General features: G+C 42.5%; 4 protein-coding genes across 4 annotated transcripts in view; all 4 read left to right on the top strand.

Moving 5' to 3' along the window:
* Positions 1–7,650, top strand: part of LOC134405554 (vomeronasal type-2 receptor 26-like) — a 10,602-nt gene extending 2,952 nt beyond the window's left edge. The window contains exons 3-6 of the mRNA XM_063136798.1: positions 370–548; positions 1,247–1,474; positions 5,292–5,418; positions 6,752–7,650. Coding sequence (XP_062992868.1) covers positions 370–548; positions 1,247–1,474; positions 5,292–5,418; positions 6,752–7,650 — 1,433 coding nt within the window. The remainder of the gene's footprint in view (positions 1–369; positions 549–1,246; positions 1,475–5,291; positions 5,419–6,751) is intronic.
* Positions 7,651–14,378: 6,728 nt separating this feature from the next.
* LOC134405553 (vomeronasal type-2 receptor 26-like) lies at positions 14,379–24,701 on the top strand. Its single transcript, XM_063136797.1, has 4 exons — positions 14,379–14,593; positions 14,910–15,201; positions 22,311–22,437; positions 23,803–24,701. The coding sequence occupies exons 1-4, from the start codon at positions 14,379–14,381 to the stop codon at positions 24,699–24,701; spliced, it is 1,533 nt and encodes a 510-aa protein (XP_062992867.1).
* A 3,824-nt stretch (positions 24,702–28,525) lies between these two features.
* Positions 28,526–45,500, top strand: LOC134405552 (extracellular calcium-sensing receptor-like). The gene is made up of 5 exons (XM_063136795.1): positions 28,526–28,740; positions 29,056–29,347; positions 31,118–31,984; positions 40,313–40,439; positions 44,602–45,500. The coding sequence occupies exons 1-5, from the start codon at positions 28,526–28,528 to the stop codon at positions 45,498–45,500; spliced, it is 2,400 nt and encodes a 799-aa protein (XP_062992865.1).
* A 12,673-nt stretch (positions 45,501–58,173) lies between these two features.
* Positions 58,174–69,642, top strand: LOC134405551 (vomeronasal type-2 receptor 26-like). The gene is made up of 7 exons (XM_063136794.1): positions 58,174–58,388; positions 58,713–59,004; positions 59,120–59,220; positions 60,788–61,487; positions 61,899–62,126; positions 66,813–66,939; positions 68,744–69,642. Exons 1-7 carry the CDS (start codon positions 58,174–58,176, stop codon positions 69,640–69,642), a joined length of 2,562 nt encoding a protein of 853 aa, XP_062992864.1.
* Positions 69,643–71,827: the final 2,185 nt, after the last annotated feature.

Below are 71,827 nucleotides of genomic sequence, written 5' to 3'. Positions count from 1 at the left end.
TACAAGAGGGTATAAAAATATATGATCAAATCATGGGTAGCAATGCAAATGCACTGGTAGTGTACGGAGACTCTTATTCCATCGTGTTTCTGAGATGGTTTCCATATCTATCAAGACTAGCGGAAGTGGTAAATAAACCAAAAGGCAAAGTGTTGATAATCACAGCCCAGATGGAACTTGTTTCATTTTTGTATCAAAGGGATTGGGACGCAGGACTATTACATGGTGCTCTAGCTTTCACACTTCACTCCAATGACCCACCAGGATTCAAGTCTTTTCTTGAGAACAGAAACCATTTTAGCACAAAAGGAGATGGTTTTATCAAGGACTTCTGGAAACAGGCCTTTGGCTGTGTGTTCCCAAATACAGTTCTGGGCAATGTGGAGAACGGGGATATTTGCACTGGAGAGGAGAAGCTGGAAAATCTCCCAGCACCATTTTTTGAAATGAGCATGAAAGGACACAGCTACAGCATCTACAATGCCGTCTATGCCTTGGCCTATGCTCTAAATGCCTTATCCTCATCTAGACTCAAAAACACAGAGATGGTACATGGAGGGAGATCGAAGCTCCAGAATCAACCATTGTGGTTGGAGGTAATAGGCTAAATATTTTCATGGGGCAACAAATCACACATTGGGCATTACAAGAAGTTATGATCTGTGTAGGAAATTGTCCACCCAACACCTTTTCCTGATATGTTCCATCTTCCTTTCTTTGCACATGTCGAAACCAGGAAGACAGCCTTCTTGCTTTCCTCTATGTTGTCTTTGAACTTTCAATATGAACTGTCAACACTGTTGAACTTTTCCTGATTAATCAAGGCCACAGCTAGTCCTAAGGCTTATCCTGGGATCATTCAGGGTTCACCCCTACCTGAGCACTAGATCCCCTGTGTGTCACTTAGATGAACATGTTTGACCCCTAGACGATCCAGGGATAACCTTTGGTCTAGCTATTGGTGAGGGTTTTTATGGAATTGTTTTAATGTGGGTTGAGGGTTTTAATGGAATTGTTTTATATGTTATTGTAAAGCACCTCGATGCCAGAAATGGTGAGGCAGCGCTATAAAAATGCTTTAAATGAATAACTAATAATAATAAATAAATATTGCCCAAGTATCCCATCCTGTTATATTTATGTAAGAGCAAGACAATTTTCTGCCACTCAAAAACCCTATGCCTAACATACTTTCCCTCCTAACAGCAGTATTTTTGAAACCTTTGCCTTTGCCTTTTCAATCTAGCTCCATCACTTTCTGAAAGGTGTGTCATTTAACAACAATGCAGGAGATGAGGTTTCCTTTGACCAGAATGGGAAGTTAGTTGCTGGATTTGATGTAATCAACTGGATTGTTTCCTCAAACAACTCCTTTAATTTCATACAAGTTGGACGTGTGTCTCCGCAGAGCGTCCCAAGCCAAATATTCAGCATCAATGAAGATGCCATAACATGGCACCAATGGTTTAACCAAGTAGGATGTTCTTTCTTTTTTACACTATTTATACTGCCTAACAGACAAAGCTCTCTTCAGGAATTTACAACAATTTCTGAAGACATTTAGTTTTAGATTACCTCTCTGTATGCAACTATGTAGAATGAGTTTGGTTGGATTAAGATGAATAGATAATGTATTTTCATTTTCTTTAAAAGACACAGTTTAGGTAGTATGGTTAATGCAGAGGGGGGAAAATCTTGAGCCAATAATTAACTATTCTAGTGACAATTGTAGATTTAACTGCCATTACGCCGGTTTCCAAGCATGAAATTGAAGAAGGAGTAGAGCGGTGCGCAAGTGGCCTCTCAAAATTCTCCATCCTATTAGTAGGCAATTTCACCAAATTTCTCCAGGGGGAGGAGAAATTCTCCAACAATTTCTCATAGCTAGGCGTCAGGAAGGGTGGTAGAACAACCTAAGGGCTTTGGGGGTTGTTGCTACGGTTATTATGTGGGGTGTTGTTGTTTTTACACTGCCACAGGAAGTGGCAACAGCATCAACTATGTTGGCAGCCTGGCCCCCATTTTGCATCTTCCACAATACCCCATATACCTAGCATCATTCCAGGGCATGGCAGGGGATGGGGAAGGCAATGCAGCCATTATTATTATTATTATTATTATTATTATTATTATTATTATTAAATAATTTTTTTGGAGAAAATTCTGCAAAATGTCCTTTTATTTCTAGGGGTTAAGAAAAGAAATATCTCAGAACTTTTCGGAGAAACATGTATTCTGAGAAATTTTGGATCAGCTCTAGTTATTCTTCAGGGTTCAGCACCTGAAGGATACTGTGTGTATTTTTTTTTCTGTTACACATCTCTCCATTGCTCTAGTCTCCCAGGCTGCCTGCAATTCCTGAACTGAAAAGGCCCAATGGGAGGTGCCTGCTTACCCTTCCCTGTACCTGTTGGCATTCTCTTCCCCTCCTTATTGTTTTACTATGATTTTATTAGATTGTAAGCCTATGCGGCAGGGTCTTGCTATTTACTGTTTTACTCTGTACAGCACCATGTACATTGATGGTGCTATATAAATAAATAATAATAATAATAATAATAATAATAAACTAAGGCCGTTGCTAGACGAGGCGTTAGTGCGGTGTGAGGCCTGGTCTCCCTGCTGTGCATCCAGATGACGCACAAGGGATCCTGGGGTTAGGCTGGGCTATGTCCTCCCTTGACCCGGGATAAGCGGATGCGGTTATGGCCCGGCTTTTCCGCAGCCCCTGGCTGAGGCCGTTGCTGTGGAAGGTCTCGCAGGGTCCATGGCTTTTCCCAGCTGCTCGCTTACTCGCGAGTAGCCGAGAGAACCCACGCACTGGGCACAGCATTCCATAGGAGTGCTGTGCCCATCGGGCTTGGGGGGGGGAATCACGGGGGGGGGGGGAAGATGGGGCCCAGGGGAAAGAACGGACCCAACAGGAGAGATGGGAGGGAAGAAGAATGGGGACAGGCAAGGCGGACAGGGATAGGGCATGGCGAGTGGGGACGGGGGACAGGCATGGCGGATGGGGACAGGCATGGCGGACAGGGGGAGGACAGGCAAGCAGGGACCGGCATTGCAGACGGGGGGAAGAATAACGGCGACGGGGGACAGGCATGGCAGGCGGGGACAAGCATGATGGATGGGGACAGGCATGGCGGATGGGGGGAGGACCTGCAAGTGGGGACAGGCATGGCAGATGGCAGGGGAAGAAGAATGGGGACGGGGGACAGGCATGGTGGATGGGGACAGGCATGGCGGACGGGGGGAGGACCGGCGAGCGAGTGGGCATGGAGGGCATCAGACATTGTGTGTGGGGGGGAAATCAGGGTGAGTGGGGAACCCTTTATTATTATTATTTTTAAAAAAACTTACCTTTTCCATTGGTGCACTCCTGCACACATGGCACTTTAACCTGCAAAATACTGGAGCACATGACGGGGATTTCCCTTACCCTGTCGTGTGTTTACGTCTAGCTAGGGGCAACGGCATGCGCTAGTTGCAGCACGGCCTCACCCTGACTCCTCACCGGATTATCTGGTAGATCTAGCAAGGCCCTAAGTAAGACAAGGGGAGGGAAACCCTCACCAGAAACCCTCAACACAAAACCCTCAACAGAAATCTCAAGACACGACAAAAGACTGCAGAAATTATAATATAGTCGCATACAAGATTAATAGTGCTAGTGTAAATCAAAGTGTAATTATGAAGTTCACAAGAATTGCTCTAATGCTGTCTGAGATTGAACGATGATAAATGAGGTCATATAAATTAATGAAGAAAGTCAATACAGTTGTCTTTTCAACTCAGATTATCTCAGGTGAATTTTGACAGACATAAAAGCAGTCATACATAGTAAATAAGGTCAATATAATTATAAGCTATTGTTAAAGCTTGAGACAGAGAATGAACAAATAAAGGAATGTATGATAAAATGGGATCAAAACTTTGGGTATAAGGTACCAATGGAACTATGGAATAATATGTGTGAAAAGGTTTAAAATATACGTTAAGTACCAGACTTAAGGAGAATTTTTATAAGATGCTGTATAGATGGTATATGTCTCCTTCAAAACTAGCAAAAATGTACAGGGTTTGTCTGGGAGACTGTTGGAAATGTGAATAACAAGAAGGAACCTTTTACCATATGTGGTGGTCATATAAAAAAGCAAAATCTTTCTGGACTCAGATTCACTTACCAATGCAATTTTTTTAAAAGATAAATATACAAATGAAACCAGAAGCATTTTTGTTGGGACCTATAGATGATCAACTTAAAGAAAAAAGGAGGACTGTTGTTTCTGTATACGACAACAGCTGCCAGACTACTATACGTGCAATACTGGAAAAAGACACAAATACCATCAACGGAGGAATGGCTGCTCAAGGTTTTGCAGTTGGCAGAGATGGTGAAACGTACAACATTAGTGAGAGAAAAATCAACATCTTCATTTATTCTAGACTGGAAGTCTTTGATAGAGTATATACAAAAGTTGCAAAATAATTATCTATTTGTTTATGGATTCTATATATGATCTGTGTTTTGTACATAACACTGGTCTGGCTAAAGGGTAGTGTATTATATTACTAGTCAAGTATGTGATGTTTTGTAATGTTTTTTTCCTCCTTCTCCCCCTCTTCCCTGTGCTTTGCTCTCTGTAGAAAATAATAAAATTGTTGAAACTCAAATACAATGATCTTTTCAACCCAGATTATCTTAGGTGAGTGACCTCAAATCATTGGACAGCAACTCCAGAACGTGGGGTCTACTGGCTCAAACCATGAATTCCCTCCTTCATCTTTGGCATTGGTATCCAGGAATATAATTTGGCTGTGAAAACACAACAGCAACAAAATAAGTTTTTGCATTGGAGTAAATGAGCTTTTTCAAAGCATCCCAGTTTATTATTTCCCTAGCTAATCCTCGGCCCTATCATTCCATGCAAAATAAAAGAGGAATACAGTATTGCTGTATTTTGAATAATCCAATCCCACATATAACAGTTTTCTAAAGAAGAATAGAAACAACACCAAATTCTGAAGTTGCTGCCGAATTTATCATTGTTAAATCTCAGACAGTGTGACGTCTAGTAGTGTTATGTGATTCATCTGTCTCACAGTTAACATCGGGCCACAATGGCTCTCTATAAGAAAGAAAATTAGCAATAGCCTGTCCTATATCAAGTGCTCTCTACTATGCCTGTTCACACATTATAGGGGGGAAATGCGGAAAGGCCCTGGAATATTAAGGATTCCAAGATCATTCTTTTGAAGGTTGTAATTCTCCTTTTTCATTTATGGATTAGGAACAACCTTTTTCTGTATGTAGTGAGAGTTGTCATCCTGGATCTAGCAAAAAAGTGAAAGAGGGAGAGCCATTTTGCTGCTATGATTGCATCCCATGTCCAGATGGGAAGTTTTCAGACCAAGAGGGTAAGAAATATACTGTTCAGATGTTTTTTAAAAAACCTGAAGGCTTGTAATCCAGAAGAACATGGATACAGAATATGTAAATAATGACTGAGAGGAAGTTGCTGGTTTTTGTCTTTCTGTTTGTGTGTGGTGGGGGGGAGGGAGAGAGAGGATAATTTGTCCTCTGTTATTCTAAACTTGGGGCTTGTCTCTATGGCTTGTTTACCCTGTCCTAAATGCACATATTTGTGTTTCAGGACACAAGGCACAGCTGTCCATTTGCCATAGCTCCGGGTTTAAAATGTGATAATGTGCATTTTGCATTTGCTATTTATTTACCGTGACTTTTGGATCACATTTGAGTTTGCACCGCATTATGGTTATGTGTCTTTGGGGGTGTTAACTCACAATTTGACATGTGGGCGGAGCTTTGAGGGTAGGACAACATGATTGGCTGATTTCCAAATTTCTCAACTATCAGCTGCCTCGTTACTTCATGCCATATTTAGTTTGAATTCTCTGATTCTGCAGAGCTCCACTGAGAAAGCTTATTAAAACAAAGAGGGGGGAACGGGCATCCACCTCTGCTGCCTCGTTCCTTCCACCCCACTCCCAGTTTGTCTGTTACATGAATCTGTGGAGCTCTGCATATAAAATTTATAGCTGACATCATCTCTAATCTGTAGCATCGTAGAATCATATATGCGCATGTGTGCATTTATTACTGCACTATAAAAAAAATAGGAAATAAATCACAGTTGCGGCTGCAGTGTGACACTCCTTACCTTGATTCGAATTAACAAAAAATTGGGTTTTTATTTAATGAGGAGTAATCCTGTTGTTGTATAGATGGGGTCTTGCTTTACTCCTTCAAATAGTGCTGTTGAGAAATCTCCCAGATGTATTCGCCTTCAAGGATTAATGGTTCTGTTTAAATGTCTCCATTCTCAGGACACTTTAGAATGTCTTTTGGTGGTGTTTTTGAGCTTACCTGTTGGAGTTTGCAAGGTGGCCCAGAGTGTTGTGTGTGTGTTTTCTTTCCGTTACATGTTACTCCAGTACTCAAGAGCCTCCCTGGCAGTCCATGCTTCCCAATCTGTAAATACCCCATGGGAGGTGAAGTCATGATCCCCTCTGCTGTGAGTGACTTGAAGTGTGGGCAGATAGGGAGATCGTGGTCCACCAGAGAGTTGTACAATGAAAGGAATGACATTTCAAACGCATTCCTCCGCCATCTCACAACTAAGGCAATGCACCAGGAGAATTTCTGCAAAACTTTATTTCTGAAAGGAACAGTTACAGCATGTTGTGTTTATGCATGTTCAGATATGAAACCACATGCATTCTTTTTCAGATGTGGATGATTGCAAGAAATGCTCAGATGAAGACTATCCAAGCAACACTCGGGATTTCTGTATCCCCAAGGACATAAGCTTCTTGTCATATCAAGAACATTTGGGGATGGGTTTAGCCGGTGTCACTCTTTTCTTTTGTATCACCACTTTATTGGTGTTGGGAACATTTATGAAGCACCACAACACTCCCATTGTAAAAGCCAACAACCGGGATCTTACCTATATTCTCCTCATCTCCCTCCTGCTCTGTTTCCTTTGCACGCTGCTGTTTATTGGCCGTCCTCACAAAGTGACATGTCTACTCCGACAGACTGCTTTTGGCATAATTTTCTCAGTGGCTGTTTCTTGTGTGCTGGCAAAAACCATTACAGTGGTTCTGGCTTTCATGGCCACCAAACCAGGATCCAAGATGAGGAAATGGTTAGGGAAAACACTGGCCAATTCCATTGTTCTTTTCTGTTCCCTTCTCCAAGTAGGCATTTGTATTGTATGGTTGTCAACATCTCCCCCATACCCAGATGTTGACATGCACTCAGTGACTGGAGAAATTGTTTTGGAGTGTAATGAAGGATGTGTGACTATGTTTTACTCTGCCCTGGGCTATATGGGCTTCCTTTCAATTCTGTGTTTCATGGTAGCTTTCCTTGCCAGGAAGCTGCCGGATAGTTTCAATGAAGCCAAATTTATCACATTCAGCATGGTAGTATTTTGTGGTGTTTGGTTATCTTTTGTTCCAGGTTATCTGAGCTCCAAGGGAAAATACATAGTTGCTGTGGAGATCTTCTCTATCTTAGCCTCCAGCTCTGGACTCCTCGGTTGCATCTTTTCTCCCAAATGTTTCATTCTTGTTTTGAGACCAAAGCTGAACAACAGGAACCAACTAATAAGAAGAATTTAAATGACTATGTTCTTTGTTATGCATTTTATTCTAGAGATATTTTTGCAACATTTCTTCTCAACCTGTAACTTATATATATAATACTGAAAATTCAACTAACCTGCCTATTTGGAAACCTTCATTTGAAAAATCAAACCAATTTCATACTGATTGAGGGAAACCACATGTAGAAGAACATAAGAGGAGCCCCGCTGGATCAGACCAAGGGTCCATCTACTCTGGCATCCTGTCCACACAGGGGCCAAGCAGCTGTTGACCAGCAGCCCACAAGCAGGACACAAATACTTCTCCTTTACTTGTTATACTTAGGGCTCATCTACACCAAGAAGAATATTGTACTATGAAAACAGTATGAAATTGGTATATGGTATGTGTTAATGGGCTCCAGTAGTTGTCAGTGCACTTCAGTACTGCTTTAAACTGGCTGTGTGGCTCCTGTCTTTTATATACTGCTTTATACCACTTTCATAGTGGAACATCCTGCTTGGTGTAGATGAGCCCTAAGTATAACAAGTAAAGTAGAGGTATTTGTGTAGATTAGAAGCTTGGTTCTTTTTCAACCAAACTTCTTAAAATCAATAAATCTCTTTAAAATGGTGGCCCTAATCAAGTTCTTGAGACAAGTGGGGAGGGGGATAGGTAGAGTTTGGGGGGGGGGTGAGTGGGGAGTCCAATGGACTCCCAGTTAGCCTCATGGTGGTTGGGGGTAGCAGCTCACCACTTCCCCGAAATTCATCACTGAGTTCATCACTGGCTAGAACTCAGCAAAAGATGGGATTTCATCAGTAGCATAGACACAACCCTGATGTTAGGAGTCATGCCCTCCAATATCATCCAGACCATGATCGACTGTGTGTGTGTATGGGGGGATTCATTCCACCTCCACTCACCTTCCTCACCCTGGTACAAAGGAAGTGCAATTTTTTTGTGAAGTTGAAAGGGAAGAGTAACTTGGATCACTTGAAAGGAGTCTTTGGGGGAATCCAATGTTATTTAGTGGAACTACTCTTTATAGGAGTGTTCGTCTCTGTGGCTCCACCTTGTATAACTGTAAATGAAAAAATAATAATAGAGAAATATGTAAGTCTCCAGTGAACTCTCCTTCCAAAGGAAAGTCAATCTAAGTAAGAGCTGCCCTCACTTTCAAAGGTGAAGAGCTCCAGTGTCAGCTGTTGGTAACAAAGTTTAGAGCAATCCTTGCAAATATATTTATGTAAACATGTCAAACTGTATATGTAAGCATGTCAACCAAGTGCTAATGTTGCCTGAACCTTCTCATATTATCTCCTGGGAATAAGAGCTTGGTTTCACATGGCACGAAGCTGCCAAAAATACTTCTTCCCTGCTCCAAAGACACATTTGCATGAACAAGACCTGGTAGGGTGACAACACACATTGCTTGTGTACACACATGCACACACACAATTGTCAAGAGAACTAATGGCCCCAATTAGAGAAAACCTCTTACGCAAAGCTCTTTGGTATTATTTATTTATTTATTGCTTTTCTATACCACCCAATAGCTGAAGCTCTCTGGGCGGTTCACAAAAATTAAAACCATGAAGACAATTCAAAGTATAAAATAAACAGCAGTATAAAAACACAGTACAACAGTACAATGTAAAAGCACAACCAGGATAAAACTGAGCAGCAATGCAGAGAATACAGATTTAAAATAGTGATTTTTATTTTTAAAAAAACCTAAGATGATAAACTGTTAAAATCCTGGGGAAATAAAAAGGTGTTCATCTAGCACCAAATAGAGTATAACATAAGTGCCAAGAAAACCTCTCTAGGGAGCTCATTCCACAGTAGAGAAGGCCCTCCTCCTGGTAGCCACATGACTCACTTCCTCTGGCAGAGGCTCACAGAGAAGAACCAGTGAGGATGATCTTAGGGTCTGGGCAGGTACATATGGGAGGAGGTGTTCCTTCAGATAACCTGGCACCAAGCCATTTAGGGCTCTGAATGTTAATACCAGCACTTTGAATCAGGCCCGGACCTAGACTGGCAAGCAATTAAGCTGGAAAAGGACTGGTATGATGTGGTCTCATTGGCCAGGCCCTTTTAAAAAATGTGCAGCTCTATTTTGTACCAGTTGAAGTTTCCGGACAGTTTTCAAAGGCAGCCCCATGTATACACATTGCAGTAATCCAGACTAGAGGTTATCAGAGAATGGATAACCTCTGTAACTGTAGCTAGGTTAACTCTATCCAGTTAAGGGTGCAGTTGGAATATCAGCCTAAGATAATAAAAGGTGCTCTTTGCCACTGAGTTCACCTGCGCCTGAAGTGACAGTTCTGCATTAAAGAACACCCCAAGCTATAAAGCCAATCCTGTACAGAACAGGTTGAACATCACTGAGGAGGACAGATGAACCACCCACTAACAGTACCTCTGTCTTGTCTGGATTGAGCTTGGTTTGTTGGCCCTCATCCAGTCCATTACCTTGCCCAGGCAGTGATTCAGAACAGCCACTTCCTCACCTGGGTTTGATGAAAAGGAAAGGTAGAGCTGGGTGTCATCGGCATATTGATGGCACCTCAGCCTACATCTCCAGATAACCTCTCCCAGTAGCTTAAGGTAGATGTTGAACAGTATAGCTGATAAAAATGAGCCCCATGAAACCCCATGGCCTAGGTGCCATAGCACTGAGCTATAATCCCCCAACACAACCTTCTGGAATTGACCATCACAGTAGGAGCAGAACCACTGCAACACAGTGCCTCCAACTCCCAACCCAGACAACCTATCCAGAAGGATACCATGGATAACCTTTCAGAGGCTATGAAAAGCCTCTGAGAGGACCAAGAGAATCAATAGTGTCACATTCCCCCTGTCCCTCTTCTGGAAAAGGTCTTCCCACTGGGTGATCAAGGCAGTTTCCATTTCAAAACCAAGCCTGAAGCCTGACAAAAATGGATCTAGATAATCTATTTCATTTAATAATTTGTGGAGTTGTCCTGCAACCACCCATTTAAGTTCCTTGTCCAGGAAGGGGATGTTAGCCACCAGCCTATAATTGTTAACTTCCTCCAGGTCAAGGTTAGGCTTTTTCAGGAGGGGTCTGATTACCTCCTCCTTTAAAGAGGCCGGCACCACTCCCTCTCTCAGGGAGGCATTCACAACCTCCAGTAGCCAGTCATCAATTCCCTCCTTATTTGATGCCATGAGCTATAAAGGGAAAAGGGTCAAGCACACACATGGTAAACCAGACTTGGCCAAGCACCCTTGCACCATCTCTGCCAACTGGTATGCAGGTGAAGTAGGGTGACCATATGAAAAGGAGGACAGGGCTCCTGTATCTTTAACAGTTGCATAGAAAGGGGAATTTTAGCAGGTGTCATTTGTAAATATGGAGAACCTGGTGAATTTCCCTCTTCATCACTACAGTTAAAGCTGCAGGAGCTATACTGGAGTGACCAGATTTAAAAGAGGGCAGGACACTCTATTCACCAGGTTCTTCATATATACAAATGACACCTGCTGAAATTCCCTTTTCAATTCCCAGCCCCATTAACTAGTGGCTACTTCTGCCACTCCAAGACATCTTACTATTCAGAATGGATGAATGGGGAAGTCAGCAACTGCAATCATGGAGCCAAATGGGGGGAGTGGATATTTGCTCCAAATCCCCTAATGATCATCCCAAGGCTTCATATAAATGTTAAACAACATTGAGGACATAAGGGTGCCCTGTTGAACCTCACAGCTTAATTGCCAAGCAGCCAAAGAATGATTACTCTCTCAATGTTACTCTCTCAAATTCACCCTGAAGGTAGGACTGGAATGACTGTTCCTCTAGTGCCCATCCCATGGAGTTGATTGAGGAGGATACTATGGTTGATGGTATCAAAAGGCAAAAAGAGATAAAGCAATATTAATAGGGTTGCACTTCCCCTGTTCCCTCTTACATTAAAAGTCCTGATTCAGTCCCATAACCAGGTTGAATCCATGATTGAAATGGGTCTAGATAATCAGTGTCCTCCAAGAGTGCCTGCAGTTGTTTCACTATGGCCTTTGCTAGACCTACCTTAAAAAGCACAAAGGAGGAGGGTAGAGCCAGCGATGCAGGCTATAGACTGTCAGGCTAGTCTATAGGTCAGGATCAATGAGCTCATGAAGAGAGCGGTTGCGCCTGCCATTTTTTGTTCTTAAAGGGCCAGATGCGCACAAATGCTCGTGAGCCCAGGCAAGGGTTTGTTGTTGTTTTTCAATCATTTCCTCTGCTCCCCCCACCCTGCCCCGAATGGGCATAATGCTACTGCAGACTGTTGTGTCCCATGCACGGCTCCCGGCTATGCATGAGTAATCACGCATAGCCAGGGACAAGCTGCAAAAACAGGCCACGTGCTCCGCAGTCGAGACTGCGGAAAATATCGGGCCCAAAGTGGTCCACTATATCCTGGGGCCAGGGAGGCTTGATCCCTCCCTGAATCTGGGATCCCCTTTGCATCATCTGGATGCACAGGGGCGATCCCGGGTATCAGCCTGGTCTAACAAAGGCCTATGACCCTCTCTTGTTCCAATTTCCTAGCTTGTTTCAATTTCAACCAGACATAACAGTCAAAAACAACCAAGAAAAACACACTTACCTCATTGACCTTGCAATACCTAATGACAAAAATGTTGCAGAAAAGGGAGAGAAAAATACACCCCACTGGCTATTGAAGTTAAAGAACTTTGTCAACAGGAAAAAGTTACAATTATTCCATTAATCACATCAGTCACTAGCATAACATCATATATATATATATATATATATATATATATATATATATATATATATATTAGGGATGTGCTCCGCTTCTCTTCGGTTCAGAGAAGCAGGAGCGAGGCAGCCTAATTCGCCTCCGGAAAAGGCAGAGGCGAAGAGAGTCAGGGGGGCTGCGGATCAAGGCAAAGAGGGTCGCCTCAATCTGGATCTTCGCCTGAAGGTAAGTGGGGGGGGAGGGGGACTAATCTGGCGCTGCCAGTGCCGCCATCCATGCGGCGGCGGTGGCACCAGGTAAGTGAGCAGGGAGGAGGGACGCTTACCTTTCTCCATCACGGGCTTCAATTGAGGCCCCGGTTGAAGCCGGAAGTGAAGGCCGAGGCCTCTTCCAGCTACAACCAGGGCCTCAATTGAAGCACGCGATGGAGGAAGGTAAGGGGGCGGGGGCCGGGCCAGGGGCGGGCCTACTTGGCGCCGCCGGTGCCGCCATCCATGCAGCGGCGGCGGCGGCACCAGGTAAGGGAGCAGGGAGGAGGGACGCTTACCTTCCTCCATCATGGGCTTCAATTGAGGCCCCGGTTGAAGCCAGAAGTGAAGGCCGAGGCCTCTTCCGGCTTCAACCGGGGCCTCAATTGAATCCCGCGACGGAGGAAGGTAAGGGGCGGGGTGGGTGGGTGGTTTCTCTTGTGCCGCCGCCATCTATATAGTGACGGCGGTGAAGCCAGATCTCGCTCCGCAGAGCAGAGTGGGAGACGGGCGGAGCGGCGCGAAGAGGATCAGGCCACGAAGCGGATTGAGGGGTCTGTGCACACCCCTAATATCTCTCTCACTCTCTCTCTCTCTCTCTCTCTCTCTCTCTCTCTCTCTCTCTCTCTCAAACCTTCAGAAACTGGGCCTACCAAAATACATCCTCACCAACATCCAGAAAGCAGTCATACATAAAACATTTTTTTAAGGATGAACAATTATCAGCAATTGTTATAAAATGTACATCATGTCAATTATATGAAAGCAAATTGGAGAGGAAGGTCTATGGGACACAAATGCATTATTAAAAAAATGAATTAGTTTCTTCTAGCACCAGCTAGGGACTCAATTCTTCCTTTGCACTATAGAAAGCAGTATATAAAAGGTATATTACACTACTGCTTTATAGTGGTACTGAAGTGCACTGACAACTGTTGGGGCCCATTGAGACATACTATATACTGCTTTCATGCTGCTATATGCTGCTTAGTGTTGCTCCTGCCTTTTATATACCGCTTTCATAGTGGAATATCCTGCTTGGTGTTGATGAGCCCCAACACTCACTCCCCCAACTTTTTGTTAGTGGGTACACTTGTAAATCTATTCTTATATCATTATTTATTATATTTATATACCGCCCCATAGCTGAAGCTCTCTGGGCAGTTTTCACCTGTTATTTCTGGTGCCCCTTTCTTGCTGTGGATGATTCCAAGTCCTACTTACTCTTCGTATCTAACTGAGTGGAACAAAACAAAAACAAAAAAAAACTTTCTTAAAATGTGGCAAACAAGTTTTCTTTAACAGTTCCATTGGGAACCCCCAACTTCAATAATTAGATAGCAATTAATTCTTTTGCTACTCAAAATCCTGGTGGAAAAACTAATAGTGGAGACAGAAGGCGTGTGTGTGTGTGTGTATAGAAAGAGAGAGAGTTCTATTTACTGCTTGGGAGAGGGAGTTGTAACAGGCATAGATCTCATGTTTGCATTTTGGATATTCACAGCCGTAGCTAGACCTAAGGTTTATCCCAGGATTGTCCAGGGTTCAAACCAGTTAATCTAAGTGCCACACAGGGCATCCAGCACTCAGGCAGGGATGAACCCGGGATGATCCTGGGAAAAACGTTAGGTCTAGCTACGATCCAAGTTCAGGAGACAATGCTACTGAAATCAAGGGTTTTTTAAGAATGGTGACTGCAGTAACAGAGTAGTACAGGAAACCAACAAGATCTTTGATTAGACTTAATAATATCATTTTACTGAGGATGATGGTTTCAGAGATCTTGCTGGTGGTACTGTTTCAATCCCAGTTAAGCACAGTTCACATTGTGAAATGCAGTGTCTATAATCCACACCATCCACTGCACACCTATCAACAACCAGGAGACCTCATCATTGGTGGCATCGTTTCTCATGGTGGCTTCATCTCCAGTCCAATCGACTTCACTGAAGACCCCCCTCCAGCATTGCATGAAGACTTTATGTAAGGACTACTTTTTGTTTGTTTTTATTTCCATGCATTTCTGTCATGGGAATGGCCAGACCTAGAGCTGCAGCCTTAAAAAAAAAGTGGCTCATTAGTACAATTAAGGGAATGCTGAAAAATAGAAGAATCTCTTCTCTGCAAGCGAGAGAGAAAAAGGGCCAAGTGGGATACATTTAATTTTAAGCCTGTTTTATTCTACAAAAGAGTGAAAGATTATAATATATACATACTATAGAATTATGAAAATGACATGGAACATGGTGGCAATAATTCTAACAAGTGTGAAATATACTACTGACATTTGTCTTTCTAGTGTTGTGTCTAAGGCTTACCAGCACATCCTGGCCCTCGAATTTGCAGTGAAGGAAATCAATGAGAACTCACAGATCTTACCCAATCTCACCTTGGGCTTCCACATCTATGACAGCTATGACAATGCAAGGAAGACCTATCATGCCACAATGCTACTTATATCAGCACTTGAGAGATTGATCCCCAACTACATATGTAACATCCAACATAGCCTCATAGCTGTAATAGGGGGATTGGACTCCCAAGTTTCCATTCATGTGGCAACTATCTTGGATATCTATAAGATTCCACAGGTAGGACTCCTGTGTGTGTTTGTGCGCATGCGGTCACGCGTGTGCACAATATGGGATTTTTAAGGCTGATTCAAAAATCCAACATGCTACATTTCTCAATCTTTGTTTTGGTAGACAGGGTTTTTGGTGGACAGATTGATGAAAGTATCAAGTGAGTGTGTGGCTGCTGTGTAAGGGGCAAATTCCAAGTTAGACAAGATTAACAAATGACTCAGAAGCAAAACAGCCAATATCAGAGTGCCCTTGTCCAAATCTATTCAGTGACCACCCTTGGAATACTGCATAGAGTTCCTGTTGCCACATTTAAAGTAAAAAAAGAAAAAAAGAAAAAGAAAAAAGAGGATGTTGTAGACATTGAAATGATGCAGAAAAGGGCAACTAAAACGAGCAAGGTGCTACACCAGCTCCACTATTAGGAAAGGTTACAATGCCTGGGACAACTGTTTAGCTTAGAGAGAAAACAAGTAAGGGGAGATATGATAGAGGTGTATAAAATTATGCAGAGAGTGTGTGGATAGTGAGACACTTTTCTCCCTCTCTAATAATACCAGAACCTGGAATCATTAAATGAAGATTATTTGTGGGAAATTTATGAGAGATAAAAGGAAGTATTTCTTTGCACAGTGCATATTTTAACTATTGGCTCATCTACACCAAGCAAGATATTCCACTATGAAAGAAGTATGAAAGCAGTATATACAATGCAGGAGCCACACTACTGCTTTATAGCAGTATTGAAGTGCACTGCAAACTGTTGGGGCCCATGACACACACCATATACCACTTTCATACCACTTTCACAGTGTGATATCCTTCTTGTTGTAGATGTGTCATGGGCCCCAACAATTGACAGTGAACTTCAGTACCATTATAAAGCAGTAGTGTAGATCGTGCAGTGCACTTCAATACAGCTATAAAGCAGTAGCGTGGCTCCTGCCTTTTATATACTATGTTCATTCTGCTTTCATAGTGGAATATCCTGCTTCGTACAGATGAGCCCAGAGTGTCTATTCCAGCAAAGGACAAATCTCGGACTTTAGTCCAACACTGAGAGTCATTCAGCTTCAAGTCAGTGGTGAAGCTGGCAGTAAGCACTGCATAAGATACCACACATTATGCAGATTGTATCTGTCAAGGGCTTGGATCAAAACAGCAGTAATTTCCTGGCATTTCTAGATCTTCGGTGAACTTGGAAAGTGCTTAATGCAACATATCAAACTGAAAGTTGTTGTGTGTTTTTTTCCTTATTTAATAAAATAATAATAATGAATAAATGCACATTCCAATATGCAATAAATACCAATGGTGCTTTCAACCTCCAATTATAGATCACTAATAGAACGTCCTTTTCAACTTATAGTCTTTTAAAAATATGACTAGGGGAGAAAAATCCCTTACAGGTTTTGTGTATGAGACATTGCTTCTTTGTGCGTGAAGGTTGGAGAGAGGAAGAAAAGATTAGAGCAATATAGTCTGGTAAGACAAACTGTTCCCACATGGCAAAAGCAGTATGTGGAATGACATGGGAGTCAGAGCAGATTAAAACTGCAATGGATCTTCCTCCTTCCCTTGAAGTTCTTCCCTTAGAGATCAACCCATTTAGGTGCCCTCTTAGTGCCTCCTCTGGAACTGTAGCAGGGGAACAATAACATTCACTTATTTTACATGATTTCTGTAAGAATTACTACAAACACATTATGTCTTTCCTCACCCATCTCTTTTTAGCTCATATATGGCGCCTCTCCAATAATGAACCATAAAACTCCAGGACTTCCATTCTACCAGATGGTCCCCCAGGAAGCCCTTCAATACAAGGGGATTCTCTCTTTACTTCTTCATTTTAGGTGGATGTGGATTGGGGTGCTTATTATGAATGATGACAATGGAGAAAGATTTGTGCAAAGTGTGTTTTCAGAGTTTTCCCAGAATGGTGTCTGTTTTGCCTTCATAGAAAGAATCCCCAAATACAGTTTTGATGATAAATTTCAGGAGATGCTACAGCAGGGTATAAAAATATATGATCAAATCATGGGTAGCAATGCAAATGTACTGGTAGTGTACGGAGACTCTTATTCCATTGTGTTTGTGAGATGGTTTCCATATCTATCAGGACTAGCGGAAGTGGTAAATAAACCAAAAGGCAAAGTGTTGATAATCACAGCCCAGATGGAGCTTGTTTCATTTTTGTATCAAAGGGATTGGGACGCAGGACTATTACATGGTGCTCTAGCTTTCACACTTCACTCCAATGACCCACCAGGATTCAAGTCTTTTCTTGAAAACAGAAACCCTTTCAGCACAAAAGGAGATGGTTTTATCAAGGACTTCTGGAAACAGGCCTTTGGTTGTGTGTTCCCAAATACAATTCTGGGCAATGTGGGGAACGGGGATATTTGCACTGGAGAGGAGAAGCTGGAAAATCTCCCAGCACCATTTTTTGAAATGAGCATGACAGGACACAGCTACAGCATCTACAATGCCGTCTATGCCTTGGCCTATGCTCTAAATGCCTTATCCTCATCTAGACTCAAAAACAGAGAGATGGTACATGGAGGGAGATCGAAGCTCCAGAATCAACCATTGTGGTTGGAGGTAATAGGCTAAATATTTTCATGGGGCAATGAATCACACATTGGGCATTATGAGAAGTTATGATCTGTGTAGGAAATTGTCCACCCAACACCTTTTCCTAATATGTTCCATCTTCCTTTCTTTGCACATGTCAAAACCAGGAAGACAGCCGTCTTGCTTTCCTCTATGTTGTCTTTGAAGTTTCAATATGAACTGTCAACACTGTTGAATTTTTCCTGATTAATCAAGGCCAAAGATAGACCTAAGGCTCATCCTGGGATCATTCAGGGTTCACCCCTACCTGAGCACTGGATCCCCAGTGTGTCACCTAGATGAACATGTTTGACCCCTAGACGACCCAGAGATAACCTTTGGTTTAGCTATGGGTGAGGGTTTTAATGGAATTGTTTTAATGTGGGTTGAGGGTTTTAATGGAATTGTTTATATGTTATTGTAAAGCGCCTCGATGCCAGAAATGGTGAGGCGGCGCTATAAAAATGCTTTAAATAAATAAATAATAATAATAAATAAATATTGCCCAAGTATCCCATCCTGTTATATTTATGTAAGAGCAAGACAATTTTCTGCCACTCAAAAAAACCTATGCCTAACATACTTTCCCTCCTAACAGCAGTATTTTTGAAACCTTTGCCTTTGCCTTTTCAATCTAGCTTCATCACTTTCTGAAAGGTGTGTCATTTAACAACAATGTAGGAGATGAGGTTTCCTTTGACCAGAATGGGAAATTCATTGCTGGATTTGATGTAATCAACTGGATTGTTTCCTCAAACAACTCCTTTAATTGCATACAGGTTGGACGTGTGTTTCTGCAGAGCATCCCAAGCCAAATATTCAGCATCAATGAAGATGCCATAACATGGCACCATTGGTTTAACCAAGTAGGATGTTCTTTCTTTCTTTTTTACACTATTTATACTGTCTAACAGTCAAAGCTCTCTGCAGGAATTTACAGCAATTTCTGAAGACATTTAGTTTTAAATTACCTCTGATTCCCTATGCAACAATGTAGGATGAGTTTGATTGGATTAAGATGAATAGATAACGTATTTTCATTTTCTCTAAAAGACACAGTTTAGGTAGTATGGTTAATGCAGAGTAAAAGAAATCTTGAGCCAATAATTAACTGCTCTAGTTTCCAAGCATGAAATTGAAGAAGGAGTAGAGTGGTGCGCAAGTGGCCTCTGAAAATTCTCCACCCTATTTGTAGGCAATTTCACCAAATTTCTCCAGGGGGAGGAGAAATTCTCCAACAATTTCTCATAGCTAGGCGTCAGGAAGGGTGGTAGAACAACCTAAGGGCTTTGGGGGTTGTTGCTACGGTTATTATGTGGGGTGTTGTTGTTGTTTTTGCACTGCCACAGGAAGTGGTAACAGCATAAACTGTGTTGGCAGCCTGGCCGCCATTATGCATCTTCCACAATGCCCCATATATCTAGCATCGTTCCAGGGCATGGCAGGGGATGGGGAAGGCAATGCAGCCATTATTATTATTATTATTATTATTATTATTATTATTATTATTATTACTACTATTATTATTAAATAAATTTTTGGAGAAAATTCTGCAAAATGTCCTTTTATTTTGAGAGTTTAAGAAAAGAAATATCTCAGAACTTTTCTGAGAAACATATATTCTGAGAAATTTTGGATCAGCTCTAGTTATTCTTCAGGGTTGAGCACCTGAAGGATACTGTCTGTATTTTTTTTTTCTGTTACACATCTCTCCATTGCTCTATAGTCTCGCAGGATGCCTGCAATTCCTGAACTGAAAAGGCCCTATGGGAGGAAGGTGAAACTAAGGCCGTTGCGGTGTGAGGCTCGGTCTCTCAGCTGTGCATCCAGCTGTGCATCCGGGCTAAGTCCTCCCTTGACCCGGGATAAGCGGATGCGGTTATGGCCCGGCTTTTCTGCAGCCCCGGGCTGACGCCATTGCTGCGGAAGGTCTAGCAGGGTCCGTGGCTTTTCCCGGCTGCTCGCTTTTCTCGCGAGTAGCTGGGAGAAGACACGCACTGGGCTCAGCATTCCATAGGAGTGCTGTGCCCATCAGGCCGGGGGGGGAATCACGGGGGGGCGGGAGAGATGGGGGAAGAAGAACGGGGACAGGCATGGCATACAGGGACAGGGCATGGCGAGCGGGGATGGGGGATGGGCATGGCGAGCAGGGATGGGGCACAGGGCATCGCAAGTGGGGACAGGGGACAGGCATGGCGGATGGGGACAGGCATGGCAGATGGGGTGAGGATGGGCGAGCAGGGACAGGCATTATGGACAGGGGGGAAGAAGAACGGAGATGGGGGACAGGCATGACGGAAGGGGACAGGCATGTCGGATGGGGGGAGGACTGGCAAGTGGGGACAGGAATGGTGGACGGGGGAAAGAAGAACAGGGACAGGGACAGGCATGGTGGATGGGGACAGGCATGGCAGACAGGGGGAGGACGGGCGAGCGGGGACAGGGCATGGTGGACGGGGATGGGCACTGCAGACGGGGGGAGGACCGGAGAGCGAGTGGGCAGGGAGGGCATCAGACATTGTGGGGGGGAAATCAGGGGGAGCGGGGAACCCTTTATTTTTTTTAAAAAAAATAACTTACCTTTTCCATTGGTGTGCTCCTGCACACATGGCACTTTAAGCTGAAAACTGGAGCACACAACGGGGCTTTCCCTTACCCTGTCGTGTGTTTACGTCTAGCTAGGGGCAACGGCACGCGCTAGTTGCAGCACGGCCTCACCCTGACTCCTCACCAGATTATCTGGTAGATCTAGCAAGACCCTAAGTAAGACAAGGGGAGGGAAACCCTCACCAGAAACCCTCAACACAAAACCTTCAACAGAAATCTCAAGACACGACAAAAGACTGCAGAAATTATAATATAGTCACATACAAGCTTAATAGTGCTAGTGTAAATCAAAGTGTAATTATGAAGTTCACAAGAATTGTTCTAATGCTGTCTGAGATTGAACGATGATCAATGAGGTCATATAAATTAATGAAGAAAGTTAATACAGTTGTCTTTTCAACTCAGATTATCTTAGGTGAATTTTGACAGACATAAAAGCAGTCATACATAGTAAATAAGGTCAATATAATTATAAGCTATTGTTAAAGCTTGAGACAGAGAATGAACAAATAAACGAAAGTATGATAAAATGGGATCAAAACTTTGGGTATAAGGTACCAATGGAACTATGAAAACATATTCGGGTAAAAGGTTTAAAATATACGTTAAGTACCAGACTTAAGGAGAATTTTTATAAGAAGCTGTATAGATGGTATATGTCTTCTTCAAAATTAGCAAAAATGTACAGAGTTTGTCTGGGAGACTGTTGGAAATGTGAATAACAAGAAGGAACCTTTTACCATATGTGGTGGTCATATAAAAAAGCAAAATCTTTCAAGACTCAGATTCACTTACCAATGCAAATTTTTTAAAAGATAAATATACAAATGAAACCAGAAGCATTTTTGTTGGGACTTATGGATGATCAATTTAAAGAAAAAAGGACGTCTGTTGTTTCTGTATACCACAACAGCTGCCAGACTACTATACGTGCAATACTGGAAAAAGACACAAATACCATCAATGGAGGAATGGCTGCTCAAGGTTTTGGAGTTGGCAGAGATGGCGAAACTTACAGCATTAGTGAGAGAAAAATCGACAACTTCATTTATACTAGACTGGAAGCCTTTGATAGAGTATATACAAACGTTGCAAAATAATGATCCATTTGTTTATGGATTCTATATATGATCTGTGGTTTGTACATAACACTGGGCTAACTAAAGTGTAGTGTATTATATTACTCGTCAAGTATGTGATGTTTTGTAATGTTTTTTCCCTCCTACTCTGCCTCTTCCCTGTGCTTTGCTCTCTGTAGAAAATAATAAAATTGTTGAAACTCAAATACAATTATCTTTTCAACCCAGATTATCTTAGGTGAGTGACCTCAAATCATTGGACAGCAACTCCAGAACATGGTGTCTACTGGCTCAAGCCATGGAATCCCTCCTTCATCTTTGGCATTGGTATCCAGGAGTATAAGTTGGCTGTGAAAACAATACAGCAACAAAATAATTTCTGCATTGGAGTAAATGAGCTTTTTCAAAGCACTCGTTTATTATTTGCCTACCTAATCCTCAGCCCTATCATACCATGCAAAGTAAGAGAGGAATACAGTATTGCTCTATTTTGAATAATCCAATCCCACATACAATCGTTTTCTAAAGAAGAATAGAAACAATACCACATTCTGAAGTTGCTGTCGAATTTATCATAGTTAAATCTCAGACAGTGTGAAGTCTTGTAGTGTTATGTGATTCAACTGTCTCACTGTTAACATGGGGCCACAATGGCTCTCTATAAGAAAGAAAATTAGCAATAGCCTGTCCTACATCAAGTGCTCTCTACTATGCCTGTTCACACATTATAGGGGGAAAATGTGGAAAGGCCCTGGAACATTAGGATTCCAAGATCATTCTTTTGAAGATTGTAATTCTCCTTTTTCATTTATGGATTAGGCACAACCTTTTTCTGTATGTAGTGAGAGTTGTCATCCTGGTTCTAGCAAAAAAGTGAAAGAGGGAGAGCCATTTTGCTGCTATGATTGCATCCCATGTCCAGATGGGAAGTTTTCAGACCAAGAGGGTAAGAAATATACTGTTCAGATGTTTTTTTAAAAAACCAGAATGCTTGTAATCCAGAGGAACATGGATACAGAATATGTAAATAATGACTGAGAGGAAGTTGCTGGTGTGTGTGTGTGTGTGTGTGTGTGTGTGTGTGTGTGTGTGAGAGAGAGAGAGAGAGAGAGAGAGAGAGAGAGAGAGAGAGAGAGAGGATAATTTGTCCCCTGTTATTCTAAACTTGGGGCTTGTCCCTATGGCTTGTTTACCTTGACCTAAATGCGCATATTTGCATTTCAGGACAAAAGGCACAGCCGTCCATTCGCCATAGCTCTGGGTTTAAAATGTGATAATGTGCATTTTCACATTTGCTATTTACCGTGACTTTTGGATCACATTTGAGTTTGCACCGCATTATGGTTATGTGTGTTTGGGGGAGTTAACTCACATTTTGACATGTGGGCGGAGCTTTGAGGGTAGGACAACATGATTGGCCTATTTCCCAATTTCTCACCTATCAGCTGCCTCGTTCCTTCATGCTATATTTAGTTTGAATTCTCTCATTCTGCAGAGCTACACAGAGAAAGCTTATTAAAACAAAGAGGGGGGAACTGGCATCCACCTCTGCTGCCTCGTTCCTTCCACCCCACTCCCAGTTTGTATGTTATATGAATCTGCAGAGCTCTGCATATAAAATTTATAGCTTACATCATCTATCCACCGTAGCATCATAGGATTGTATATGCACATGTGCGCATTTATAACTGCACTATAAAAAAATCAGGAAATAAATCACAGTTGCGGCTGCAGTGTGACACTCTTTACCTTGATTCGAATAAACAAAAAAATGGGTTTTTATTTAATAAGGAGCAATCCTGTTGTCGTATAGATGGGGTCTTGCTTTACTCCTTCAAATAGTGCTTTTGAGAAATCTCCCAGTTGTATTCCCCTTCAAGGATTAATGGTTCTGTTTTCATGTCTCCATTCTCAGGACACTTTAGAATGTCTTTTGGTGGTGTTTTTGAGCTTACCTGTTGGAGTTTGCAAGGTGTTGTGTGTGTTTTCTTTCTGTTACATGTTGCTCCAGCACTCTCCAGCCTCCCTGGCAGTTCATGCTTCCTGATCTGCAAATACCCCATGGGAGGTGAAGTCATGATCCCTTCTGCTGTGAGTGACTTGAAGTGTGGGCAGATAGGGAGATTGTGGTCCACCAGAGGGATGATTGTACAATGAAAGGGAGGACATTTCAAACGCATTCCTCCGCCATCTCACAACTAAGGCAATGCACCCAGGAGAATTTCTTCAAAACTTTATTTCTGAAAGGAACAGTTACAGCATGTTGTGTTTATGCATGTTCAGATATGAAACCACATGCATTCTTTTTCAGATGTGGATGATTGCAAGAAATGCTCAGATGAAGACTATCCAAGCAACACTCGGGATTTCTGTATCCCCAAGGACATAAGCTTCTTGTCATATCAAGAACATTTGGGGATGGGTTTAGCCAGTGTCACTCTTTTCTTTTGTATCACCACTTTATTGGTGTTGGGAACATTTATGAAGCACCACAACACTCCCATTGTTAAAGCCAACAACCGGGATCTTACCTATATTCTCCTCATCTCCCTCCTGCTCTGTTTCCTTTGCACGTTGCTGTTTATTGGCCGCCCTCACAAAGTGACATGTCTACTCCGACAGACTGCTTTTGGCATAATTTTCTCAGTGGCTGTTTCTTGTGTGCTGGCAAAAACCATTACAGTGGTTCTGGCTTTCATGGCCACCAAACCAGGATCCAAGATGAGGAAATGGTTGGGGAAAACACTGGCCAATTCCATTGTTCTTTTCTGCTCCCTTCTCCAAGTAGGCATTTGTATTGTATGGTTGTCAACATCTCCCCCATACCCAGATGTCGACATGCACTCAGTGACTGGAGAAATTGTTTTGGAGTGTAATGAAGGATCTGTGACTATGTTTTACTCTGCCCTGGGCTATATGGGCTTCCTTTCAATTCTGTGTTTCATGGTAGCTTTCCTTGCCAGGAAGCTGCCGGATAGTTTCAATGAAGCCAAATATATCACATTCAGCATGATAGTATTTTGTGGTGTTTGGTTATCCTTTGTTCCAGGTTATCTGAGCTCCAAGGGAAAATACATAGTTGCTGTGGAGATCTTCTCTATCTTAGCCTCCAGCTCTGGACTCCTCGGTTGCATCTTTTCTCCCAAATGTTTCATTCTTGTTTTGAGACCAAAGCTGAACAACAGGAACCAACTAATAAGAAGAATTTAAATGACTATGTTCTTTGTTATGCATTTTATTCTAGACATATTTTGCAACATTTCTTCTCAACCTGTAACTTATATATATCTTACTGAAAACTCAACTAACCTGCCTCTTTTGAAATCTTCATTTGAAAAATCAAACCAATTTCATATTTATTGAGGGAAACCACATGTAGAAGAACATAAGAGGAGCCCCGCTGGATCAGACCAAGGGTCCATCTACTCTGGCATCCTGTCCACACAGGGGCCAAGCAGCTGTTGACCAGCAGCCCACAAGCAGGACACAAATACCTCTCCTTTACTTGTTATACTTAGGGCTCATCTACACCAAGAAGAATATTGTACTATGAAAACAGTATAAAATTGATATATGGTATGTGTCAATGGGCTCCATTAGTTGTCAGTGCACTTCAGTACTGCTTTAAACTGGCTGTGTGGCTCCTGTCTTTTATATACTGCTTTATACCACTTTCATAGTGGAACATCCTGCTTGGTGTAGATGAGCCCTAAGTATAACAATAAAGTAGAGGTATTTGTGTAGATTAGAAGTTCAGTTCTTTTTCAACCAAACTTCTTAAAATCAATAAATCTCTTTAAAATGGTGGCCCTAATCAAGTTCTTGGGACAAGTGGGGAGGGGGAGAGGTAGAGTTTGGGAGGGTGAGTGGGGAGTCCAATGGACTCCCAGTTAGCCCCATGGTGGTTGGGGGTAGCAGCTCACCACTGCCCCGAAATTGGGCTGAATCACCATGAAGCAGTTTGAACCTGATCTGATCTGCTTTGGAGTGCCTTGGCACAATCCAATAACACTCCAGATTTTGGTATCAGCCCTGAGGCATTGCACAGTCCTACCAATTGGTTTCAATGTTACTCTCATGTTACACCTCCCCCTATTGGGCAAATTTGCTAAGCATTCCTGGCTAAGGAGGTAGCTGGAGTGCTCAAGCTGATTCTTCATTTGGGGAGGCCTCACTGTGTATGAGCTTTTCCCAGGTAGAGTAGTCTGCATGAAGCAAAGCCAATCCCCATCCCAAATGCTGGCTGGAGTTGTAGAGTGGAGTTCAGTGTGGGAGTGTAATATCCATGTTGGAGTGGAGTTCATCACTGGCTAGAACTCAGCCAAAGATGGGATGACATCAGTAGCATAGACACAACCCTGGTGTTAGGAGTCATGCCCTCCAATATCATCCAGACCAAGATCAGCTGTGTGTGTATATGGGGGGATTCATTCCACCTCCACTCACCTTCCTCACCCTGGTACAAAGGAAGTGCAATTTTTTGTGAAGTTGAAAGGGAAGAGTAACTTGGATCACTTGAAAGGAGTCTTTGGGGGAATCCAATGTTATTTAGTGGAACTATTATTTATAGGAGTGTTAGTCTGTGTGGCTCCACCTTGTATAACTGCAAATGAAAAAATAATAATAGAGAAGTACGTAAGTCTCCAGTGAACTCTCCTTCCAAAGGAAAGTCAATCTAAGTAAGAGCTGCCCTCACTTTCAAAGGTGAAGAGCTCCAGTGTCAGCTGTTGGTAACGAAGTTTAGAGCAATCCTTGTGAATATATTTATGTAAACATGTCAAACTGTATATGTAAGCATGTCAACCAAGTGCTAATGTTGCCTGAACCTTCTCATATTATCTCCTGGGAATAAGAGCTTGGTTTCACATGGCACGAAGCTGCCAAAAATACTTCTTCCCTGCTCCAAAGACACATTTGCATGAACAAGACCTGGTAGGTTTACACCTGTTAGGGTGACAACACACATTGCTTGTGTACACACATGCACACACACAATTGTCAAGAGAACTAATGGCCCCAATTAGAGAAAACCTCTTACGCAAAGCTCTTTGGTATTATTTATTTATTTATTGCTTTTCTATACCACCCAATAGCTGAAGTTCTCTGGGCGGTTCACAAAAATTAAAACCATGAAGACAATTCAAAGTATAAAATAAACAGCAGTATAAAAACACAGTACAACAGTACAATGTAAAAGCACAACCAGGATAAAACTGAGCAGCAATGCAGAGAATACAGATTTAAAATAGTGATTTTTATTTTTAAAAAACCCTAAGATGATAAACTGTTAAAATCCTGGGGAAATAGAAAGGTGTTCATCTAGCACCAAAAAGAGTATAACATAAGTGCCAAGAAAACCTCTCTAGGGAGCTCATTCCACAGTAGAGAAGGCCCTCTTCCTGGTAGCCACATAACTCACTTCCTCTGGCAGAGGCTCACAGAGAAGAACCAGTGAGGATGATCTTAGGGTCTGGGCAGGTACATATGGGAGGAGGTGTTCCTTCAGATAACCTGGCACCAAGCCGTTTAGGGCTCTAAATGTTAATACCAGCACTTTGAATCAGGCCCGGACCTAGACTGGCAAGCAATTAAGCTGGAAAAGGACTGGTATGATGTGGTCTCATTGGCCAGGCCCTTTTAAAAAATGTGCAGCCCTATTTTGTACCAGTTGAAGTTTCCAGACGGTTTTCAAAGGCAGCCCCATGTATACACATTGCAGTAATCCAGACTAGAGGTTATCAGAGAATGGATAACCTCTGTAACTGTAGCTAGGTTAACTCTATCCAGTTAAGGGTGCAGTTGGAATATCAGCCTAAGATAATAAAAGGTGCTCTTTGCCACTGAGTTCACCTGCGCCTGAAGTGACAGTTCTGCATTAAAGACCACCCCAAGCTACAAAGCCAATCCTGTACAGAACAGGTTGAACATCACTGAGGAGGACAGATGAACCACCCACTAACAGTACCTCTGTCTTGTCTGGATTGAGCTTGGTTTGTTGGCCCTCATCCAGTCCATTACCTTGCCCAGGCAGTGATTCAGAACAGCCACTTCCTCACCTGGGTTTGATGAAAAGGAAAGGTAGAGCTGGGTGTCATCCGCATATTGATGGTAAAGTAGGGTGACGATATGAAAAGGAGTTCAGGGCTCCTGTATCTGTAACAGTTGCATAGAAAAGGGAGTTTCAGCAGATGTCATTTGTATATATGGAGAACCTGGTGAAATTCTCTTTTCATCACCACAGTTAAAGCTGCAGGAGCTATACTGGAGTGACCAGATTTAGAAGAGGGCAGGGCACCAGAAGCACTCCCCCAACTTTTTGTTAGTGGGTACACTTGTAAATCTATTATTATTCTTATTATTCTTATTATTATCATTTATTATATTTATATACCGCCCCATAGCTGAACCTTTCTAGGCAGTTTACACTTGTTATTTCTGGTGCCCCTTTCTTGCTGTGGATCATTCCAAGCCCTACTTACTCTTCGTATCTAAGTGAGTGGAACAAAAAAAACACCTTTCTTAAAATGTGGTAAACAAGTTTTCTTTAACAATTCCATTGGGAACCCCCAACTTCAATAATTAGATAGCAATTAATTCTTCTGCTACTCAAAATCCTCATGGAAAAACTAATAGTGGAGACTGAAGGAGTGTGTGTGTGTGTGTGTGTGTGTGTGTGAGAGAGAGAGAGAGAGAGAGAGAGAGTTCTATTTACTGCTTGGGAGAGGGAGTTGTAACAGGCATAGATCTAATGTTCCCATTTTGGATATTCACAACCATAGCTAGACCTAAGGTTTATCCCACGATTGTCTGGGGTTCAAACCTGTTAATCTAAGTGCCACACAGGGCATCCAGCACTCAGGCAGGGATGAAGCTGGGATGATCCTGGGATAAACCTTAGGTCTAACTATGGCCCAAGTTCAGGAGACAATACTATTGAAATCAAGGTGTTCTTTAGAATGGTGACTGCTGTAACAGAGTAGTACAGGAAACCAACAAGATCTTTGATTAGACTTAATAATATTTCACTGAGGATGATGGTTTCAGAGATCTTGCTGGTGGTACTGTTTCCTTCCCAGTTAAGCACAGCTCAAATTGTGAAATGCAGAGTCTATAATCCACACCATCCACCGCACACCTATCATCAACCAGGAGACCTCATCATTGGTGGCATCATTTCTCATGGTGGCTTCATCTCCAGTCCAATCGACTTCACTGAAGACCCCCCTCCAGCCTTGCTAGAAGATTTTATGTAAGGACTACTTTTTGTTTGTTTTTATTTCCATGCATTTCTGTCATGAGAATGGCCAGACCTAGAGCTGCAGCCTTAAAAAAAAGTGGCTCATTAGTATAATTAAGGGAATGCTGAAAAATAGAAGAATCTCTTCTCTGCAAGCTAGAGAGAAAAAGGGCCATGTGGGATACATTTACTTTTAAGCCTGTTTTATACTACAAAAGATTTAAAGATTATACTATATACATAATATAGAATTATGAAAAAGACATGGAACATGGTGGCAATAATTCTAACAAGTGTGAAATATACTACTGACATTTGTCTTTCTAGTGTTGTGTCTAAGGCTTACCAGCACATCCTGGCCCTGGAATTTGCAGTGAAGGAAATCAATGAGAACTCACAGATCTTACCCAATCTCACCTTGGGCTTCTACATCTATGACAGCTATGACAATGCAAGGAAGACCTATCATGCCACAATGCTACTTATATCAACACTTGAGAGATTGATCCCCAACTACATATGTAACATCCAACATAGCCTCATAGCTGTAATAGGGGGACTGGACTCCCAAGTTTCCATTCATGTGGCAACTATCTTGGATATCTATAAGATTCCACAGGTAGGACTCCTGTGTGTGTGTGTGTGTGTGTGTGTGTGCGTGTGCTCAAGCTTGCCCACAGTATGAGATTTTTAAGGCTGATCCAAAAATCCAACATGCTACATTTCTCAATCTCTGTTTTGGGAGATGAAGTTTGGGACAGGGTTTTTGGTGGACAGATTGATGAAAGTATCAACTGAGTGTGTGGCTGCTGTGTAAGGGGCAAATTCCAAGTTAGACACGATTAACAAATTACTCGGAAACAAAACTGCCAGTATTAGAGTACCCTTGTGCAAATCTATTGGGTGACCACCCTTGGAATACTGCATAGAGTTCTGGTTACCACCTTTACAGTAAAAAAAAAAAAAGGAAAGAAAAAGAAAAAAGAGGATGTTGTAGACATTGAAAAGATGCAGAAAAGGGCAACTAAAATGAGCAAAATGCTACCCCAGCTCCACTATTAGGAAAGGTTACAATGCCTGGGACAACTGTTTAGCTTAGAGAGAAAACAAGTAAGGGGAGATATGATAGAGGTGTATAAAATTATGCACGGAGAGTGTGGATAGTGAGACACTTTTCTCCCTCTCTAATAATACCAAAAACTGGAATCATTCAATGAAGATCATTTGTGGGAAATTTATGAGAGATAAAAGGAAGTATTTCTTTGCACAGTGCATATTTTAACTATTGGCTCATCTACACCAAGCAAGATATTCCACTATGAAAGAAGTATGAAAGTGGTATATAAAATGCAGGAGCCACGCTACTGCTTTATAGCAGTATTGAAGTGCACTGGAAACTGTTGGGGCCCATTGACACATACCATATACCACTTTCATACCACTTTCATAGTGTGATATCATTCTTGTCGTAGATGTGTCATGGCCCAACAGTTGACAGTGAACTTCAGTACCATTATAAAGCAGTAGTGTAGATCGTGCAGTGCACTTCAATACAGCTATAAAGCAGTAGCGTGGCTCCTGCCTTTTATATACTATGTTCATTCTGCTTTCATAGTGGAATATCCTGCTTTGTACAGATGAGCCCAGAGTATCTATCCCAGCAAAGGACAAATCTGGGACTTTAGTCCAACACTGAGAGTCATTCAGCTTCAAGTCATTCAGCCTCAAGTCAGTGGTGAAGCTGGCAGTAAGCACTGCATAAGACACCACACATTATGCAGATAGTATCTGTCAAGGGCTTGGATCAAAACAGCAGTAATTTCCTGGCATTTCTAGATCTTCGTTAAACTTGGAAAGTGCTTAATACAACATGTCAAACTGATTATTTTTAATTTATTTTTTTGCTTATTGAATAAAAAATATATAAATTAATGAATAAATGCAAATTCCAATATGCAATAAATACAAATGGTGCTCTCAACCTCCAATTATAGATCACTCATAGAAAGTCCTTTTCAACATATAGTCTTTTAAAGATATGACTAGGGGAGAAAAATCCCTTACAGGTTTCGTATACGAGACATTGCTTCTTTGTGTGTGAAGGTTGGAGAGAGGAAGAAAAGATTAGAGCAATATAGTCTGGTAAGACAAACTGTTCACACATGGCAAAAGCAATGTGTGGAACGACGTGGGAATCAGAGCAGATTAAAACTGCAATGTATCTTCCCCTTCCCTTGAAGTTCTTCCCTAAGAGATCAACCCATTTAGGTGCCCTCTTAGTGCCTCCTCTGGAACTGTAGCAGGGGAACAATAACATTCAATATTTTACATGATTTCTGTAAGAATTGCTACAAACACATTATGTCTTTCCTCATCCATCTCTTTTTAGCTCATATATGGCACCTCTCCAATAATGAACCATAAAACTCCAGGACTTCCATTCTACCAGATGGCCCCTCAGGAAGCCCTTCAATACAAGGGGATTCTCTCTTTACTTCTGCATTTTAGGTGGATGTGGATCGGGGTGCTTATAATGAATGATGACAATGGAGAAAGATTTGTGCAAAGTGTGTTTTCTGAGTTTTCCCGGAATGGCGTCTGTTTTGCCTTCATAGAAAGAATCCCCAAATACAGTTTTGATGATAAATTTCAAGAGATGCTACAGCAGGGTATAAAAATATATGATCAAGTCATGGGTAGCAATGCGATTGCACTGGTAGTGTATGGAGACTCTTATTCCATTGTGTTTGTGAGATGGTTTCCATATCTATCAGGACTAGAGGAAGTGGTAAATAAACCAAAAGGCAAAGTGTTGATAATCACAGCCCAGATGGAGCTTGTTTCATTTTTGTATCAAAGGGATTGGGACACAGAACTATTCCATGGTGCTCTTGCTTTCACACTTCACTCCAATGACCCGCCAGGATTCAAATCTTTTCTTGAGAACACAAACCCTTTCAGCACAAAAGGAGATGGTTTTATCAAGGACTTCTGGAAACAAACATTTGGCTGTGTGTTCCCAAATACAGTTCTGGGCAATGTGGAGAACGGGGATATTTGCACTGGAGAGGAGAAGTTGGAAAATCTCCCAGCACCATTTTTTGAAATGAGCATGACGGGACACAGCTACAGCATCTACAATGCCGTCTATGCCTTGGGCTATGCATTAGATGCCCTGTTCTCATCTAGACGCAAAAACACAGCGATGGTACACGGAGGGAGATTGAAGCTTCAGAATCAACCATTGTGGTTTGAGGTAATAGGCTAAATATTTTCATGGGGCAATGAATCACATACTGGGCATTACGAGAAGTTATGATCTGTGTAGGAAATTGTCCACCCAACACCTTTTCCTAATATGTTCCATCTTCCTTTCTTTGCACATGTCAAAACCAGGAAGACAGCCTTCTTGCTTTCCTCCATGTTGTCTTTGAACTTTCAATATGAACTGTCAACACTGTTGAACTTTTCCTGATTAATCAAGGCCACAGCTAGACCTAAAGCTTATCCTGGGATCATCCACAGTTCACCCCTGCCTGAGCACTGGATCCCCTGTGTGTCACCTAGATGAACATGTTTGACCCCTAGACGATCCAGGGATAAACCTTTGGTCTAGCTATTGCCCAAGTATCCCATCCTGTTATCTTTATGTAAGAGCAGGACAATTTTCTCCCACTCAAAAAAACTATGCCTAACATACTTTTCCTCCTAACAGCAGTATTTTTGAAACCTTTGCCTTTTCAATCTAGCTCCATCACTTTCTCAAAGGTGTGTCATTTAACAACAATGCAGGAGATGAGGTTTCCTTTGACCAAAATGGGAAGTTAGTTGCTGGATTTGATGTAATCAACTGGATTGTTTCCTCAAACAACTCCTTTAATTGCATACAAGTTGGACGTGTGTCTCCGCAGAGCATTCCAAGCCAAATATTCAGCATCAATGAAGATGCCATAACATGGCACCATTGGTTTAACCAAGTAGGATGTTCTTTCTTTCTTTTTTACACTATTTATACTGTCTAACTGTCAAAGCTCTCTTCAGGAATTTACAACAATTTCTGAAGACATTTAATTTTAGATTACCTCTGACTCCATATGCAACTATGTAGAATGAGTTTGATTGGAGTAAGTTGAATAGATAATGTATTTTCATTTTCTCTAAAAGATACAGTTTAGGTAGTATAGTTAATGCAGAGCAAAAAAAAATAAAATCTTGAGACAATAATTAACTGTTCTAGTGACAATGGTAGATTTAACTGCCATTACGCTGGTTTCCAAGCATAAAATTGAAGCTGGAGTAGAGTGGTGCGCAAGCGGCCTCTCAAAATTTTCTGCACTATTTGTAGGTAGAGAAATTGGGGGGACAATTTCACCAAGTTCCTCAAGGGGGAGGAGAAATTCTCCAACAATTTCTCATACTGCAAGATGATGCTTTCAAGGTGATGCATGCCATATGCCAGCAAATTTGGAAAACACAAGAATGGCCATCAGACTGGAAAAAATCAACTGATATCCCCACTCCAAAAAAGGGAAATACTAAAGAATGTTCAAACTATCGGACAGTGGCACTTATTTCACATGCCAGTAAGGTAATGCTCAAGATCATGCAAGGTAGACTCCAGCAATTCATGGAGCGAGAATTGCCAGATGTACAAGCTGGGTTTAGAAAAGGCAGAGGAACAAGAGACCAAATTGCCAATATCTGCTGGATAATGGAGAAAGCCAGGGAGTTCCAGAAAAACATCTATTTCTGTTTTATTGACTATTCTAAAGCGTTTGACTGTGTGGATCATAACAAACTGTGGCAAGTTCTTGGGGGTATGGGGATACCAAGTCATCTTGTCTGCCTCCTGAGGAATCTGTATGACAAACAAGTAGCAACGGTAAGAACAGACCACGGAACAACTGACTGGTTTAAGATTGGGAAAGGAGTATGGCAGGGTTGTATACTCTCACCTTACCTATTCAGCTTGTATGCAAAACACATCCTGCGAAGTGCTGGGCTTGACGAATCCAAGGCTGGAGTTAACATTGCAGGAAGAAACATTAACAATCTCAGATATGCAGATGACACCACTTTGATGGTTGAAAGCGAGGAGGAGCTGAAGAGCCTTATAACGAAGGTGAAAGAAGAAAGTGCAAAAGCTGGGTTGCAGTTAAACCTCAAAAAAAACCAAGATTATGGCAACCAGCTTGATTGATAACTGGCAAATAGAGGGAGAAAACGTGGAGGCAGTGACAGACTTTGTATTTCTGGGCGCAAAGATTACTGCAGACGCTGACTGCAGCCAGGAAATCAGAAGACGTTTACTTCTTGGGAGGAGAGCAATGACAAATCTTGATAAAATAGTTAAGAGCAGAGACACCACACTGACAACAAAGGTCTGCATAGTTAAAGCAATGGTATTCCCCGTAGTAACCTATGGCTGCAACAGCTGGACCAAAAGGAAAGCTGAGTGAAGAAAGATAGATGCTTTTGAACTGTGGTGTTGGAGGAAAATGCTGAGAGTGCCTTGGACTGCAAGATCAAACCAGTCCATACTCCAGGAAATAAAGCCAGACTGCTCACTTGAGGGAATGGTATTAAAGGCAAAACTGAAGTACTTTGGGCACATAATGAGAAGACAGGATACCCTGGAGAAGAGGCTGATGCTAGGGAAAGTGGAAGGCAAAAGGAAGAGGGGCCGACCAAGGGCAAGATGGATGGATGATATTCTGGAGGTGACAGACTTGACCTTGGGGGAGCTAGGGGTGGCAACGGCTGACAAAAAGCTCTGGCATGGGCTGGTCCATGAAGTCACGAAGAGTCAGAAGCGACTGAACGAATAAACAACAACAAAAAGGCATCAGGAAGCGTGGTACAAAAACCTAAGGGCTTTGGGGGTTGTTGCTACGGTTATTATGTGGGTTATTATGTTGTTGTTGTTGTTGTTGTTTTTGCACAGTCACTAGAAGTGGCAACAGCATCAACTGTGTTGGCAGCCTGGCCCCCATTTGCATCTTCCACATTACCCCATATATCTAGCATCATTCCAGGGCATGGCAGGGGATGAGGAAGGCAATGGAGCCATTATTATTATTATTATTATTATTATTATTATTATTATTATTATTAAATTTTTGGAGAAATTCTGCAAAATGTCCTTTTATTTCTAGGGGTTAAGAAAAGAAATATCTCAGAACTTTTCAGAGAAATATGTATTCTGATAAATTTTGGATCAGCTCTAGTTATTCTTCAGGGTTCAGCACCTTCCCTAAGCTCTTACTGAGGGGTGATTGTGGCTACAACTTTTTAATAATAATAATAATAATAATAATAATAATAATAATAATAATAATAATAATAATATTTCTTAACTGCATCTCAATCTTGATCAAGGTGGGGAAGAACAATAAATATAAAATACATAAAATATCAATTAAAAACATAGTATACAGTGTTAAAATTTCCTTTAAAAACATACTAAAAACATAATGTGAGTGCTGACAACACCACTCCTGTAGCAGATGTGGGGTTGGGGGCTGGGCTGGAGGGGGCCAAAGCCTGTCACTGTGTCAAAGCCTGCCCTTCAAATTCCTGAAAAGTTGTGTTTCACATGGAAGAGGCTTCCATTTTCCTGCCTCATTCTCAGGGTAGTTCATAATTAATTCTAAATGCATCTTGGTGGGTTCCCCCCCCCTTACCTAATCATGATGACATGGAGGATACTGTCTGTATATATTTTTTTCTGTTACACATCTCTCCATTGCTCTATAGTCTCCCAGGATGCCTGCAATTCCTGAACTGAAAAGGCTGTATGGGAGGAAGGTGAAACTAAGACCGTTGCTAGATGAAGAGTTAGCGTGGTGTGAGGCCCGGTCTCCCTGCTGTGCATCCAGATGACGCCCAGGGGATCCTGGGGTTAGGCTGGGCTAAGTCCTCCCTTGACCCGGGATAAGCGGATGCCATTATGGCCCGGCTTTTCCACAGCCCCTGGCTGAGGCCGTTGCTGCGGAAGGTCTAGCAGGGTCCATGGCTTTTCCCGGCTGCTCGCTTACTCGCGAGTAGCTGGGAGAAGCCACCACTGGGCACAGCATTCCATAGGAGTGCTGTGCCCATCGGGCCAGGGGGGGAATCATGGGGGGGAGATGGGGGCCGGGGGAAAGAGCAGACCCGGCAGGAGAGATGGGGGGAAGAAGAACGGGGACATGCATGGTGGACGGGAACAGGGCATGGTGAGCGGGGATGGGGGACGGGCATGGCGAGCGGGGATGAGGGACAAGGCATGGTGAGTGGGGATGGGGGACAGGGATGGCAGAAAGGGACAGGTATGGCAGACGGGGGAGGATGGGCGAGCAGGGACAGGCTTAGCGGATGGTGGGAAAGAAGAACGGGGACGGGGGACAGACATGGCAGGCAGGGACAGGCATGGCGGATGGGGAAAGAAGAACGGGGATGGGGGACAGGCATGGCGGACGGTGGGAGGACGGGTGAGTGGGGAGAGGGCATGGCGGACGGAGACGGGCATGGCAGACGGGGGGAGGACGGCCGAGCGAGTGGGCAGGGAGGGCATCAGACATTGTGGGGGGGAATCAGGGGGAGCGGGGAACCCCTTATTTTTTTAAAAAAAACATTTACTTTTTCCGTTGGTGCGCTCCTGCGCACATGGCACTTTAACCTGCAAAATACTGGAGCACATGACGGGGATTTCCCTTACCCTGTCGTGTCTTTACGTCTAGCTAACGGCAACGGCACACGCTAGTTGCAGCACAGCCTCACCCCGACTCCCCACCGGATTATCTGGAAGGTCTAGCAAGGCCCTAAGTAAGACAAGAAACCCTCAACACAAAACCATCAACAGAAATCTCAAGACATGACAAAATACTGCAGAAATTATAATATAGTCGCATACAAGATTAATAGTGCTAGTGTAAATCAAAGTGTAATTATGAAGTTCACAAGAATTGTTCTAATGCTGTCTGAGATTGAACGATGATAAATGAGGTCATATAAATTAATGAAGAAAGTCAATACAGTTGTCTTTTCAATTCAGATTATCTTAGGTGAATTTTGACAGACATAAAAGCAGTCATACATAGTAAATAAGGTCAATACAATTATAAGCTATTGTTAAAGCTTGAGACAGAGAATGAACAAATAAATGAATGTATGATAAAATGGGATCAAAACTTTGGGTATAAGGTACCAATGGAACTATGGAATAATATGTGGGTAAAAGCTTTAAAATATACGTTAAGTACCAGACTTAAGGATAATTTTTATAAGATGCTGAATAAATGGTATATGTCTCCTTCAAAACTAGCAAAAATGTACAGAGTTTGTCTGGGAGACTGTTGGAAATGTGAATAACAAGAAGGAACCTTTTACCATATGTGGTGGTCATATAAAAAAGCAAAATCTTTCAAGACTCAGATTCACTTACCAATGCAAATTCTTAAAAAGATAAATATACAAATGAAACCAGAAGCATTTTTGTTGGGACCTATGGATGATAGACTTAAAGAAAAAAGGAGGACTGTTGTTTCTGTATACGACAACAGCTGCCAGACTACTATACGCGCAATACTGGAAAAAGACACAAATACCATCAACAGAGGAATGGCTGCTCAAGGTTTTGGAGTTGGCAGAGATGGTGAAACTTACAGCATTAGTGAGAGAAAAATCAACAACATTTATACTAGACTGAAAGCCTTTGACAGAGAATATACAAAAGTTGCAAAAGAATGACCTATTTGTTTATGGATTCTACATATGATCTGTGGTTTGTACTAGGGATGTGCTCCGCTCCGATTAGGAGCGTAGAAGCAGTAGCGGATTGGCCTGCTCCGCCTTACCCAGAGGCGGAGTAGGAGCGGACCGCGGACCCCCTAGAAGCAAGGCGAAGAGAAGCGCCCATTTTTCGGAGCTCCGAGTTCAGGCGGAGCGCTCCGGTCACCATCTTGAAAACATTTCGCCATAGGATTGCATTGCGGCAAATAATCGCGCATAACTACGTTGTTTTTGAAGCTATCATTCTGGAAATTCTTGTGCACAGAGAGTCGTGGATGGGGGTCATTTTGAGACCACTCTCAACTTTCTGCGTTGTCTGGGTCGCGGGCTATATTTTTGTGAAAATCGGGTCAACCGCGCGGCTCAAACGGCGTTTTCGGCTTTTCGCCCATAGGATTGCATTGAGGGAAAGAATCGGGGATAACTGGGGGGGGGTTTAAGCTATCGTTCTGGAAATTCTTGTGCACAGAGAGTCGTGGATGGGGGTCATTTTGAGACCACTCTCAACTTTCTGCATCGTACGGGTCGCGGGCTATATTTTTGTGAAAATCGGGTCAACCGCGCGGCTCAAACTGCGTTTCGGCTTTTCGCCCATAGGATTGCATTGAGGGAAAGAATCGGGGATAACTGGGGGGGGGGTTTAAGCTATCATTCTGAAAATTCTTGTGCACAGAGAGTCGTGGATGGGGGTCATTTTGAGACCACTCTCAACTTTCTGCATCGTACGGGTCGCGGGCTATATTTTTGTGAAAATCGGGTCAACCGCGCGGCTCAAACGGCGTTTTCGGCTTTTCGCCCATAGGATTGCACTGAGGGAAAGAATCGGGGATAACTGGGGGGGGTTTTAAGCTATCGTTCTGAAAATTCTTGTGCACAGAGAGTCGTGGATGGGGGTCATTTTGAGACCACTCTCAACTTTCTGCATCGTACGGGTCGCGGGCTAGACGTTTTTAAAAAATCGGCGGGAAAAATACCTTTTTCAAAGGGCTGAGGGGCAGAGTCAGCTCCCGGTCATGATGATCCCAAAGTTGGAGGAGGGCATAGGCAAAACAGGTAACTTGGGATTCTGGGAAACTTCTCTTTCTTCATCTGAACGGGCTTTTCCCCGTGTTTTTTAACACAGTAGCCCCACCAAATGCACAAACACAACCTGAAATCATATACTAAGCCAAGAATAAGAGATAGAAACACAGCACTGCTCCCCACCCTAACCTTGGGGAACAACTGAATCGATGTGGTGCAAGGGGATGAGCTCCCCTAGGGCATCTCATCGTGGACGTGCCCCCACTCTCTCCTGCACTGGAAGGCCATTAGAGCCTTCCAAAGAGAGTAAAACGGTGGAGCAATGCCTATCATGAGTTGAAGTGAATGGTCACTTTTCAGTGGTGGAGCAATGCCTGTTCTGAGTCGAAGTGAGCGTTTTACTTCTTCTCAGAGCTGTGGCTGTCAGTGTCTTGAACTGGCAGCTACTTCCCCCTCCCCCGGGCACGTCCCCCTATTGCTGGTAAAAGACAGATATAGCCTTTTAAAAAAAGTTCTTCTTGTTGTTTATTGAGCAACACTGCTGCTTTTAATTCCACCCCTCCTTTGTTTATTGATTGATTTATTCCATTTTATATGCATTACTGGCTTATCCTTGGCTCACTTCCTTATGCCCCCAGAAATGCCAGCTGCATGCCTGCCTGCCTTCCCTCCCTCCTCCCCTGCCCACCTCGCAGGGATGTTGTGTGTGGGGTGCCCGATTTTCAAAAATTCGCCAAAAATCAGGGGATGATGGGATTGCTTTGAAACTTGGCATGCGTGTGTATATCCCCATGAGGTGTCATGGTGCCAAACATGAGGTTTCTAACTTGAACAGAAAAAAAGTTGTATAATTTTTTAGCTTTCAATGCAAGCCTATGGGGGGGGAAAACGGAGCTCCGGATCCGGATCCGGAGCTCCGGGCGGAGCGGAGCGGAAGTGGGCGGAGCGGGGGTGGGGCGGAGCGGCCCGATCCGGAAAATGGCGGATCTGCAAGTGAAGCGGAGCGGGGGGTCTGTGCACACCCCTAGTTTGTACATAACACTGGGCTGGCTAAAGGGTAGTATATTATATTTTTAGTCAAGTATGTGATGTTTTGTAATGTTTTTTTCCCCTCCTTCTCCCCCTCTTCCCTGTGCTTTGCTCTCTGAAGAAAATAATAAAATTGTTGAAACTCAAATACAATTATCTTTTCAACCCTGATTATCTTAGGTGAGTGACCTCAAATCATTGGACAGCAACTCCAGAACGTGGTGTCTACTGGCTCAAACCATGAAATCCCTCCTTCATCTTTGGCATTGGTTTCCAGGAATACAATTTGGCTGTGAAAACACAACAGCAACAAAATAAAATTTTGCATTGGAGTAAATGAGCTTTTTCAAAGCACTCCAGTTTATTATTTCCCTAGCTAATCCTCAGCCCTATCATTCCATGCAAAATAAGAGAGGAATACAGTATTGCTGTATTTTGAATAATCCAATCCCACATACAACAGTTTTCTAAAGAAGAATAGAAACAACACCAAATTCTGAAGTTGCTGTCGAATTTATCATTGTTAAATCTCAGACTGTGTAGTTATAATTGTGTTATGTGATTCAACTGCCTCACTGTTAACATGAGGCTCCAATGGCTCTCTATAAGAAAGAAAATTAACAATAGCATGTGCTATATCAAGTGCTCTCTACGATGCCTGTTCACAAATTATAGGAGGAAAATGAGTAAAGGCCCTGGAACATTAAGGATTCCAAGATCATTCTTTTGAAGGTTGTAATTCTCCTTTTTATTTATGATTTAGGCACAACCTTTTTCTGTATGTAGTGAGAGTTGTCATCCAGGTTCTAGCAAAAAAGTGAAAGAGGGAGAGCCATTTTGCTGCTATGATTGCATCCAATGTCCAGATGGGAAGTTTTCAGACCAAGAGGGTAAGAAATATACTGTTCAGATGTTTTTTAAAAAAACCAGAATGCTTGTAATCCAGAGGAACATGGATACAGAATATGTAAATAAAGACTGCGAGGAAGTTGCTGGTGTTTGTGTGTGCGTGTGTGTGTGTGTGTGTGTGTGTGTGTGTGAGAGAGAGAGAGAGAGAGAGAGAGAGAGAGAGAGAGGATAATTTGTCCCCTGTTATTCTAAACTTGGGGCTTGTCCCTATGGCTTGTTTACCCTGACCTAAATGTGCATAATTGTATTTTAGGACAAAAGGCACAGCCGTCCATTCGCCATAGCTCTGGGTTTAAAATGTGATAATGTGCATTTTCGCATTTGCTGTTTACCGTGACTTTTGGATCACGTTTGAGTTTGCACCGCATTATGGTTATGTGTGTTTGGGGGAGTTAATTTACATTTTGACATGTGGGTGGAGCTTTGAGGGTAGGACAACATGATTGGCCTATTTCCCAATTTCTCACCTATCAGCTGCCTCATTCCTTCATGCCATTTTTAGTTTGAATTCTCTGGTTCTGCAGAGCTCCACTGAGAAAGCTTATAAAAACTAGGCATGTGCTCCGCTCCGATTAGAAGCGTAGAAGCAGGAGCGAATTGGCCTGCTCCGCCTTGCCCAGAGGCGGAGTAGAAGCAGACCGCGGACCCCTAGAAGCAAGGCGAAGAGAAGCGCCCATTTTTCGGAGCTCCTCTTTCAGGCGGACCGCTCCGATCGCCATCTTGAAACATTTCGCCCATAGGATTGCATTGCGGAAAAGAATCGGGGATAACTGGGTTGTTTTTGAAGCTATTGTTCTGAAAATTCTTGTGCTTAGACAGTCGTGGATGGGGGTCATTTTGAGCCAACTCTCACCTCTCTGTGTCGTGCAGTTTGCGTGCTATATTTTTTTTAAAATCGGGTAAACAAACATTACAAACAGGGACAGCGCAGGTCAAACGGCTTTTTTTTTTGAAGCAATGACAGGCACATTCAACTCCCAATCCTGATCGCTCATCAGGCATCCTCCAATCCTAGCGTTCGAGGGGGGACTAAGGCAGAGGCACCCTCAGAGGCAGAGCTTTGAGCTGCGTCTTGTGGGTTTGGCGTTTGAGGGGAAAGGAGCTAGTTTAGTTCGGTGCTGCTGCTGCTGTGTTTGGAGAGATAGATTTAGGATTTAGCTTGGCGTGTGTGTGTGTGTGGGTTTTTTTTTTTTTTGCTTCTTTTTGATATTTTGCTTAGTTTGTTCTGTGTTTTTCCCTTACTTTGATTTAATATAAACTTTATTTTTAAATTTTGGAGTGTGTGTTTGTTTGGTTGGTTGGTTGTCCCCCCCCCCTTCCCTCTCTTAAAGGCTGACTGTGTTTCATCTTCCTTCTTCCTTCTATATACAAAAAAATACAAAAAAATACCAAAAGAAATTTATTCTCTATTTCTTCTCTCTATTACTTGGACTGTGTGTGTGACTGTGTTATTGTGTGAGTGTGCTGTGCACTGTTTGTGAAGTGCAACAGCCACAGATTGAGCATTTCAAATCCTGTTTGGGCAAAGGATACACACACTTCTTGTCCCATTTCCCTACATACAGTATATTCTTCTTATACATATTATTATTAATATTAATATTATATTCTTATACGTATTATTATTAGTATTAGTAGATTCTTATACATATTATTATTAATATTAGTATAATATCATCATGAGAAGAGGGAGCAGGCGCATGTCTGTGGCAGGGCGTGCTGAAAGCAGTGGTCAAGGCAAGGCTCAGTCTGGCACCAGTAAGCAGGCTGCCTCTCCTGCTGTGAAAATCAAACGGGCAACTCCTTGGCTGGCTGCTCCGCAACAGAAGCAGGAGAAGGAGCAGGCAGAGGCAGTCTCTTCTGCAACTTGTGCCCGGCGTTCTCTTTTTGAGGGTGGGAATGGGAAAAGTGCCCCTTTACAAGAAGCAGGTGGCATTAGAGGAGGAGGAGGAGTATCCCCAAGTCCTTCATTATCGTTTGAGCCCATGAGCCTGCTGCTGGACCTGTCCTCCTCCTCGGTGACCGACTCGCTGGGATGGTTTGCGTTTGCAATGCGTGACTAACTGCAGTGCTGGCTTAGAAACCAGCCATCACTTCCTTGTGCCCCCAGAAATGCCCGCAGCCTGCCTGCCTGCCTGCCCGCCTCCCCGCCTCCCCCGGGGTGCTGCTGTGGTGGGGCATCTGCCAGGACTGACTCCTCGCCTGCTCTGCCTGCCTGGTGCCTGGGAGATGGGCTTTGCAGTTTGTGCCCAGCACCCTCCGGCACGCTTGCTCCCAGTCATCCTCCTCTGTGCCCCTCAATGCATAACTGCTGGCTTAGAAAGAAACAACCAACCATCTTTGCCTCACTTCCTCCTTGCGCCCGCTTACGGGCTGGTTTGCTATGCGTTAGTGCTCAAGCCATCCTTGCGGCACTACAATGCATGCTGCCTGCCTGCCTGCCTGCCCTCCCTTCTCCCCTTCCCGCCTCGCAGGGATGGTGTCTTGCTTTGACTCAGGGGAGAAGTCCTTCTTGGGCTCACTTAGACTTTATCAAGTTCAAAAATCCATTTTTCAAGTGTGGAAGAAGATTTAGGGTTATCTCATGGCATGTTGGGATTTCCTTTCAACTGGCCCCAGTGAGCTGTCTGCATTGCAACTTTCAAAAATTCCCCAAAAATCAGGGGATGATGGAATTGCCTTGAAACTTGGCGTCCATGTGGACACATGGATAAGCTATCATGGTGCTGAGTTTGAGGTTTCTAACGTGCAAATTGATGGAGCTATCGAAAGGGGTGTGAATTAGGGTTATGGGTGGTGAGTTAGAGGTTAGAGCCCCGCCAAAAATCAGGGGATGATGGGATTGCCTTGAGTCTGGGCGTCCATGTGGACACATGGATAAGCTTTCATGGTGCCGAGTTTGAGGTTTTTAACGTGCAAATTGACGGAGCTATCGAAAGGGGTGTGAATGGGGTGCCTGATTTTCAAAAATTCCCCAAAAATCAGGGGATGATTTTTATTTATTTATTTATTTATTTATTACATTTTTATACCGCCCAATAGCCGAAGCTCTCTGGGATTGCCTTGAAACTTGGCGTGCCTGTGTATATGTCCATGAGGTGTCATGGTGCCAAACGTGAGGTTTCTAACTTTCACAGAAAAAAAGTTGTATACTTTTTTAGCTTTCAATGCAACCCTATTGGGGGGGGGGGAAACGGAGCTCCGATCTGGATCCGGAGCTCCGCAGCGGAGCGGAGCAACACAGGCGGAGCGGGGGCGGAGCGAAGCGGGCCGATCCGCAAATTGCGGATCTGGAAGAGAAGCAGATCGGGGGTCCGTGCACACCCCTAATTAAAAAAAAGAGAGGGGGAACAGGCATCCACCTCTGCTGCCTCGTTCCTTCCACCCCACTCCCAGTTTGTCTGTTACATGAATCTACAGAGCTCTGCATATAAAATTTATAGCTTACATCATCTCTAATCTGTAGCATCGTAGCATTGTATATGCATATATGCGCATGTCTGCATTCATAACTGCACTATAAAAAAATCAGGAAATAAATCGCAGTTGCGGCTGCAGTGTGACACTCTTTACCTTGATTTGAATTAACAAAAATTTGGGTTTTTATTTAATGAGGAGTAATCCTGTTGTTGTATAGGTGGGGTCTTGCTTTACTCCTTCAAATAGTGCTGTTGAGAAATCTCCCAGATGTATTCCCCTTCAAGGATGAATGGTTCTGTTTTCATGCCTCCATTCTCAGGACACTTTAGAATGTCTTTTGGTGGTGTTTTTGAGCTTACCTGTTGGAGTTTGCAAGGTGGCCCAGAGTGTTGTGTGTGTGTTTTCTTTCTGTTACATGTTGCTCCAGCACTCTAGAGCCTCCCTGGCAGTTCATGCTTCCCAATCTGTAAATACCCCATGGGAGGTGAAGTCATGATCCCCTCTGCTGTGAGTGACTTGAAGTGTGGGCAGCTAGGGAGATTGTGGTCCACCAGAGAGTTGTACAATGAAAGGGAAGACATTTCAAACGCATTCCTCCGCCATCTCACAACTAAGGCAATGCACCCAGGAGAATTTCTTCAAAACTTTATTTCTGAAAGGAACAGTTACAGCATGTTGTGTTTATGCATGTTCAGATATGAAACCACATGCATTCTTTTTCAGATGTGGATGATTGCAAGAAATGCTCGGACGAAGACTATCCAAGCAACACTCGGGATTTCTGTATTCCCAAGGACATAAGCTTCTTGTCTTATCAAGAACATTTGGGGATGGGTTTAGCCGGTGCCACTCTTTTCTTTTGTATCACCACTTTATTGGTGTTGGGAACATTTATGAAGCACCACAACACTCCCATTGTTAAAGCCAACAACCGGGATCTTACCTATATTCTCCTCATCTCCCTCCTGCTCTGTTTCCTTTGCACGTTGCTGTTTATTGGCCGCCCTCACAAAGTGACATGTCTACTCCGACAGACTGCTTTTGGCATAATTTTCTCAGTGGCTGTTTCTTGTGTGCTGGCAAAAACCATTACAGTGGTTCTGGCTTTCATGGCCACCAAACCAGGATCCAAGATGAGGAAATGGTTGGGGAAAACACTGGCCAATTCCATTGTTCTTTTCTGCTCCCTTCTCCAAGTAGGCATTTGTATTGTATGGTTGTCAACATCTCCCCCATACCCAGATGTTGACATGCACTCAGTGACTGGAGAAATAGTATTGGAGTGTAATGAAGGATGTGTGACTATGTTTTACTCTGCCCTGGGCTATATGGGCTTCCTTTCAATTCTGTGTTTCATGGTAGCTTTCCTTGCCAGGAAGCTGCCGGATAGTTTCAATGAAGCCAAATTTATCACATTCAGCATGGTAGTATTTTGTGGTGTTTGGTTATCCTTTGTTCCAGGTTATCTGAGCTCCAAGGGAAAATACATAGTTGCTGTGGAGATCTTCTCTATCTTAGCCTCCAGCTCTGGACTCCTCGGTTGCATCTTTTCTCCCAAATGTTTCATTCTTGTTTTGAGACCAAAGCTGAACAACAGGAACCAACTAATAAGAAGAATTTAAATGACTATGTTCTTTGTTATGCATTTTATTCTAGAGATATTTTTGCAACTTTTCTTCTCAACCTATACCTCATATATACGTTACCGAAAACTCAAGTAATTCTGCCTATTTGGAAACCTTCATTTGAAAAATCAAACCAATTTCATATTGATTGAGGGAAACTACCTTACATAAGAACGTAAGAGGAGCCGCACTGGATCAGACCAAGGGTCCATCTACTCTGGCATCCTGTCCACACAGTGGCCAAGCAGGTGTTGATCAGCAGCCCACAAGCAGGACCCAAATACCCCTCCTTTACTTGTTATACTTAGGGCTCATCTACATCAAGCATGATATTCCACTATGAAAGCAGTATGAAATTGGTATATGGTATGTGTCAATGGGCCCCAACAGTTGTCAGTGCACTTCAGTACCGCTTTTACCTGTTCTGTGACTCCTGCCTTTTTTATGCCTCTTTCATACCACTTTCATAGTGGAATATCCTGCTTTGTGTGGATGATCCTGTGGCGTTACACCCCACAAGTCAATTCCAAATGTATGTCTGCAGTTTGTAAGTCTGTGGTTTTTAGAATGTTGGCCTGAGTGGGCGGAGTTAGAATGTCTTGGGAGGGGGGAGGAGTGATATATAAGGGAAGGACTGAGGGGATTTAGAGTTCTTTCCAGGGAGACTTGTTAGGGACTCTTAGAGTCTGTAGTGCTCTCTGTATTTATGGTACTTAAGTTTTGGGAAATTTGAGAGTCAGTGTAGTGAGTGATGTCTTTAGAGTGTGGTGTGCACATAGTGGAAGTATATTAATCAATACTGAGAATAAAGAAAGTTCAAGAGTGATTGTGTGAGAAAAAGGAAAGCGCGAATGTGAGAGTGACAGGATTGTATGGAAGGATTCAAAAAAGGTTTTTAAATGTTGTTATTTGAAACAAAGCTTATGAACTTTTAAAAATACATTTTGATTGTTTGTTTTAAAACTACCACAAAAATCCCACGTGTCTGTTTGGCATTTATCATCTTAAGTTTACACATTCAGCACCCACTCTGACAATCATTCACCTCAGCAGATATAACTCACAGCACATTATTATATATATTAAAATCCATTCTCCATTTTAAACCCCTTTCTCCACATAGTTTGGAGGAAGGTGGGTTTTATCCCTTGCCTCAGGCGTATCAAGTGGTGGTGCTTGGCTTGAGCAGGGAGTAGCCTCGACCAGGTCTGGTGTTCAGAGCCTGTATCACCCCATAAGAAGTGGTGGTAGTGGTAAGGTCTGTTGTTCAGAGCCTGTGTCGTGGCAGATCCCTTAGTTTCTCTTTCATCATTGTTATTTATTACAGTCACAGACCAGCAAAATCAACACCAAAACATGCAAAGGATAGATAAAAAGTAATATAAAAACAAAATACAGCTTGGTGAGTTTCTTTTCTCAGGAGGATTGCAGCATTATATTTCTAATTTGCCTTGAGGTCATGACAAACTTAGGGGCCCTTTCAATTATACGGGATGACACGTCCCTTAAATATATTAATACCAACGTTGTGGGGTTACATCCAGAAAAGGCTTTTAATAAAGGAAAGATTGACTTTTTTCTGCAGTCATCATACATGTTACAAGGCAAAATGACATATTCAACAGATTCTATTGCTCCAGAACCACAGGGACATATCTGTTCATTAACCGGGATTTTACTAAATCGTCCTTCTAGTAATGCTAATGGCAACACATTAAAGCGAGCAAGGGTAAATGCTCTCCTATACTTGGGAATGGTTAAACCATACAGATATGAAGCTGCAGTGAGTCCATAGTTATTAAAATTATTATAGAATAGTAGAGAGCAAGATTTGTTAGCAGTAGTTCTTAAAAGGTGTAGATCTAGGTCTATTAATCTTTGAACAACAAGAGATTGGACCTTCTTGAGTAGGGTGACCATATTTTGGAAACCAAAAAGGAGGACAACATGGTCGTGTCCAGTACCAAGGGGGCATGCCCACCCGAACATAGCCTTGGTCACATGTCTGATTTTACAGTACACATTTAAGACAAATCTGTTCTACATAACATCTTAATGTTAAAATCACTGAAATAAAGAACAAGTGAGAGATTCAATATATCTGAAATTAACTTCACTCACTCCTACTTTTGTAGGTTTTGCTGTACTTTGAAGCTTTTGATATACTCTGTGTGTTACATTCTCCCCTTCCCTCAAATATCTTTTCTGGCTGTATCTTCACTCATTGCAAGCTGCTGTTGTTAACAAGGTTTGCTTCTGCCCCAAATCTGTTTCAAATTTGGTACAGCTAAAGATCTACCTAAAAGCTTTCATGGTGCCAACTTTCAGCTCTTTATCAATAAAAATGACAGTTTAAAAAATAATAATTTTAAAACCTATTTTTTAAAAAAATTCCTAAAAAATCAATGGATGAACAGATCTGTTTCAAATTTGGTGTGGCTAAAGCTCTACCTAAATCCTATCATGGTACAAAGTTTCATCTCTTTATCTTTAAAAATGATGATTTTAAAAATAATAATTTTAAAACCTCAATTTTTTAAAAAAATCCTAAAAAATCAATGGATGAACGGATCTGTTTCAAATTTGGTGTGGCTAAAGCTCTACCTAAATCCTTTCATGGTGTAAAATTTAATCTCTTTATCTTTAAAAATGACAATTTTAAAAATAATAATTTTAAAACCTCAATTTTTAAAAAATTCCTAAAAAATCAATGGATGAACAGATCCACTTCAAATTTGGTATGAGTAAAGCCCTTCCTAAGAGCTACCATTGTGCCAAGTTTTATGTCTTTATCTTAAAAATGACAGAGTTATAAGCATTTTTGTTAATTCCCATTAGAGCTGCTCTTTGGGGGAAAAAAATCCGGATTTCCCCTCCCCCTCCCAGATTTTCCATCAGAAACCTGGGCAAATCTGGGCAAATCTGGGCAAATCCGGTCATATGGTCACCCTATTCTGGAGCCCATGGTTGCCCACAGCTTCCACAGAGAATCCCAGCCTAAGTAACTTCTTCTCCATCTCTCTCATCCAATGAGTGACATAGGGATCTGAGAGCATTAAAAAGAGATAGCTACCAGGAGCTGCCAGGAAGTGTAACCATAGCCACCATTTAAAGGCCTTGATCCATGCCTTGCATCCAGCTGATCTAATACCCACTTTCAGATAAATAGCTGCATTCCCCACACAGGAAGGGAGGCCCAGTCATTTTCTAAGAAATACTGATTGGACTCTTTCAATTTGGGCATTAAATCCTAGTATCCAAATAGGAATACCATAAGTAAGTTCGGCCAGAGTCTTAGCTTGTAAATTTGAATTGCAAAAAGGATGAATTGACCACCTTGCATAAAAAAGAAACTTAGGATCAGCTGCTGATTAGAATTTGCTGAATTAATTGTCTGCCTTCTCTGTTTAGACCAAGCTCCAGTGCTCTGCATTTGTATGCCTAGATATTTTATATGGAAAACTTGCTTAATGATATTACCATTTAAAGTCCATCTATATTGCTTCCGAGCTTTAGAGAACACCAAGCTATTCTCAGAGCAATAGGTCCCAAATGCAGAGAGCAATTGTTTTAAACCAATTCTATAAAGTGATAACAGTATGACATCATCAGCATACAAAATTAAAGGTACCTTGGTGTTGGATAATTTGGAAGCATGGGAATCAACACTACAAAGAGAAGAAGCCAGATCATTTAAAATAGATTAAAAAGAAAAGGGGCCAAAAAAACAGCCCTGTCTTACACCTCTTGTAACCAGGATTGAGTTGGAAAGTTGTTCCTGCTGCCCACATCTGACTTGACAAGTGGTCTGATTATACAGACATCTAATGAGAAACAGTAGGCGCTTGTCCATAGAACTTTTGTATAATTTGGACCAAGTCGAAGGCAGACTTAAGGTCGACGAAGGCAGTAAAAAGCTTACCATCAGGAATTGAGGTATATTTCTCTGCCAGGTGAGCTAACACACAACAATGGTCTAAGGTTGAGCAACCAGGTTTAAACCCAATCTGTTCCTCACCTATTATATTATTATCCTCCATCCAATTTAGAAGCTTACATTTAAAATACCTGGCATAAAGTTTCCCAATGACTGAGGCCACAGCTAGACCTAAGGTTTATCCCGGGATCATCCAGGGTTCACCCCTGCCTGAGCACTGGATCCCCTGTGTGTCACCTAGATGAACAGGTTTGACCCCTGGATGATCCAGGGATAAACCTTAGGTCTAGCTATGGCCCGAGAGAAGGCTGATAGGGTGATAATTTGCTGGATTGGTCGTGTCACCTCTTTTACAAATAGGGACTATAATTACTTTACTCCAGATATCTGGGATCTTTCTGGAATTATTAATAAAAGTGAATTGAGCTGCTAATAGGGGAGCCCACCATTCTGGATTAAATTTTAAAAGATCAGGGGGTATAGAATCTGGGCCTGGAGCTTTACTAGATTTAATTTCAGTGATCAAGTTGACAATTTCACAATGAGTAACAGATTGCCACTCTGGGACATCAGGGAATAGTTGGAAACTGGATGCTAAGAAATTATTTGGATCCTGAAGAATTGCAGAATAGTATCTTTCCCACTCACAATTGGAGATACAACAAGCAGGATGTTCTTGTCGCTCTGACAGAGTGCTTGTGACAATTTGTCAGAATACTTTGCTATCCTTCTTTTGTGTAGCATATAGTAGGGGTGTGCACGGACCCCCCGCTCCGCTTCACTTGCAGATCCGCCATTTTCCGGATCGGGCCGCTCCGCCCTGCCCCCGCTCCGCCCACTTCCGCTCCGCTCTGCTCGGAGCTCCGGATCCGGATCCGGAGCTCCGTTTTCCCCCCCATAGGCTTGCATTGAAAGCTAAAAAATTATACAACTTTTTTTCTGTTCAAGTTAGAAACCTCACGTTTGGCAACATGACACCTCATGGGGGTATACACACGCATGCCAAGTTTCAAAGCAATCCCATCATCCCCTGATTTTTGGGGAATTTTTGAAAATCGGGCACCCCATTCACACCCCTTTCCATAGCTCCGTCAATTTGCACGTTAGAAACCTCAAACTCGCCACCATGAAAGCTTATCCAGGGATACATACGCACGCTGAGACTCAAGGCAGTCCCATCATCCCCTGATTTTTGGGGAATTTATGAAAATCCAACACCCCTTTCCATAGCTCCGTCAATTTTGCACGTTAAAAAAAAACCTCAAACTCACCACCATGAAAGCTTATCCAGGGATACATACGCACGCCGAGACTCAAGGCAGTCCCATCATCCCCTGTTTTTTGGCGGGGCTTAAACCTGCAAAATATGGAACTTCCAAAACTCCAAGTGAGCGCAGGAAGGACTTCTCCCCTGAGTCAAAGCCACACACACACAACATCCCTGCGAGGTGGGCAGGGGAGGAGGGAGGGAAGGCAGGCAGGCATGCAGCTGGCATTTCTGGGGGCATAAGGAAGTGAGCCAAGGATAAGCCAGTAATGCATATAAAATGGAATAAATCAATAAATAAACAAAGGAGGGGTGGAATTAAAAGCAGCAGTGTTGCTCAATAAACAGCAAGAAGATTTTTTTAAAAAAAGGCTATATCTGTCTTTTACCAGCAATAGGGGGACGTGCCCGGGGGAGGGGGAAGCAGCTGCCAGTTCAACTCAAGACAGCCACCAACAGCTCTGAGATTAAGAAGTAAACGCTCACTTCAACTCATAACAGGCATCGCTCCACCACTAAAAAGTGAACATTCACTTCAACTCATGATAGGCATTGCTCCACCGTTTTACTCTCTTTGGAAGGCTCTAATGGCCTTCCAGTGCAGGAGAGAGTGGGGGCACGTCCACAATGAGATGCCCTAGGGGAGCTCATCCCCTTGCACCACATCTTTTCAGTTGTTCCCCAAAGTTAGGGTGGGGAGCAGTGCTGTGTTTCTATCTCTTATTCTTGGCTTAGTATATGATTTCAGGTTGTGTTTGTGCATTTGGTGGGGCTACTGTGTTAAAAAACACGGGGAAAAGCCCGTTCAGATGAAGAAAGAGAAGTTTCCCAGAATCCCAAGTTACCTGTTTTGCCTATGCCCTCCTGTAACTTTGGGATCATCATGACCAGGAGCTGACTCTGCCCCTCAGCCCTTTGAAAAAGGTATTTTTCCCGCCGATTTTTTAAAAACATCTAGCGCGCGACCCGTATGACGCAGAAAGTTGAGAGTAGTCTCAAAATGACCCCCATCCACGACTCTCTGTGCACAAGAATTTTCAGAACGATAGCTTAAACCGCCCCCCAGTTATCCCCGATTCTTTCCCTCAATGCAATCCTATGGGCGAAAAGCCGAAAACGCCGTTTGAGCCGCGCGGTTGACCCGATTTTCAAAAAAATATAGCACGCGACCCACACGACGCAGAGAGGTGAGAGTGGTCTCAAAATGACCCCCATCCACGACTCTCTGAGCACAAGAATTTCCAGAACGATAGCTTCAAAAACAACCTAGTTATGCGTGATTATTTGCCGCAATGCAATCCTATGGCGAAATGTTTTCAAGATGGCGACCGGAGCGCTCCGCCTGAACTAGGAGCTCCGAAAAATGGTCGCTTCTCTTCGCCTTGCTTCTAGGGGTCCGCGGTCCGCTCCTACTCCGCCTCTGGGTAAGGCGGAGCAGGCCAATCCGCTACTGCTTCTACGCTCCTAATCGGAGCGGATCACACCCCTAGCATATAGTAGTTGATTCCATTTCTCTCTCTCTCTTTAGTTCTTTTCTTTCAAATAATAAGTGGTTTGTATTCTCGTTGCAGTTTATAATACACTTCAGGAAGACATTTATCACCCCTATTATGGTATATAGAATAAACCTGGCTAATCTGTTTCTTGAGCAACATACAATCATGGTCGAACCAGGTCTTGTTCCTATAATATTTAGCACCAGCCAGAGAGCTATCTGTCCCTAGATTCCTTTGGACAGCAGAAATAAGCACCTCATAATGATACAGCTTTCCTTCACCAGTAGAGGCTAAAATATTTTCTTATAATTGAAGATAGACATAGGATTTTATAGAAGAGATGAACTTACACTCTGTCCTATTAGTCCATTTAATCCTTCTCACACAAGACAGAGAGGAGTCCAATAATGGAGGTCCAATAGGCAAGTGAATGTTTGAGGGAGGGTTAATTAATGTAACTAAAGGATAGTGATCACTGTCTGTATAACCATCAACATAAAAAGCTTGAACTGCCCTTCTAAATGACTGGGTAACAAGGACATAGTCATCAACACTACTTCCTAACAAAGAACTGAAGGTAAACTCACCCATCGTATCACTTGGAATGCTTCCATTCAAGATAATTTTATTATGCCGGCATGCAAGAAGAGCTAGACATGTGCCAGCAAAATCTGTTGTAGCATCTTAGTTTCTTTGTCAACCAAACTTCTTAAAACCAATCAAACACTTTAAAATGATGGCTCTAATTAAGTTCTGGGGACAAATGGAGAGGGGGAGAGGGGGAGGGAAAGGTAGGGAGGATGAGTGGGGAGTTCAACGGACTCCCAGTTAGCCTCATGGTGGGTGGAGGCAGCAGCTCACCGCTGCCCCAAATTGGGCTGAAGCACCCCGAAGCACCTACAAAGCCCTAAACAACAGGGGACCAGCATACCTAGTACACTGTCTTCTTGTATATGCACCCAGACAACAGCGGTGCTCCTCAGAGGAGGTCCTGCTGGCCATTCTGACATCAACAGAATGTCACACGAAGAACCTCGGTGGCAGGCCTTCTCTGTAGCAACACCCACCCTCTGGAGAACTGTCCCTCATGCACATTGGGAGGCAGAAAATGTAACCCATTTTAAACGCCTTCTGGAAACTTTTCACACAGGCCTTCCTTGGATTTTGTTTAGCTGGTTTTATATTGCCTTTTTAACTTTAACATTTAGATTTATCTGACACGTGTTGTATTTTGTGGTGTTACTTTTGCACTGCCCAGAGAGCCTTGGCTGATAGGCAGTATAGAAATGTAATAAATAAATAAATACTGGGGACAGTAGGAGGCCTTCTCCTTTTCCTGTAGCCTTCCAGATAGTACAGTTGCCACTTACCAGAGACTGGAAAGATAAGTATGTCTTCCCATTCCCCGGGTGTCTGTGTGCCCAAACCCCCAGGGTACATACACCCTCAAGAATGTGTTTGTGCCCCTCCAGGATATGTGTGTGTGTGTGTGTGTGTGTGTGTGTGTGTGTGTGTGTGTCCACTCCCCTCCCACCCAGCCCTCCTCCTGGCTTGCTGGTATCAGCAGCTCAGCAGTGTATTAGATACATGGAAACCTCCAAGCTCATCTGGCTTCCTTCTTTGGCTTCCACCTCATGAGGTTACAGCTCATTTGATTGTGCCCTTATTCATGTGGATGTTTGGTTTGTTCCTCTCCCCATCTCCTCCCCTTAATAAACCTGAAGCCACAACTTCTATATCGCTACTGGCAGTGATGCCTGTAGGGGTCACTCGGAGGAGAAGCGGGCTAAAGCCCACTTTTACCAATGTTCGCAATGCAGCCCTCCCCGCATCATCCCAGTGACCTTGCACAGAATTTCTGGAATGAAGGGTGTGAGGTTACATTCTCCGCCATGGTAATCATGTGCCCACTCACTGGGATGGAGGTGAGATTAAAGCCTATCCCCATTCCCATGTGTCTCTCTGTGTGCCTGTTTATATTTCCCTCAACCCAGTGTGTTCGTGCATCTATATTATTATTTTTTATTATTATTATTATTTATTTATATAGCACCATCGATGTACATGGTGCTGTACAGATAACACAGTAAATAGCAAGACCCTGCCGCATAGGCTTACAATCTAATATGCATGCAGTTCCCAGAGTCCCTGCCAACACTGGGTGTGGCAGAAAAGATTCTGCATCTTTGCTGTAGTGAAAAGGGATTGAGGATGAAAGAGCAAAGGAGAGTGTTGGTACATGGAGCATAAGCCATAAATGAGTACAATATGTAAGACTATACGTGTCATCAGACGGGGTGGGTGGGGTATCATGTTTCTTTACTGTCACTTCACCACCCCTGCTTCTGTCCCACATTACTTTTTTCTTCTCAAAGAGGATCGAGGATGTAAACAAAGACCATGTGGCCCATTCAGGGGGCATTTTTATCATGCTGCTTTTCCTGCACACAGCAGGAAATGGCAGCACATTCCATTTTTTAAAAAAAAGTTGGATAAAAGGGGGTCTATTTTATATGGAAAGAAGGCAAGGAGGAGCGGGAGGTATGCGGGAGGCAGAAAAAGCACACACTCCTCACATACCTTTTTCCTGAGCAGAATCACTAGGATCCAGCCACCGTGGAAACTTCCAGCAGTGGTATAGCCACTTCTGGAGATAGCGGGTGAGCGGTGCAGCCACTGCAAGAAGTGGGTGTCCATTGTGCCCCACAACCAATCAAAGCTGCCATCCCTGCTATGTAATGTCTTTGCTGCTTACATGGCACAGAGAAGTTAAGGTGGGATATTTGTCAGTGATTTTATGCATAAGTAAAAATTAGGTATTATTTCCTGCAGAGTAGGGAGGTGCTTTGGAATCCAGAGTGATGCTGTGACCCTTCAAGACAAAGTGGGATTCCTTCCAAAACAAACAAAACCGTATTAGCACTCTCCCAGAACAATGTGAGTGATGTGGTTATTCGGAGGGTGCATATGGGAGACACGCTGCGAACTTGGCCCTGGGCAGCGGCATCAAGAGATGCCATCAGAGTGCTGGGACACTACCCAAATGCCAGGGCTACTGTTGGCATACACCTCTACCAACCCACAGATTCCCAGTCATTCTCTATCTTCACTCTCTATACACTAGGGGATATATGAGAATTTTGTTTTTGCCGACAAAAAGTGTGAATCTGATCCATTCATAGCTCTAAATGTGAGTGCAGGATCGAGCAGGCTCCACTGAAAATACTTGCAAATTGTCAAATATGTGCTCCCCCACCACACACAAACACACACACGGAAAGGGGGGAAGATGTGTAAATGAACTGATCTGAATGCCACAAAGAATCTGGAAGCAGAAGTAAAGATGCAGGTTAAAAGCTTCATGTAGAAAACCCACACCTCCAGCGACTGCAGTGATGTATTTAATCCAGGAGTCGGAGAGGTTAAAGAAACCTGTAGAGGGGAAGAGAAACACATAACACTACCATAACCCCTTCGTCACCTCAGGTGACACAAAATGTACCCACGGCATGTAATGAAGTGGAAACCACAAGCAGGACATTCGACTATGAAAGTGGGATATAAAAGGCAGGAGCCACACTACTGCTTTATAGCGGTATTGAAGTGCACTGACAACTGTTGGGGCCCATTGGCACGTACCATAAACTAGGCATGTGCTCCGCTCCGATTAGAAGCGCAGAAGCAAGAGCGAATTGGCCTGCTCCGCCTTGCCCAGAGGCGGAGTAGAAGCGGACCGCGGACCCCTAGAAGCAAGGTGAAGAGAAGCGCCCATTTTCGGAGCGCTCCGGTTTCCGCGTTCCGCTTCTATCGCCATCTTGAAACATTTCGCCCATAGGATTGCATTGCGGAAAAGAAAGGGGGATAACTGTGTTGTTTTTGAAGCTATCTTTCTAAAAATTCTTGTGCTTGAAGAGTCGTGGATGGGGGTCATTTTGAGACAACTCTCAGCTCTCTGCGTGGTGCGGGTCGCGCGCTAGAATTTTTTAAAGAAACGGCGGGAAATACCTTTTTCAAAGGGTTGAGGGGCAGAGTCAACTCCTGGTCATGATCACATGATCCCAAAGTTGGAGGAGGGGATAGGCAAAACGGGTAACTTGGGATTCTGGGAACTTCTCTTTCTTAGTCTGAATGGACTTTTCCCAGTGTTTTTTAAAAGAGTAGCACCACCAAATGCACAAACACAACCTGTGAAATCATATACTAAGCCAATAATAAGAGATAGAAACACAGCACTGCTACCCACCCTAACTTTGGGGAACAACTGAAAAGATGTGGTGCAAGGGGATGAGCTCCCCTAGGGCATCCCATGTGGCCATGCCCTCACTCTCTCCTGTACTTGGAAGGCCATCAGAGCCTTCCAAAGAGAGTAACCTGGTGGAGCAATGCCTATCATGAGTTGAAGTGAGAGTTCCACTTTTCAGAGCTCTCGTGGTGGAGCAATGGCTTTCATGAGTTGAACTGACAGCCTTGCTTCTTAAAAGACTGGTTGACCAGTCAAATTGGCAGCTGCTGCTTCCCCCTCCCCTGGGCACGTCCCCCTATTGCTGGTAAACGACAGATATAGCCTTTTTAAAAAAGTTCTTCTTGTTGTTTATTCAGCAACACTGCTGCTTTTAATTCCACCCCTCCTTTGTTTATTTATTTATTTATTCCATTTTATATGCATTACTGGCTTATTCTTGGCTCACTTCCTTATGCCCCCAGAAATGTCTGCTGCCTGCCTGCCTGCCTTCCCTCTCTCCTCCCATGCCCGCCTCGCAGGGATGTTGCGTGTGTCTGGCTTTGACTCAGGGGAGAAGTCCTTCCTGCGCTCACTTGGAGTTTTGGAAGTTCCAAATCCATTTTTCAAGTGTGGAAGAAGATTCATACTCCCCAATTCATGGCATGTTGGGATTTCCTTTGAAATGGCCCCATTGAGATATCTGCAGGTTTAAGCCCCGCCAAAAAACAGGGGATGATGGGACTGCCTTGAGTTGGGGCGTGCGTGTGTATCCCTGGATAAGCTATCATGGTGGTGAGTTAGAGGTTTCTAACGTGCAAATTGACGGAGCTATCGAAAGGGGTGTGAATGGGGTGTTGGATTTTCATAAATTCCCCAAAAATCAGGGGATGATTTTAGCTTAATGCAAGCCTATGGGGGGGGGGAAACGGAGCTCCAATCCGAATCCGCAGCTCCGCAGCGGAGCGGAGCGGACATGGACGGAGCGGGGCGGAGCGAAGTGGGGCCAATCCGAAAATCACGGATCTGGAAGTGAAGTGGAGCAGGGGGTCCGTGCACACCCCTACCATAAACCACTTTCATAGTGGAATATCCTGCTTGGTGTAGATGAGCCCCAACACTCACTCCCCCAACTTTTTGTTGGTGGTTACACATGTAAATCTATTATTATTATTATTATTATTATTATTATTATTATTATTATTATTATTATTATTATTATTATTTACATTTATATACCGCCCCATAGCTGAAGCATTCTGGGCGGTTTACACCTGTTATTTCTGGTCCCCCCTTTCTAACTTCAGATAATTCCAAGCCCTACTTACTTTTCATATCTAAGTGAGAAGAAGAAGAAAAAAATTCTTAAAATGTGGCAAACAAGTTTTCTTTAACAATTCCATTGGGAATCCCCAACTTCAATAATTAGATAGCAATTAATTCTGCTGCTTCTCAAAACCTCAGTGGAATTTCAGTGACCCTTAGAAAAACTAATAGTGGAAACTGTGGAGGAGTGTGTGTGTGTGTGTTTGTGTGTGTGTGCGTGTGCGTGTGTAGTTCTATTTACTGCTTGGGAGAGGGAGTTGTAACAGGCATAGATCTCATCTTCTCATCTTGGATATTCCAGGTTTCAGGAGACAATACTACTGAAATCAAGGGTTTTTTAAGAAAGGTGACTACAGTGACAGAGAAGTACAGGAAACCAACAAGATCTTTGATTAGACTTAATAATTGCCATTTTACTGAGGATGATGGTTTCAGAGATCTTGCTTGTGGTACTGTTTACTCCCCAGTTAAGCATAGCTCACATTGTGAAATGCAGTGTCTACAATCCACACCATCCACTGCACACCTATCATCAACCAGGAGACCTCATCATTGGTGGCATCACTTCTCATGGTGGCTTCATCTCCAGTCCAATCGACTTCACTGAAGACCCCCCTCCAGCATTGCATGAAGACTTTATGTAAGGACTACTTTTTGTTTGTTTTTATTTCCATGCATTTCTGTCATGAGAATGGACAGTCGTACAGCTGCAGCCTTAAAAAAATGTGGCTCATTAGTATAATTAAGGGAATGCTGAAAAATAGAAGAATCTCTTCTCTTCAAGCTAGAGAGAAAAAAGACCATGTGGGATACATTTACTTTTAAGCCTGTTTTGTACTACAAAAGAATTAAAGATTATACTATATACATAATATAGAATTATGAAAATGTCATGGAACATGGTGGCAAAAATTATAACAAGTGTGAAATATACTACTGATACAAGACACATTTGTCTTTCTAGTGTTGTGTCTAAGGCTTACCAGCACATCCTGGCCCTGGAATTTGCAGTGAAGGAAATCAATGAAAACCCTCAGATCTTACCCAATCTCACCTTGGGCTTCCACATCTACGATAGCTATTACAATGCAAGGAAGACCTATCATGCCACAATGCTACTTATATCAGCACTTGAGAGATTGAACCCCAACTACATATGTAACATCCAACATAGCCTCATAGCTGTAATTGGGGGACTAGACTCCCAAGTCTCCCTTCATGTGGCAACTATGTTGGATATCTATAAGATTCCACAGGTAGGACTCCTCTGTGTGTGTGTGTGTGTATGTGTGTGTATGTGTGTGTGTTTGTGTGTGTGCACAGTATGGGGAAAATCCAACGTACTAAATCTCTCAATCTCTGTTCTGGGAGATGAAGTTTGGGACAGGGTTTTTTGGTGGACAGATTGATGAAAATATCAAATATCAATTTGCCCCTTTCACAGTAGCTGCTGTGAAAGGGGCCAATTCCAAGTTAGACACAATTAACAAATGACCCGGAAACAAAACTGCCAGTATCAGACTGCCCTTGTGCGAATCTAATGGGTGACCACACTTGGAATACTGCATACAGTTCTGGTTACCACATCTACAGTAAAAAAAGGGGGGAAAAAGATTTTGTAGGTGTTGACAACATGCAGAAAAGGGCAACTAAAATGAGCAAGGAGCTAGACCAACTCACCTATTAGGAAAGGTTACAATGCTTGGGACAATGATTTAACTTAGAGAAAATACAAATGAGGGGAAACATGATAGAGGTATATAAAATTATGCATGGAGAGCGTGGATAGTGAGACACTTTTCTCCCTCTCTAAAAATACCAGAACCTGGATTCTCCAAAGAAGGTCATTTGTGGGAAATTTATGAGAAATAAAACAAAGCATTTCTTTTAACAGTGCATATTTTAACTATTGGCTTATCTACACCAAGAAGGATATTCCACTATGAAAACGGGAAACAAAAGGCAGGAGCCACACTACTGCTTTATATAACGCTACAGAAGTGCACTGACAACTGTTGGGGCCCATTGACACATACCATATACTGTTTTCATCCCACTTTCATAGTGTTATATCCTGTTTAGTGTAGAGGTGTCATGGGCCCCAACAGTTGTCAGTGCACTTCATTACCACTATAAAGCAGTGGTGAGGCGCTTGCCTTTTATGAACCACTTTCATCCTGCTTTCATAGAGGAATATCCTGCTTGGTGTAGAAGAGCCCAAAGTGTCTATTACAGCAACAGACAAATCTGGGTCTTTAGTGCACCACTGAGAGCCATCCAGCTTCAAGGCAGTGGTAAAGCTGGAGCTAAGCACTGCATAAGATACCACACCTTATGCAGGTTTCATCCAGCAGGGGCTTGGCTGAACTTGGAAAGTGCCTAACACAACATGTCAAACTGAAAGGTTTTTTTTATTTTATTTTTTTGGTTATTGAATAAAAAAATGTTAATAAATAAATGCAAATTCCAATATACAATAAATACAAATGGTACTTTCAACCTCCAATTATAGATCAATCAAAGGACGTTCTTTTCAACATATAGACTTTTTTTAAATATGTCAAGTGAAGAAAAATCCATTATAGGATAGCTGTATGAGACTTTGCTTCTTTGTGTGTGAAGGTGGGAGGGAGGGAGAAAACATTAGAGCAATATAATTTGGGAAGACACACTGTTCACACATGGCAAGAGCAGTGTTCAGAAAGACAAGCGAGACAAAGCAGATTACAATTGCAATGTATCTTCCCCCTTCCCTTGAAGTTCTTCCCTAAGAGATCAACCCATTTAGGTGCCCTCTTAGTACCTCCTCTGGAACTGTAGCATGGGAGCAATAACATTCACTTATTTCACATGAATCCTGTAAGAATTGCTATGAATATATGAAACTTCATTATGTCTTTCCTCACCTATCTCTTTTTAGCTCATATATGGCACCTCTCCAATAATGAACCACAAAACTCCAGGACTTCCATTCTACCAAATGGTCCCTCAGGAAGCCCTGCAATACAAGGGGATTCTCTCTTTACTTCTGCATTTCAGGTGGATTTGGATTGGGGTGCTTATTATGAATGATGACAATGGAGAAAGATTTGTGCAAAGTGTGTTTTCAGAGTTTTCCCAGAATGGTGTCTGTTTTGCCTTCATAGAAAGAATCCCCAAATACAGTTTTGATGATAAATTTCAGGAGATGCTACAGCAGGGTATAAAAATATATGATCAAGTCATGGGTAGCAATGCGATTGCACTGGTAGTGTATGGAGGCTCTAATTCCATCGTGTTTCTGAGATGGTTTCCATATCTATCAGGACTAGAGGAAGTGTTAAATAAACCAAAAGGCAAAGTGTTGATAATCACAGCCCAGATGGAGCTTGTTTCATTTTTGTATCAAAGGGATTGGGACACAGAACTATTCCATGGTGCTCTTGCTTTCACACTTCACTCCAATGACCCGCCAGGATTCAAATCTTTTCTTGAGAACACAAACCCTTTCAGCACAAAAGGAGATGGTTTTATCAAGGACTTCTGGAAACAGGCCTTTGACTGTGTGTTCCCAAATACAGTTCTGGGCAATGTGGAGAACGGGGATATTTGCACTGGAGAGGAGAAGCTGGAAAATCTCCCAGCACCATTTTTTGAAATGAGCATGACGGGACACAGCTACAGCATCTACAATGCCGTCTATGCCTTGGGCTATGCATTAGATACCCTGTTCGCATCTAGACTCAAAAACACAGTGATGGTACATGGAGGGAGATCAAAGCTTCAGAATCAACCATTGTGGTTGGAGGTAATAGGCTAAATATTTTCATGGGGCAATGAATCACATATTGGGCATTACAAGAAATTATGATCTGTGTAGGAAATTGACCACCCACCATCTTTTCCTGATATTTTCCATCTTCCTTTCTTTGCATATGTCAAAACCAGGAAGACAGCCTTCTTTCTTTCCTCTTTGTTGTCTTTAAACTATCAATATGATTGACCAACACTATTGAACTTTTCCTGATTAATCTAATATCCCATCCTTTTATATTTAAGTAAGAGTGAGACCATTTTCTCCCACTCAAAAAAACCCTATGCCTAATTTACTTTTCCTCCTAACAGCAGTATTTTCAAAACCTTTCCCTTTCCCTTTCCCTTTTCAATCTAGCTCCATCACTTTCTGAAAGGTGTGTCATTTAACAACAATGCAGGAGATGAGGTGTCCTTTGACCAGAATGGGGAGTTAGTTGCTGGATTTGATGTAATCAACTGGATTGTTTCCTCAAATAACTCCATTAATTGCATACAAGTTGGACGTGTGTCTCCGCAGAGCATTCCAAGCCAAATATTCAGCATCAATGAAGATGCCATAACATGGCACCATTGGTTTAACCAAGTAGGATGTTCTTTCTTTCTTTTTTACACTATTTATACTGTCTAACTGTCAAAGCTCTCTTCAGGAATTTACAACAATTTCTGAAGACATTTAATTTTAATTGACCTCTGACTCCCTATGCAACTATGTAAAATCAGTTTCGTTGAAGTATGATGCATAGATAATGTATTTTTAATTTCTCCAAAAGTCACAGTTTAGGTAGTATGGTTAATACAGAGTGGGAAAAATCTTGAGCCAATAATTAACTGCTCTAGTGACAATGGTAGATTTAACTGCCATTACGCCGGTTTCCAAGTATAAAATTGAAGCAAGTGTAGAGCTGTGCACAAGTGGCCTCTCAAAATTCTCCACCCTATTAGTAGGCAATTTCAACAAATTTCTCCAGAGGGAGGAGAAATTCTCCAACAATTTCTCATAGCTAGGCATCAGCAAGGGTGGTAGAACAACCTAAGGGCTTTGGGGTTTGCTGCTATGGTTATTTTCTGCATTGTTGTTGTTGTTTTTGCACTGCCACTGGAAGTGGCAATAGCGTCAACTGTGTTGGCAGTGTGGCTACCATTTTGCATCTTCCACAATACCCCATATATCTAGCATCATTCCAGGGCATGGCAGGGGATCAGCTCTAGTTATTCTTCAGGCTTCAGCACCTTCCCTAAGGTCTTTCTGAGGGGTGATTCTGGCTACACCTTTTCAATAATAATAATAATAATAATAATAATAATAATAATAATAATAATAATAATAATATTTCTTACCCGCATCTCCATTTTGATCAAGGTGAGGAAGAACAATAAATTTAAAACACATAAAATATCAATTAAAAACATAGTATACAGTGTTAAAATTTCCTTTAAAAACATACTAAAAACATAATGAAAGTGCTGACAACACTAGGGGTGTGCACGGACCCCCCGCTCCGCTTCACTTGCAGATCTGCCATTTTCCGGATCGGGCCGCTCCGCCCCGCCCCCGCTCTGCCCACTTCCGCTCCGCTCCACCCGGAGCTCCGGATCAGGATCCGGAGCTCCGTTTCCCCCCCCATAGGCTTGCATTGAAAGCTAAAAAATTATACAACTTTTTTCTGTTCAAGTTAGAAACCTCATGTTTGGCACCATGACACCTCATGGGGATATACACACGCACGCCAAGTTTCAAAGCAATCCCATCATCCCCTGATTTTTGGCGAATTTTTGAAAATCGGGCACCCCACACACAACATCCCTGCGAGGTGGGCAGGGGAGGAGGGAGGGAAGGCAGGCAGGCATGCAGCTGGCATTTCTGGGGGCATAAGGAAGTGAGCCAAGGATAAGCCAGTAATGCATATAAAATGGAATAAATCAATCAATAAACAAAGGAGGGGTGGAATTAAAAGCAGCAGTGTTGCTCAATAAACAGCAAGAAGAATTTTTTTAAAAAGGCTATATCTGTCTTTTACCAGCAATAGGGGGACGTGCCCGGGGGAGGGGGAAGTAGCTGCCAGTTCAAGACACTGACAGCCACCAACAGCTCTGAGAAGAAGTAAAACGCTCACTTCGACTCATAACAGGCATTGCTCCACCACTGAAAAGTGACCATTCACTTCAACTCATGATAGGCATTGCTCCACCGTTTTACTCTCTTTGGAAGGCTCTAATGGCCTTCCAGTGCAGGAGAGAGTGGGGGCACGTCCACGATGAGATGCCCTAGGGGAGCTCATCCCCTTGCACCACATCGATTCAGATGTTCACCAAGGTTAGGGTGGGGAGCAGTGCTGTGTTTCTATCTCTTATTCTTGGCTTAGTATATGATTTCAGGTTGTGTTTGTGCATTTGGTGGGGCTACTGTGTTAAAAAACACGGGGAAAAGCCCGTTCAGATGAAGAAAGAGAAGTTTCCCAGAATCCCAAGTTACCTGTTTTGCCTATGCCCTCCTCCAACTTTGGGATCATCATGACCGGGAGCTGACTCTGCCCCTCAGCCCTTTGAAAAAGGTATTTTTCCCGCCGATTTTTTAAAAACTTCTAGCGCGCGACCCGTACGATGCAGAAAGTTGAGAGTAGTCTCAAAATGACCCCCATCCACGACTCTCTGTGCACAAGAATTTTCAGAATGATAGCTTAAACCCCCCCCCCAGTTATCCCCAATTCTTTCCCTCAATGCAATCCTATGGGCGAAAAGCCGAAAACGCAGTTTGAGCCGCGCGGTTGACCCGATTTTCACAAAAATATAGCATGCGACCCAGACAACGCAGAGAGGTGAGAGTGGTCTCAAAATGACCCCCATCGACGACTCTCTGTGCACAAGAATTTTCAGAATGATAGCTTCAAAAACAACGTAGTTATGCGCGATTATTTGCCGCAATGCAATCCTATGGTGAAATGTTTTCAAGATGGCGACCGGAGCGCTCCGCCTGAACTTGGAGCTCCGAAAAATGGGCGCTTCTCTTCGCCTTGCTTCTAGGGGGTCCGCGGTCCGCTCCTACTCCGCCTCTGGGTAAGGCGGAGCAGGCCAATCCGCTACTGCTTCTACGCTCCTAATCGGAGCGGAGCACATCCCTAGACAACACCACTCCTGTAGCAGATGTGTGGTTGGGGGCTGGGCTGGGCTGGGGAGGGGGCAAAGCCTGTCACTGTGTCAAAGCCTGCCCTTCAAATTCCTGAAAAGTTGTGTTTCACATGGAAGAGGCTTCCATTTTCCTGCCTCATTCTCAGGTTCTAAATGTATCTTGGTGGGTTCCCCCCCTTACCAAATCATGATAAGGTGGCCGAGGATACTGTCTGTATTTTTATTTCTGTTACACATCTCTGCATTGCTCTATAGTCTCCCAGGATGCCTGCAATTCCTGAACTGAAAAGGCCCTATGGAAGCTGAAACTAAGTAAGAGACGGGGAGGGAAACCCTCACCAGAAACTCTCAACACAAAACCCTCAACAGAAATCTCAGGACACAACAAAAGACTGCAGAAATTATAATACAGTCGCATACACAATTAATAGTGCTAGTGTAAATCAAAGTGTAATTATGAAGTTCACAAGAATTGTTCTAACACTTTCTGAGATTTAATAATGATAAATGAGGTCATATAAATAATGAAGAAAGTCAATACAGTTGTCTTTTCAAATCAGATTATCTCAGGTGAATTTTGACAGACATAAAAGCCGTCATACATAGTAAATAAGGTCAATACAATTATAAGCTATTGTTAAAGCTTGAGACAGAGAATGAACAAATAAAGGAATGTATGATAAAATGGGATCAAAACTTTGGGTATAAGGTACCAATGGAAATATGGAAAAATATGTGGGTAAAATCTTTAAAATATACGTTAAGTACCAGACTTAAGGAGAGTTTTTATAAGATGCTGAATAGATGGTATATGTCTCCTCCAAAACTAGCAAAAATATACAGGGTTTGTCTGGGTGACTGTTGGAAATGTGAATAACAAGAAGGAACCTTTTACCATATGTGGTGGTCATATAAAAAAGCAAAATCTTTCTGGACTCAGATTCACTTACCAATGCAAATTCTTAAAAAGATAAATATACAAATGAAAACAGAAGCATTTTTATTGGGACCTATGGATGATCAACTTAAAGAAAAAAGGAGGACTGTTGTTTCTGTTTACGACAACAGCTGCCAGACTGTTGTACGCACAATACTGGAAAAAGACACAAATACCATTAACAGAGGAATGGCTGCTCAAGGTTTTGGAGTTGGCAGAGATGGCGAAACTTACAGCATTAGTGAGGGAAAAATCAACAACCTCATTTGTACTGTACTGGAAACCTTTGTTGGAGAATATACAAGAGTTGCAAAATAATGATCTATTTGTTTGTGGATTCTGTATATGATCTGTGGTTTTTACATAACACTGAGCTGGCTAAAGGGTAGTAATTGAAAACCTATGTCTGACCTGAAGATTGCCTCAAATGGAATATGGCCTTATATGTTTCGTATATGTGTTTTTATTAGAGGTAGTGTATTATATTATTAGTCAAGTATGTGATGTTTTGTAATTTTTCCCCTTCTTCTCCCCCTCTTCCCTGTGCTTTGCTAATAATAAAACTGTTGAAATTCAAATACAATTATCTTTTCAACCCTGATTATCTTAGGTGAGTGACCTCTAATCATTGGACAGCAACTCCAGAACGTGGTGTCTACTGGCTCAAGCCATGAAATCCCTCCTACATCTTTGGCATTTGTATCCTGGAATATAATTTGGCTGGGAAAACATTACGGCAAGAAAATAAGTTTTTGCATTGGAGTAAATGAGCTTTTTTTGAAGCAATCCAGTTTATTATTTCCCTACCTAATCCTCAACCCTATCATTCAATGCAAAGTAAGAGAGGAATGCAGTGTGGCTGTATTTTGAATATTCCAGTCCCACATACAATAGTTTTCTAAAGAAGAATAGAAACAACACCACATTCTGAAGTTGCTGTCGAATTTATCATTGTTAAATCTCAGACAGTGTGAAGTCTAGTTATAATTGTGTTATGTGATTCATCAGACTAAGTGTTAACATGGGCTCCAATGGCTCTCTATAAGAATGAAAATTAGCAATGGGCTGTTCCATATCAAGTGCTCTCTTCTGTGCCTGTTCACACATTATGGGGGGGGGAGGGAATGTGGAAAGGCCCTGTAATATTAAGGATTCCAAGATTATTCTTTTGAAGATTATAATTACCCTTTTTCATTTATGGATTAGGTACAACCTTTTTCTGTATGTAGTGAGAGTTGTCATCCTGGTTCTAGCAAAAAAGTGAAAGAGGGAGAGCCATTTTGCTGCTATGATTGCATCCCATGTCCAGACGGGAAGTTTTCAGACCAAGAGGGTAAGAAATATACTGTTCAGATTTAAAACAAACAAACAAATAAACAAACCCAGAATGCTTGTAATCCAGAGCAATATGGATATAGAATATGTAAATAAGGACTGAGAGGCAGTTGCTGGTGTGTGTGTGTGTGTGTGTTTGAGAGAGAGAGAGAAGGCGGGATAATTTGTCCCCTGTTATTCTAAACACATTCAGTTATTTATTTATTTATTTATTTATTTATATAGCACCATCAGTGTACATGGTGCTGTACAGAGTAAAACAATTAAATAGCAAACCCCTGCTGCATAGGCTTACATTCTAATAGAATCATAATAAAACAATAAGAAGGGGAAGGGAATGCACCAAACAGGCACAGGGTGGAGTAAAACTAACAGTATAAAAGACCAAAATCAAGTTTTAAACGCTTTAGAAAAAAGAAAAGTTTTTAACTGTGCTTTAAAAACTGTGATTGAACATGTAGTTTGCAAATGTTCTGGGAGAGCGTTCCAGGCATATGGGGCAGAAGAAGAAAAAGGACATACCCGTTGTCGTATGGATGGGGGCTTGCTTTACTCCTTCAATTAAATTTAAAATGCATGTTGAATGGCCACAATGAAGGACAGTTAAGCTAGTATCTAAAAAAAGGAAGACAGCTCTCAAAAATGAGGGTTAACTCCTGTGCAAAGAGATTCTCAAACTTGGGGCTTGTCAATATGGCTTGTTTGACCCGACCTAAATGCACATATTTGCGTTTAAGGACACAAGAAACAGCTGTCCATTCACCATAGCACCGGGTTTAAAATGTGATAATGTGCATATTTGCATTTGCTATTTACCACAATTTTTGGATCACGTGTTATGGTTATGTGTATTTGGGGGAGTTAATTCACATTTTGACGTGTGGGCAGAGCTTTGAGGGTAGGACATGTGATTGGCCATTTTCCCAATTTCTTACCTATCAGCTGCCTTGTTCCTTCGCACCATTTTTAGTTTGAATTCTCTGATTCTGCAGAGCTACACAGAGAAAGCTTATTAAAACAAAGAGGGGGGAACGGGCATGCACCCCTGCTGCCTCGTTCTCCCCTTCCTCGTAGTTTGTCTGTTATATGAACCTGCGGAGCTCCGCAGGTAAAATGTATAGCTTACATCATCTCTCCTCCGTAGCATCGTATATATGTATAAGAGCATGTGTGCATTTAAAACTGCACTATAAAAAAATCCAGGAAATAATTTGCTGTAGCTGCTGCAGTGTGACACTCTTTACCTAGATTCGAATCAACGAAAATTCAGGTTTATATTTAATTAGGAGCAATCCCGTTGTCATATGGATGGGGGCTTTCTTTACCCCTTCAAATAGTGATGTTGAGAAATCTCCCAGATGTATTCTCCCTCAAGGATGAATGGTTCTGTTTTCATGCCTCCATTCTCAGGACACTTAAGAATGTCTTTTGGTTGTGTTTTTGAGTTTACCTATTTGAGTTTGCAAGGTGGCCCAGAGTGTTGCGTGTGTTTTCTTTTTGTTAAATGTTGCTCCAGCACTCTAGAGCCTCCCTGGCAGTCCATCCTTCCTGATCTGCAAATACCCCATGGGAGGTGAAGTCATGATCCCTTCTGCTGTGAGTGACTTGAAGTGTGGGCAGCTAGGGAGATTGTGGTCCACCAGAGGGGTGATTGTACAATGAAAGGGAAAACATTGAAACACACTCCTCAGCCATCTCACAACTAAGGAGAATTTCTTCAAAATTTTATTTCTGAAAGGAACAGTTACAGCATGTTGTTTTTATGCATGTTCAGATATGAAACCACATGCATTCTTTTTCAGATGTGGATGATTGCAAGAAATGCTCAGATGAAGACTATCCAAGCAACACTCGGGATTTCTGTATCCCCAAGGACATAAGCTTCTTGTCATATCAAGAACATTTGGGGATGGGTTTAGCCGGTGTCACTCTTTTCTTTTGTATCACCACTTTATTGGTGTTGGGAACATTTATGAAGCACCACAACACTCCCATTGTTAAAGCCAACAACCGGGATCTTACCTATATTCTCCTCATCTCCCTCCTGCTCTGCTTCCTTTGCACGTTGCTGTTTATTGGCCGCCCTCACAAAGTGACATGTCTACTCCGACAGACTGCTTTTGGCATAATTTTCTCAGTGGCTGTTTCTTGTGTGCTGGCAAAAACCATTACAGTGGTTCTGGCTTTCATGGCCACCAAACCAGGATCCAAGATGAGGAAATGGTTGGGGAAAACACTGGCCAATTCCATTGTTCTTTTCTGCTCCCTTCTCCAAGTAGGCATTTGTATTGTATGGTTGTCAACATCTCCCCCATACCCAGATGTCGACATGCACTCAGTGACTGGAGAAATAGTATTGGAGTGTAATGAAGGATCTGTGGCTATGTTTTACTCTGCCCTGGGCTATATGGGCTTCCTTTCAATTCTGTGTTTCATAGTAGCTTTTCTTGCCAGGAAGCTGCCGGATAGTTTCAATGAAGCCAAATTTATCACATTCAGCATGGTAGTATTTTGTGGTGTTTGGTTTTCCTTTGTTCCAGGTTATCTGAGCTCCAAGGGAAAATACATAGTTGCTGTGGAGATCTTCTCTATCTTAGCCTCCAGCTCTGGACTCCTCGGTTGCATCTTTTCTCCCAAATGTTTCATTCTTGTTTTGAGACCAAAGCTGAACAACAGGAACCAACTAATAAGAAGAATTTAAATGACTGTTCTTTGTTATGCTTTTTATTCTAGAGATATTTTTTCAAGTTTTCTTCTCAACCTATACCTTATATATATCTTCTGACAACGCAAGTAATTCTGCCTATTTTGAAACCTTCAATTGAAAAAGCAAACCAATTTCTTATTGAATCAGGGAAACCACATGTATAAGAACATATGAGACGCCATGATGGATCAGACCAAGGGTCCATCTAGTCCAGCATTCTGTTCACACAGTGGCCATCCAGCCTTTTACCAGCAGCCCACAAGCAGGACACAAATACCCCTCCTTTACTTGTTATACTTAGGGCTCATCTACACCAAGCAGGATATTCCACTATGAAAGCAGTATGAAAGTGGTATATGGTATGTGTCAGTGGGTTCTAATAGTTGTCAGTGCACTTCCTGCTTTCCTGCCTTTTATATACCACTTTCATACCACTTTCATAGTGGAATATCCTGCTTGGTGTAGATGATCCTTTAGTTTCTTTTTCAACTGATCTTCTTAAAACCAATAAATCACTTTAAACTGGTGGCTCTAATCAAGTTCTGTGGACAACTGGGGAGGGAGAGAGGAAAAGGGAGAGGTACAGAGGATGAGTGGGGAGTCCAATGGACTACCAGCTAGCCTCTTGGTGTGTAGGGGTAGCAGCTCACCACTGTCCCAAATTGGGCTAAAGCAGCCTGAAGCAGCCCTGAGGCATTGCACAATGCAATGTTACACCTCTCCCCATTGGGTAAATTCACCCATGTTACACCTCTCCCCATTGGGTAAATTGACTAAGCATCCCTGGTCAAGGATTTAGCTGGAGTGCTCAAGCTGTTTCTTCATTTGGGGAGGCTTAATTGTTTATGAGCTTTTCCCAGTTAAAATAGTCTGTGTGCAGCAAAGCCAATCCCCACCCCAAATGTTGGCTGTAGAGTGGAGTTCAGTGAGGAAGTGCAATATCAGTGTTGGAGTGGAGTTCATCACTGCCTGGTACTCAGCCAAAGATGGGATGACATCAGTAGCATAGACAAACCCTAATGTTAGGAGTCATGCCCTCCAATATCATCCAGACCATGGAAGGCTCTCTCTGTGTGTGGGAATTCATTCAGCCTCAACTCACGTTCCTCACCCCTTGTACAAAGGAAGTGTAATTTGTCATAATGTTGAAAGGGAAGAGTAACTTGGATCCCTTGAAAGAATCTTTGGGGGAATCCAATGTTATTTAGTGGAACTACTCTTTATAGGAGTGTTCGTCTGTGTGGCTCCACCTTGTATAACTGTAAATGAAAACAAATATTAGATAAATATGTAAGTCTTTTGTGAACTCTCCTTCCAAAGGAAAGTCAACCTAAGTAAGAGCTGCCCTCACTTTCAAAGGTGAAGAGTTCCAGTGTCAGCTGTTGGTAACAAAGTTTAGAGCAATCCTTGTGAATATATTTATGTAAACATGTCAACCTGTATATGTAAACATGTCAACCAAGTGCTAATGTTGCCTGAACCTTCTCATATTATCTCCTGGGAATAAGAGCTTGGCTTCACATGGCATGAAGCTCCCAAAAATACTTCTTCCCTGCTCCAAAGACACATTTGCATGAACAAGACCTGGTAGGTTTACACCTGGTAGGGTGACAACACACATTGCTTGTGTACACACATGTACACACACAATTGTCAAGAGAACTAATGGCCGCAATTAGAGAAAATTTCATACACAAAGCTCTTTGGTATTATTTATTTATTTATTACATTTCTATACCACCCAATAGCTGAAGCTCTTTGGGCTGTTCACCAAAATTAAAACCATGAAGACAAACAAAAGTATAAAAACACAGTACAACAGTACAATGTAAAAGCACAACCAGGATAAAACTGAGCAGCAATGCAGAGAATACAGATTTAAAATAGTAATTTCTTAAAAAAAAAACTAAGATGATAAACTGTTAAAATGCTGGGAAAATAAAAAGGTCTTCATCTAGCACCAAAAAGAGTATAACATAGGTGCCAGGAAAACCTCTCTAGGGAGCTCATTCCACTGTAGAGAAGGCCCTCCTCCTGGTAGCCACATGACTCACTTCCTTTGGCAGAGGCTCACAGAGAATAACCACTGAGGATGATCTTAGGGTCTGGGCAGGTACATATGGGAGGAGGTGTTCCTTCAGATAACCTGGCCCCAAGCCATTTAGGGCTTTGAATGATA

This window comes from Elgaria multicarinata, chromosome 11, assembly GCF_023053635.1.
Source record: "Elgaria multicarinata webbii isolate HBS135686 ecotype San Diego chromosome 11, rElgMul1.1.pri, whole genome shotgun sequence".
Taxonomy (NCBI): domain Eukaryota; kingdom Metazoa; phylum Chordata; class Lepidosauria; order Squamata; family Anguidae; genus Elgaria; species Elgaria multicarinata.
The sequence above is the reverse complement of the archived record's forward strand: the minus strand, read 5'-3'. Positions and strand labels throughout refer to the sequence as shown.

Excerpts from the sequence above, each read along its gene's own strand:
- LOC134405553 (XM_063136797.1), top strand. The coding sequence starts at position 14,379 with ATGGTTTCAGAGATCTTGCTGGTGGTACTGTTTCAATCCCAGTTAAGC. Across the intron at positions 14,594-14,909 it reads GCATTGCATGAAGACTTTAT|TGTTGTGTCTAAGGCTTACC; the intron begins GTAAGGACTACT and ends TTGTCTTTCTAG. Across the intron at positions 15,202-22,310 it reads ATATCTATAAGATTCCACAG|GCACAACCTTTTTCTGTATG; the intron begins GTAGGACTCCTG and ends TTTATGGATTAG.
- LOC134405552 (XM_063136795.1), top strand. The coding sequence starts at position 28,526 with ATGGTTTCAGAGATCTTGCTGGTGGTACTGTTTCCTTCCCAGTTAAGC. Across the intron at positions 29,348-31,117 it reads ATATCTATAAGATTCCACAG|CTCATATATGGCACCTCTCC; the intron begins GTAGGACTCCTG and ends ATCTCTTTTTAG. Across the intron at positions 31,985-40,312 it reads ATCAACCATTGTGGTTTGAG|GCACAACCTTTTTCTGTATG; the intron begins GTAATAGGCTAA and ends TTTATGATTTAG.
- LOC134405551 (XM_063136794.1), top strand. The coding sequence starts at position 58,174 with ATGGTTTCAGAGATCTTGCTTGTGGTACTGTTTACTCCCCAGTTAAGC. Across the intron at positions 58,389-58,712 it reads GCATTGCATGAAGACTTTAT|TGTTGTGTCTAAGGCTTACC; the intron begins GTAAGGACTACT and ends TTGTCTTTCTAG. Across the intron at positions 66,940-68,743 it reads GAAGTTTTCAGACCAAGAGG|ATGTGGATGATTGCAAGAAA; the intron begins GTAAGAAATATA and ends ATTCTTTTTCAG.